This window comes from Staurois parvus, unplaced genomic scaffold (assembly GCF_062004578.1).
Source record: "Staurois parvus isolate SC_StPar_1 unplaced genomic scaffold, SC_StPar_1.0 ptg000291l, whole genome shotgun sequence".
In the NCBI taxonomy this organism is placed as follows: Eukaryota; Metazoa; Chordata; class Amphibia; order Anura; family Ranidae; genus Staurois; species Staurois parvus.
The window spans coordinates 3,731,565-3,803,653 of record NW_028318087.1 but is presented as its reverse complement, the minus strand read 5'-3'; the positions used below and the strand labels follow the sequence as shown (position 1 = coordinate 3,803,653).

The 72,089-nt window shown below is 43.4% G+C and overlaps 1 protein-coding gene across 1 annotated transcript; it reads left to right on the top strand.

Annotated features, from left to right (window-relative positions):
* Window positions 1-23,166: 23,166 nt before the first annotated feature.
* Window positions 23,167-41,596, top strand: PPIF (peptidylprolyl isomerase F). Its single transcript, XM_089682516.1, has 6 exons — window positions 23,167-23,360; window positions 31,737-31,767; window positions 35,062-35,150; window positions 36,020-36,116; window positions 37,085-37,160; window positions 38,110-41,596. The coding sequence occupies exons 1-6, from the start codon at window positions 23,199-23,201 to the stop codon at window positions 38,243-38,245; spliced, it is 591 nt and encodes a 196-aa protein (XP_089538642.1). The 5' UTR covers window positions 23,167-23,198; the 3' UTR covers window positions 38,246-41,596.
* The last annotated feature ends 30,493 nt before the right edge of the window (window positions 41,597-72,089 follow it).

The window sequence follows — 72,089 nt, the reverse complement described above, 5'->3', positions numbered from 1 at the left end:
GTCATCGGGCTGGATCATGAACACCAGGTCATCAGGCTGGATCAGGCCATCAGGCTGGATTGGGTCATCAGGCTGGATCACGAACACCAGGTCATCAGGCTGGATCGGGTCATCAGGCCGGATCGGGTCATCAGGCCGGATCGGGTCATCAGGCCGGATCGGATCATCAGGCCGGATCGGGTCATCAGGCCGGATTGGGTCATCAGGCCGGATCGGGTCATCAGGCTGGGTAGCGTATACCAGATCATCAAGCTGGATCGGGTCATCAGGTCGGATCGGGTCGTCAGGCCGGATCAGGTCGTCAGACTGGGTAGCGTACACTAGATCATCAAGCTGGATAGGATCATCAGGCCAGATCGGGTCATCAGGCTGGATAGCGGGCACTAGATCATCAGGCTGGGTAGGAACATCAGGCCGGGTAGCGTACACTGGGTCATCGGGCATCAGGGTATCAGGCTGAATTGCGGGCGCCGGGGCACCAGGCTGAACCACGGAAGGCGGGTTCTCAGACGGCAGGCTGACCGGTTTGGATACTTGCAGGATGGTACTGGTTGGAAAGAATTTTCGCCTTTTCCTGGTTTTAGTTACTGGAGTACTGTAAGTAAGCGCAGGTTTGTAAACGGATAGAGCAGCTGTAGGCAGAGAAGAGCTGGGGGATGGAACAAAGGAGGGAGCAGTTGCTACAGAGGACTTCTTTACAGGGTTAAAGGCAGGATAGGTGCAGCGAGTGTGTAAGGGACCGCCCGGCGGTACCACTAGCACTCCACTGATCGGCCGTTCCCAGCGTACGGAGTCTAAGCCCCAGAGTACTTGTTCACCAGAGCCCCTGATGGTGGGGATGGACTTGGAGTACCCTGGGACCAGGTCGTGACTACTGAGGACACCCGTCAGTGGTAGGGGTATTCGCCAGGGGCTCCCACGGGAGAGAGCCAGGTATGAGGAGGTCTGGAGACCCCGTTGAGAGGGATGGATGGATGGATGGATGGCTGAGCAAGTGCAAGGTCATACAAGCCGGGTCGGTAACTATGGGGACGGTGCGGTACAGAGCAGCGGGCAAAGAATAGTCGGGTCACACGCCAGGTCAGCAACAGCAGGTCAGATCCAATAGGGGGCATTCAGGAGAGAGGTCAGGCAAGCAAGGGTCAAGAACAGGAGAAAACAGCAAGGTCAGGGCACAATCCGGGTCAATAACTTACTACAACAGGTTCACAGGATACAAGGAGACCAGAAGGCACTGAATGACAGCTCAGGGCCGTTTAAATATCCCGCCCTGCGCTGTCATTGGTGCCAGGCGCACGCCCGCGATCTCTACTGCGCATGCGCGAACTTGGTTGCCGGGGTCGGCCAGGTCCCGGCGCCCGCGTTCCTGCACAGGGTGGCGCACTGCGCCTGCGCCGAGCCAAGCGGCGCGGCGATCCCCGACATTGCCCCCCCCTACGGGCAACCTCCGGATGCCCACCCGATCTCTCCACCACGGGTGATCGCGAAGAAACTCTCGGACTAGTCTAGGTGCGTGGACATTACGAGCCGGTTCCCAGGAATTGTCCTCTGGACCATAGCCCTTCCACTTGATTAGGAATTGGGTCTGGCCCCCCCTTCTTCGGCACTTAAAGATCGTTTCCACCTCAAATTCCTCTTGTCCTTCGACAGTTATGGCCTCCGGGGGTCTGGATTCTCGTTCTGGGAAGGCATCTGGGATCACTGGTTTCAGCAAGGATACGTGGAAAACTGGGTGAATTCTGAACGTGTCAGGAAGGATAAGCTCATATGCTACTTCGTTGACCATCCGCTTTACCCGAAAAGGCCCCACAAATTTAGGTCCCAATTTTTTCGAGGGACAGAGCATCTTTAAATTGGTTGTGGCCAACCACACCTTCTGCCCAGGCCGCAACGCCAAATCTCCTCTTCGTTTCTTGTTAAATGCTTTCTTATTGTCCTCTTGGGCCCGAGCGATGGCTTCCTGGAGTATTTTGTTATTGGCGGAGAAGGTTAATGCATCCTGCGTCGCCGGAACTGGGCATTCAGAGACCAAATCAGGGAGAAAGACAGGGTGAAACCCATAATTAGAAAAGAACGGGGACTGCCCCGTTGCAGAATGGCTTGCGTTGTTATAAGCGAACTCCGCCAGGGGTAAGAGTGACAACCAATCATCCTGCAGAAAAGACGTGTAGCAACGCAAGTATTGCTCCAGGGTCTGGTTCGTCCTCTCAGTCTGACCGTTGGTCTGAGGGTGGAACGCAGAGGAGAGAGACAACTTGATGTTCAGGGCCTTGCACAGAGCCCTCCAAAATTTAGATGTAAATTGGACCCCTCGATCAGAGACAATGTCCTCAGGTACTCCATGAAGTCTAACGATTTCCTGGATAAATATTCGCGCCGTCTCGGCTGCTGACGGAGTCTTCCTTAGTGGCACGAAGTGAGCCATTTTGGATAGGCGATCAATGACCACAAGAATGGCTGTGTGATCTTGCGACGGTGGGAGCTCGACTATGAAGTCCATCGCGATCCTCTGCCAAGGCCGTTCGGGAATTGGCAAAGGTCGCAACAGCCCCCAGGCTTTGCTCCTCAATGGTTTGCTCTTCTGGCAGATGGTACAGGATCTCACGTAGCGCTTGCGATACCTAGCCATGTTTGGCCACCAAAAAGAGCGTCGGAGAAGCTCCAGAGTTTTAACTGGGCCAAAGTGTCCAGCCAACGGGTGATCGTGGCAATGCCCCAAAACCAGGGTCCGGACCTCCTCAGGTACTACGATTGAATCTTCCTTCCACAGGAGTCCCCCCTTGTTCTGGAGGGATATCCCGACTGGGGTTGATGTAGCCGTAGATGCTTCTATTAGCTTGGAGCGAAGGTCCGTCTGGAGCGCCAAGAAGTTCCCTGAAGACAGGATAGTGTCGGGTACCAGTTCTTCTTCGGAGTCCTCATACATATGGGATAGCGCGTCGGGCTTCGTATTCTTAGATCCGGGCCTGTAGGTAATATGAAAATTAAACCTGGAAAAGAACAAGGCCCATCTCGCCTGCCGTGGGCGTAGACGCTTGGCAGTCCTCAGATACTCTAGATTCTTGTGGTCTGTGAAAATCAATATGGGGTGTGAGGCACCTTCCAGCAGGTACCTCCATTCCTCTAACGCGGCTTTGATAGCCAACAGTTCTCGATCACCGATATCGTAATTTTTCTCCGCTGAGGTGAGTTTCCTCGAGAAGAAAGCTACGGGATGGAGTAATTCTTTGGTGCCTTTCCGCTGAGACAGGATGGACCCTACCGCATTCTCCGATGCATCTACCTCCAAGATGTAGGGTAGGGCCGCGTCCGGATGACCCAGAATGGGTGCCGAGGTAAAAAGCTTTTTCAGGCCTTCGAAGGCTTCTTGAGCCTCTGGTGTCCATTTGAACCGGGTTCCAAGTTTGGTTAGTTGAGTAATGGGGGAGACCAGACCCGAGAAGTTCTTGATGAACTTCCGATAAAAGTTTGCGAACCCTATAAACCGTTGGACGCCTTTTTTGTCCGTGGGTTCAGGCCAATCTAAAATTGCAGAGACCTTCTGGGGGTCCATCGCGACCCCCGCAGTGGAGATAATCAGGCCTAGAAACGTGATGCTAGATTGCTCGAAGCAACATTTCTCCGCCTTGGCATATAACCCATGCTGCCGCAACCGCCCCAATACCTTTGCCACATGCATCCTATGATCCTCCAGGGAGGGTGAAAAAATTAGTATGTCGTCCAAGTAAACGATAACGAAGACATCCAAAAAATCCCTGAAGATGTCGTTCACGAAATGTTGGAAGGTGGCTGGTGCATTGCACAGCCCAAATGGCATGACCAGGTATTCAAAGTGGCCAAACCGGGTACGGAAAGCCGTTTTCCACTCGTCCCCCTCCCTTATGCGTACCAGGTTATAGGCTCCCCTTAAATCAAGTTTTGTGAATATGACCGCAGCCTTTAGGCTCTGAAATAGTTCTGGTACCAATGGCAACGGGTAACGATTTTTGATCGTGACCCTGTTCAGCTCCCGATAATCGATACAAGGTCTCAGGGTTTTGTCTTTTTTCTCCACGAAGAAGATTCCCGCTCCTGCTGGAGAAGTGGAGGGGCGGATGAATCCCTTCTGGAGGCTGTCCTCAATATATTCCTTTAGGGCCCCCAACTCAAGCTCAGATAGGGGAAAAATTCGCCCAAAAGGAATCTCAGAGCCTGGTAATAGGTCGATTGGACAGTCATACGGGCGGTGGGGGGGCAGAGTATCGGTTCCCCGCTTACTGAATACATCCAGGAACCCATGATAGGCTGCGGGAATAACCTGTCTCAAATCAGAGTCTCCTTCAGAGCATAGGAGAACTTGGGGCCCTGCAGGGCCCGAAGTGCAACAATGTTCCCGACAGTATGGGGAAGGGAATGAGATTGACCCGGTTTCCCAGTCAATCTGGGGGTTGTGGGCCCGTAGCCATGGGAGCCCCAGAATGACTGGGAAAAGAGGTGACGCAATAGCATCCAGGCGGAGGAATTCCTGGTGTTGGTTGGCAATGGGGGGAGTTTCCTGATTAACTACCCCCGATTTTATCTGGGAACCATCGGCCAAAAAGATGTTGAAGCCCTTCTGTCTGTGTTGGAGGGGAATGCCCTGCTGGTGAGCAAAATCTAAATCCAGGAAACAGCTGCAAGCCCCCGAATCAACTATGGCTGTCACCTCCATGGTTCTTTCTGGAAGCTGAAAGGAGAGGGGCACTGCTAAGTATTGCGAAGGACAGGTATTGCTAATAGATAACGAAGAAGAGCGGGTGCACTTACTCATTTTCTGTGGGCAGGATCGCACCATATGACCAGCTTCACCGCAGTAGAGGCAGAGGTTCTGGGCTTGTCTGCGCTGGCGTTCCTCCGGTGGCAATTTAGGCCGCGCCAGGCCTAGCTGCATAGGTTCTGGAACATCTCCTGGTGGTGGATTCTGGATGCTTTGTCGGGTTGATTGTCTGGGGCCTAGGAATGGACCCCAGGCATTTCCGTGACCCTGGCCGGACCTCTCGAGCCTGCGTTCCCGCAGTCTTCGGTCAATTTTAATTGTCAGGGCAATAAGGTCTTCTAGAGACTCGGGAACTTCTACCCGGGCTAGCTCATCTTTCAAGGGATCGGAGAGCCCCATACGGAACTGGTGCAGCAGAGCAAACTCGTTCCAGCGTGTGTCCCCCATTCACCGCCTGAAATCAGAGGCGTATTCCTCTGCCGCCCGCCGGCCCTGTCGGAGCGCATACAAGGTCGCTTCGGCAGAGGCTGCCCGCTGTGGGTCATCATATAAGATGGCCATCGCTTCAAAAAAACTATTGACTGATCCCAGATGAGGATCATTGTTTCCCCTTAACCGGTGGGCCCAATCCTGGGGTTCACCCTGCAATAGTGAAATGATGAATCCTACTTTCACATTTTCAGTCAGAAAGGTACGGGGTTGTAGCTCAAAGAACAAGAGACAGGAATCACGGAATTACCGGAAGCGTGTGCGGTCCCCGTGAAAGCGCTCCGGTAAGGGTACTCGGGGTTCCGCCATAGGGAGCGGGGCAGAAGCCCCTGAGACTGGCTCCTGAGGTACCAGGGCTGGGGGTGCAGAAACCGGGGCCTGTGGAGCCGGGTCAGAGATAGAGCAAGTCTGGAAGCGATTTTCCAGCTGCATACATCTGTCCTGCAGGGCCGTTACGGCCTGCGTCAAATTAGCTAGGTGCCTGCAAATTTCCTCTAGCGGGGAGGGCCCTCCTCTAGGCTCAGTCATGGCCTTCTGGTACTGTAAGGGACCGCCCGGCGGTACCACTAGCACTCCACTGATCGGCCGTTCCCAGCGTACGGAGTCTAAGCCCCAGAGTACTTGCTCACCAGAGCCCCTGATGGTGGGGATGGACTTGGAGTACCCTGGGACCAGGTCGTGACTACTGAGGACACCCGTCAGTGGTAGGGGTATTCGCCAGGGGCTCCCACGGGAGAGAGCCAGGTATGAGGAGGTCTGGAGACCCCGTTGAGAGGGATGGATGGATGGATGGCTGAGCAAGTACAAGGTCATACAAGCCGGGTCGGTAACTATGGGGACGGTGCGGTACAGAGCAGCGGGCAAAGAATAGTCGGGTCACACGCCAGGTCAGCAACAGCAGGTCAGATCCAATAGGGGGCATTCAGGAGAGAGGTCAGGCAAGCAAGGGTCAAGAAGAGGAGAAAACAGCAAGGTCAGGGCACAATCCGGGTCAATAACTTACTACAACAGGTTCACAGGATACAAGGAGACCAGAAGGCACTGAATGACAGCTCAGGGCCGTTTAAATATCCCGCCCTGCGCTGTCATTGGTGCCAGGCACGCGCCCGCGATCTCTACTGCGCATGCGCGAACTTGGTTGCCGGGGTCGGCCAGGTCCCGGCGCCCGCATTCCTGCACAGGGCGGCGCACTTTGTCATCAAAGACTAGCAGACACAAGTATATAACCTCCTCCGGATGCATCCTTCACAACAATAAGCCAAGATGGCTTCCCTGTGCAGCCACTTCTGGTCAGGAATGGCCTTGGTGTAATGTCAGGTTCCGGGTATGACCAGAGATGTGTGGACTGACACAGGGAAACAGTAGGCTTCAGAAATGATTAAATAATAATAATATTTATTATGCGCTGCACAAAATAAACACAGCGCAAAACAAAACAAACCTTTAACTAATAGGTACAGGTGCAGTCAGGGCTGGAGAGGTGGAGTGGTCAAGAAGGCCGTGTCAGGAACAATCAGGCAGAAAGATACAACGGGAGCAGGCAGAAGAATGGTCAGGAATAGCCGGGGTCAGTGCAGGCAGAGTACTGTCAGAGTCAGAGTCAAGCAGGAGAGTCGAGCAGGCAGGACAAGATACAGGAAACAGGGCACATGGGAAACAAACACCAAGACACTGACTACAGGTCTGGCCATTTCTTAAATACACCTCCTGCAATCAGCCTCAGGTGATGGCTGATTGCAGGAGTGAGCTTCTGGTTGCTGAGAGCACCCGCTGGCCAGCCCTGGTACTGCAGCCCACAAAGCAGGTGAGTCTCACCACCATTGGCGAGTCCATTCCTAACAGGTGGAAGCGAGTGTGTCCCCCAGGGCCGTCTTGCTGAGCAGGCTCAGAGCTCAGGCCGGATCTGTCAATGGAACTGGGAGCCGTCAGCCTGCTCAATAGCTGAGCGCAGTGAAAGCAACGGAAGGAGTGTGTGCTGTGCTCTCTGCCTCCCCCTAGAGTGCAGTACCCGGCTTAGTGAGTGAACAGTACTGCAACGTTTTATAGGTGTGTGTGTGTGCCTACCTAATTTCAGCTCACTCTGGTCACATGATCCTCTACGTCAGCCAGTGGTGGCTTCGGGGGAGAGGAGAGAGCACTTAACAGCGTGCGTGCGTGTGTATATGCATGTACGTGTGTGTATCTGTACATGCATCTGCGTATATGTACATGTATGTGTGTGTGTACATGTGTGTATGTATGTACATGTGTCTGTGCTTGTGTATGTACATGTATATATGTGTATGTGTGTCTGTACATGCCTGTGTGTGTATACATGTGTCTGTATGTGTGTGTGCGTACGTGTCTCTGTGCATGTGTACATGTTTCTGTGTGTGTGTGCGTGTGTATGTACATGTCTGTGTGTGTGTGTACAGGTGTCTCTGTTTGTGTGTGTTTGTTGGTGGTGAGTAACTCTTAAGGCCTGGCTAGTAGCTCAGGACTTGAAATTTTAAGTCCTGCGTGGTATCACAGACCTGTTGGAGTTGTGAATTCAGGCAAGGAGACATATTACATACCTGTATGTTCTGGTCTTTCCCTTATCTTGACACTTTCTGGACATGAGTCCTTAAGATCTCTCAAAAATTCATGGACTGGACACTTCTCAAAATGCCTGAGTTTTTCCTACTACACCCAACCACCAAATTGGATCGTTTACAATTATTGTCAGATAAGGAGGATTTATTCAGGAGACTAAGGCTCAAAGAATATTTCCACAATAATGAAAGGAATCCTAGGACAATGGAGTGCTACACAAAGAAAAAGAACAGCTGCTTCACACCTCCACAAGGACGCAACCCCAAACTGGACACTTGATTGACTTATTGATAGCTTTAGATTGCGAGCTACATCCCTGATATCCACCCAGCCAAAGAAAATTCTGTACAATCTTTCACCACTAGAGCGAAGGGCTATACACGATTTGCGCAATAATCAGGCCACCACCATCAAACCAGCGGATAAAGGGGGAGCAGTTGTTGTGATGGATACAAACAAATACATACAAGAAGGCCAGAGGCAGCTGGAAAATGCCATCTACTATAAGAAACTGGATTATGATCCGACCCAGGACTTTACAAAGCAATTAAAAGGTCTCATTAAAACACTTCCAGCCCGCCTACATTCAGAACTTATAAATGCGATTCCGGATCATCTAGAAAACAGATCCTTATCCTCACCAAACCACAAATATACTGCTGAGGATGTTACGCAGCTCATTGAATTCATACTTACACACAACTACTTTGCCTTCAATAAAGACATCTATCTTCAATGTATGGATACTGCGATGGGAAGTAAAATGGCATCCCAATATGCCAATTTATTTATGGGTGACCTGGAGGAAAAATTCCTGAACAGCATGGAACAAAAACCATACAGATACTATCGCTATATTGATGATATTTTCATCATATGGACAGAAGGTGAAGAAAACCTAAAACAATTTTACTCACTGATCAACACTTTTCATCCATCAATCAAACTAAAAATGGAATACTCAAACACACACACGTCAACTTCCTAGACACCACAATATACATCAGGGATGATACGCTTCACACCTCAATATACAGGAAACCCACTGACAGATGCAACTACCTCCACAGTTCTAGCTTCCACCCCCAAACGTGCCATCATACACAGTCAGGCCATTAGATACCACCGAATATGTTCTGACCCAAGAGACAGAGATAAACATCTCGGGACACTAGCAGACGACTTCCATAAGAAAGGTTACAAGGACAAAACTATCAACACCAGCATAAACACAGCCTTGAGAACATGAAGGGAAAATCTACTTCAGTACAAAGAGAAAAAAAACAAACAACCGTGTACCTCTAGTAACCACAACAACCCAGCACTAGAAGGGATAAGAAAAATAATCAAAGATTTACAACCCATCATAACAGAGGATGGAACTCTGAAAGAAATATTCCAGCAACCCCCAATACTGGCCTTCAGACAACCCCCCAACCTCAGAAATAAACTAATCAGTAGGAAACTTCCTTCTGATCAAGATGTCACAAATAATGGAAGCAAACCCTGCAATAAAAAACGCTGCAAACTGTGCAACCAAATCAATCCATCAAAAAGTGTCAGACACTCAAAAGGGATCTTCAATATTTCCGGATCATACAGCTGCACCTCCAGTAATGTTGTGTACCTTATCCAGTGCAGAAAATGCAGCAAAGGATCTTATGTTGGCAAAACAAGACAGAAGTTGCAAACAAGGATGAATTTGCACAGACATACCATCAAGGAACATAAAGAAGATGACTTCTGCACACCTGTGGGACACCATTTCACACAACCAGACCACACAATGGGAGACCTCAATATTTTAGTTCTTAAAGGAAATTTCAAATCCATTCAGGAAAGAAAAATTTTTGAACTAAGAATGATAATTCTATTTGACACAAGAGATAACGGCCTTAATTTGGACATGGGATTCCTCAATCATTATCCAACAGTTTTATGACTATCATTCTTCCACCCCGTTGATATCTATGGCTTCTGGAGGTCTAGACCTGCGGTATAAAAAGGGGTCTGGAACTGCAGGTTTTAACAACAATACGTGGAAAACTGGATGTATTTTGAGGGACTCGGGGAGAGTCAGTTTAAATGTCACTTCATTAACCTTGCGTTCTACTGGGAAGGGTCCCACAAATTTGGGTGCCAATTTTCAGGATGGGCATGTCAGTTTTAGGTTGGCTGTTGACAACCAAACCCGATCCCCAGGGTGTATGACCAATTCTCCCTTCCTCCTCCTGTCACAGAACTTCTTACTGTCTTCTTGGGCCTTAGACATTGTTTCCTGTAATACCTTGTTATTGGTAGTAAAGATTTCTAAGGTGTCCTGGGCTGCCGGGACTGAGTTCTCAGGAACCAGGTCTGGCATGAAGGTAGGATGGAACCCATAATTGGCGAAGAATGGGGATTGGTTGGTGGCAGAATGATTTGCATTATTATATGCGAATTCTGCCATTGGTAGAAGTGTCAGCCAGTCATCCTGCAGGAATGATGTGTAGCATCTCAGATATTGCTCGAGCGTCTGATTGGTTCGTTCTGTCTGCCCGTTTGTCTGGGGGTGATATGCTGACGAGAAAGATAACTTAATCTCCAGTCCCTCACATAGCGCTTTCCAGAATTTGGATGTAAATTGCACTCCCCGGTCTGAGACAATCTCTCTTGGCACTCCGTGAAGCCTCACAATCTCTCTAATGAACACTTGGGCTGTTTCGGAGGCAGATGGTGTCTTGGCTAGTGAAAGGAAATGGGCCATTTTAGAAAGGCGATCCACTACCACAAAGATCACGGTGTGATCTTGCGAGGGTGGCAATTCTACAATAAAATCTAAGGAGATCATACTCCAGGGTCGGTCAGGTATTGGTAAAGGTCTCAATAGGCCCCAGCCTTGTCTCTGGTAGGTTTATTCTGGTTGCAGATGGGGCAAGATCTCACGTACGCTTCACAATCCTTGGCCATGTTTGGCCAAACAAATGTGCGTCGTGCCAGATCTATAGTCTTTTGTATCCCAAAGTGCCCCACTAGGGGATGGTCATGGCAGTAACCTAACACCAGGGACTGGACCTCCTTGGGTACCATGATCTGTTCCCCCTTCCAAAAGAGCCCCTCCTTATTCAGTAGGGAGACTCCAGGCAGGTCAGGGACCCGGGTGGAAGCAGCCTGCAATTTAGACAACAGCTCAGATTGAAGCAGTAGGAAGCTACCTGCTGGCAAGATAGTGTCTGGCTGGGGGGTCTCTCCAGGGTCCTCAAACATCCTGGAAAGAGCATCTGGCTTAGTGTTTTTTGACCCAGGACGATAAGTTATGTGGAGATTAAACCTTGCAAAAAACAATGCCCATCTGGCCTGGCGTGGACGGAGGTGTTTAGCGGTTTTCAAATACTCAAGGTTTTTGTGGTCAGTATAGACCAGAATGGAATGTGGGGCCCCCTATAGCAGATATTGCCATTCCTCTAGAGCTGTCTTAATGGCCAGTAATTCCCGATCCCCGATATCATAATTCCTTTCCGAAGGGGAGAGCTTCCTAGAAAAGAAAGCCACTGGGTGCATCAGCTCCTTGGCCCCTACCCTCTGTGATAACACTGCTCCTACAGCCACTTCTGATGCATCTACCTCTAGTATGTAGGGCAATGATGCATCAGGATGGTTCAGAATGGGAGCCGTTGTAAATAGCTTTTTCAATGCCTCAAAAGCTGCCTGTGCTGCTGGGGTCCATTGGAAACGTACTCCCACTTTGGTGAGCTGAGTAATGGGTGCTACCAGGCCTGAAAAGTTCTTTATAAATTTTCTATAAAAATTGGCAAACCCAATAAACCTCTGGACTCCCTTCTTATCCGTGGGGGCAGGCCATTCCAGGATGGCCAAGATCTTTTGAGGGTCCATAGCGATCCCCGTGGTGGAGATAATTAGACCAAGAAATGAGATGCTTTTCTGCTCAAAACAGCATTTCTCATCTTTAGCGTAGAGTCCATGCTGATGGAGACATTCTAGCACACTCCTAACATGTCCCCGATGTGCTTCCAAAGACGAGGAGAATATCAAGATATCGTCCAAGTAGACGATTACAAAAATGTCAAGGAAGTCCCTGAAAATGTCATTGACAAAGTGCTGGAAGGTGGCTGGTACATTACATAACCCGAAAGGCATGACTAGACACTCAAAATGCCCGAACCGAGTGCGAAACGCTGTTTTCCACTCATCCCCCTCACGTATCCTTACCAAGTTATAGGCACCCCTGAGATCCAGTTTAGAAAAAATTTTAACCTCTGAAACAACTCTGGAACCAAAGGAAGGGGGTAGCGGTTTTTGACCGTAATCTTGTTGAGGTCCCTGTAGTCAACACAAGGTCTCAGGGATCCGTCCTTTTTCTCGACAAAGAAAATCCCTGCCCCGGCCGGTGATGTGGAAGGGCAGATAAATCCCTTTCAGAGGCTCTCATCAATGTATTCTTTTAGTGCCCTTAGTTCTCGTTCAGATAGTGGAAAAATGCGGCCAAAAGGGATTTCTGAACCTGGGAGCAGATCAATGGGGCAATCATATGCTCGATGTGGGGGAAGAATCTCTGCCCCCCGTGGACTAAACACATCCAAGAATTGGTGGTAGGCCGCAGGCACAATTTGGGCTAACTCGGCATCAGGGCTTACAGCCAGTAGGGCCGGTGTATTTAATGAGAACTTAAACAATGTTCCTGACAGTATTGTGAGGGGAACTGGACTGACCCGGTCTTCCAGTCAATCTGGGGGTTGTGAGCTCATAGCCAGGGGAGCCCCAGAATAACTGGAAATAGGGGGGACGCGATGGCGTCCAAACGGAAGAACTCCTGGTGATGTCCCGCCACCGTGGTGTGTATGGGAGGGGTCTCCCGATCTACCATCCCCAATTTTATTTGAGACCCATCTGCCAAGAAAAATATTCAACCCATGTTCATGATGCTGGGTAGCAAAACCGAGATCGACAAAGCAGCTACAGTTGTGTCCAAAATTATTCAACCCCCACTGAAATTGAGTGTTTTGGCCAGTTTGACATTGCTTTTGATCATTCAGTCATCTTGCTTACATTTACATTAAAGAGGCACTTGTAGGTCAGACAAATATAACATAACAGTTATAATGAAATAACCACAAATGTCTTTTCTGTGCTCACAGCATTATCAGTTTTATTCAACCCCCAAGTGACATTCAATCTTAGTACTTAGTACAGCATCCTTTTACAGTTATAACAGCTTTTAAACGTGAAGCATAGCTTGACACAAGTGTCTTGCAGCGATCTACGGGTATCTTCGCCCATTCTTCATGGGCAAAGGCCTCCAGTTCAGTCACATTCTTAGGCTTGCGCACTGCAACTGCTTTCTTTAAGTCCCACCAGAGGTTCTCAATCGGATTTAAGTCTGGTGACTGCGATGGCCACTCCAAAATGTTCCAGCCTTTCCTCTGCAACCATGCTCTAGTGGACTTGGAGGTATGCTTGGGATCATTGTCCTGTTGAAAGGTCCAACGTCTCCCAAGCCTCAGGTGTGTGACGGACTGCATCACGTTTCCATCCAATATCTCCTGGTACTGAAGAGAATTCATGGTACCTTGCACACGCTGAAGCTTCCCTGTACCTGCAGAAGCAAAACAGCCCCAAAGCATGATTGACCCTCCACCATGCTTCACAGTAGGCAAGGTGTTCTTTTCATCATAGGCCTTGTTCTTCCTCCTCCAAACATAGCGTTGATCCATGGGCCCAAACAGTTCTAATTTTGTTTCATCAGTCCACAGAACACTATCCCACAACTTTTGTGGTTTGTCCACATGGCTTTTGGCATACTGCAGTCGACTCTTCTTATTCTTTGGAGACAGCAAGGGGGTACGCCTGGGAGTTCTGGCACGGAGGCCTTCATTACGCAGTGTGCGTCTTATTGTCTGGGCTGAAACTTCTGTACCCACATCTGACAAATCTTTTCTCAGTTCCTCAGCAGTCACACGGGGACTTCTCTCCACTCTACGCTTCAGGTAGCGCACAGCAGTCGAAGTCAGCATCTTCTTTCTGCCACGACCAGGTAGCGTTTCAACAGTGCCCTTTGCCTTGAATTTGCGAATGATGCTTCCTAAGGTGTCTCTTGGTATGTTTAACATCTTTGCAATCTTCTTATAGCCATTGCCCTTCCTGTGAAGAGAAATCACCTCTTCTCTTGTCTTCCTGGACCATTCTCTTGCCTTCACCATGTTTGTAACCACACCAGTAAATGTCTAGAAGGAGCTGAGTATCACAGTCATTTTAAAGCTGCCTAATTGGTGCTTATTATGCTTGATTGCTGCTCGGTGACATCCACAGGTGTTTTCAATACCTGATGGAAAGCACCTGTATGAACCTCTGTTCTTCAGAGTGGTAGTCTTTAAGGGGTTGAATAATTGTGGCAATGAAGAAACCACATAAGAACCATTTACTACTGTATTACATAAACAATTGATGTCATTTTAGTTGCATTTGGGTAGTTACAACGTCCTTGTAGGATTTGATTCTGAATACAATTCCAAATGTACACTATAGTCCCTAAACCCCTTTACAGCATTGGGGGTTGAATAATTTTGGACACAACTGTACATGCCCCGGGGTCAATAATAGCCGTCACCTGAATGCTTCCTCCTGGGAGCTGAAAAGACACAGGTACAGCCAAGTGAGTGGGGTTGCCTGCGCACACAGTAGATATATTAGAGAAAATAAAGGACTTAGAGTATTTCTCTGGACAGGAGCGCACCATATGACCCGCTGCTCCGCAGTACAGACACAGGTTGTTTGCCCGACGCCTCTGTCGTTCCTCAGTAGAAAGGGACGGCCGCATCAAGCCGAGTTGCATAGGTTCGGCTCCCTCTGATGGCTCTGGGCTTCGATTGCCAACACTGACCCTTGGCATGACTGGTACTCTTGGCAGCATCCATGAGGTTCTTTGCCCCTGGCTGGACCTCTCCTGTCTCCTTTCCCGCAGTCTGCAATCGATTTGGATCGCCCGATCTATTAGGCCTTCCAAGGAGTCCGGAACCCCTATTCTTGCCAACTCGTCCTTCAGCGGTTCCGACAGTCCCAACCGGAATTGGTGGCGCAAGGCTGCTTCGTTCCATTGTGTATCTCCACTCCAGCGCCTAAGCTCAGCAGCATAATACTCCACAGCCCGGTGTCCCTGTTGTAGGGAATAGAGGGCTGCCTCGGCCGAGGCAGCTCGATGCGGGTCGTCGTACAGCTGTGCCATTGCCTTAAAGAAGGTGGCTACAGTGTTCAAATGTGGGTGGTGGGCCTCCATCAGGCTATGGGCCCAACCCTGAGGTTCGCCCTGCAATAGGGATATAAAAAATCCCACCTTCACCGTTTCTGAAGAGAAGGTCCGGGGTTGCAGGTCAAAGTACAGCTGGCAGGAGTTCTGGAAGGCCCTGAACTTCCCTTGATCCCCATTGAACCACTTAGGGGTCGGTACTCTTGGTTCTGGCGGAGGAATTGTAAATGCTGCTCCAGTGGAAAACCCTGCTGAACCCGTAGCGGGAGGTGTTCCCATTGAGCCCAATGTTGTGGGTGCCGGTGCGGCCAGGCTCTGAACCTGTCACTCCAGGTGCTTGTATCCCTCTTCCAGGGTTTTCACCGCTCGTGTGAGTGCTGCCAGATGTTGGCACATCTCTTCCCAGGGTGAAGGTCCTCCTCCAGACTCTGTCATGGCCATATGGTTCTGTCAGGGATCCTACAGCAGTAGCCTCTAGCGCTCCACAGACCGGATTCCCCCAAGGCGCGGAATCTAAGTCCCTACCTGCTTGTTCACCAGGGCCCCTGATGGTGGGGATGGACTTGGAGCAGGCCGAGACCAGGTCGCGGCCCCTGAGTTCACCCAGCTGTGGTAGAAGCACCGTTGGAGGTGTATAGCAGGTGAGAGTCTGATGTGAGGAGGTCACAAGAGCAGCGTCAGGCAGGCCGGGTCGGTAACAGTGGTGGCGGCGTGGTACAAAATCAGCAGGCAGAGGAATAAACAGGTCACAAGCCTGGTTTGGTAACAGGAGATCAGAACGTGCGGGGTTAAGCAGGAGAATGGTCAGACAAGCCAGGGATCAGAACAGGAGACAGACAGCAAATCAGGGTCAGGCAGGGTCGGCAACAAGACAATCTACTAAACAGGAACTTCAGGAAACAGGTAAGACCATACGGCACTTGAGCATTGCAAGAGCTGGGTTTAAATAGCCCACCTGACTCCTGACAGGCGCTCCTGGGTCCTAGTGCCTGGCCGGTGCCGTCATTGGTGACGGGCGCGCCTGGGTCCTGGTGCCTGCCCGATGCCGTCATTGGTGACAGGCGCTCCTGGGTCCTAGTGCCTGCCTGTCTGTATGTTTTGTCAGGATTCTACGCATGTGCAGATTCGATCGCCGCGGCAATCTTCCCATTCCCTGACAGTACTGCTTGGACCTTGAAGAAGGGGGCACACCCGAAAGCTTGTCCTCAAAATTGTATGTTAGTGCAAATAAAAAAAAGTATCACGGACAGTACTCAATTGTTCCTACTACACCATAATTCTATCCTGATAGCCGCCTATAAAAAGTCAATACTACCCCACTTGGTCAACGCAGCATGCTCTTGCATACCAGCACTTTGGAAATGTTTATAGCCACCGTCTGTCCAACAATGGATCAGACAGGTTGAGGAAATCAGAGAGATGGAAAGTCTAGCATCCTCACTAAAGAATACACATATCAAATTCAGAAACACATGGTACTATTAGATAGTGTGCCTACACTGACTAGTTCAAAAAGCTACTGACAGCCTAATCTGGTTGACAGCACAATACCGTAGTGGATGGACTGTGAGAAACTGCAGGCTACCCCTGAGATAATATCAATATGCCCACTGAGCCCTCATGTTTTCCACCTCACCTACACCCTCCCTGCCAAGATCACCTTACCTCCTCTCCTCACAATCTTCCCTCCCACCCCTACCCCCCTTTTATTTTCCTTCTGCACGCCATAAACTTCTCACCTTTTCAAACCCCCTCCCACCAACCTACTACTATTTAACTATGTGACTTACCCCAAATCTTAACCTAAACCCCTTGTTAAGTTTTCTTTTCCTGCATATACATTGCATATGTTATGAACATTGCATGGTGTACAGTGGGGCCCGTTTAGTCCAAAGTCTATATACTCTATATGGGCCACAATATACCAACTTTCTTCACAAAGGACCTCTGGATCTCCATAACCACACTTCCAGCAACATTATTTAAACCCTAGAGCTCAGGATTGCTTTTCGTATAGCTCCATGATAACACACTGTGTTCTCTCTCTTTTCTGAAAAACCTCAACGGTCATGCAATATATCGTTCTACTTGTTTTGTTTTCGCCTATTTGTTATATTTTAAAAAAATCTCCTAAATAAAGAATATATAAAAAAAGTTATCCACATTTGGATCACTTTTCCAAGACGTTTGACAGTTGGTGAGGAGGCAATATGTTTCCTCCTCTATGCTTGTTTTGATGCCTCTTATTTCCATACCAACACACCACGTGGCTGCGAGGTACTTGCGACGCATTCCCGTTTACTTGATTTCTTCACTTTCAGGGGTTACTTCTGCCAAACATAACAAAAGCAGTAGTCTGTGCTGCATGCATGTGCATACCCCCTCCACTGCCTTTGCAGCTTAAGGGGAGAAGTGCTAAAAATGCCCAATTGCATGGTTTTACTTTTCCCCAACCACAAGTCTAAAAAAAACCCATATATTTCCTTATCGGCACTTCCTCACGGTTCCCTGCTTTTCTGCAGCCAGCCAGGGAAATAATTATTAAATAATATACTCACATAACAAAGTGTTTTAAGTTTTTGACTGTTTTACACTATGGTGAGGTCTCTGTTTTAAATGCCAGTCCTGAGGAGCTAAAGGGTACAGAAAATGTTCTGGTCCTGACTGTGGATGAGTGAAGGGGTTACTGCACCTGGAGAGTGGAGTTGAGCGGTATATGGTGGCCTCCTGGTGAAAACAGGGAATGACCTGGATGTGTACAGAAGCAGATGGCTCAGGCTCTCAGCAGACCGACCATATGGTCAGGATCTTTTTAGAGCCTGGACCGGCTCTGCGACATCAGCCAACAACAGCGTTTAGCCTGCTGTTGGCTGAAAACGGGTCACAGGAGTGAAGAATGAACTGCACTCCTGTGATCCATAGGAAATGTACAGCATAAAAGCTTTGGATATACTTCTCCTTTAACAAATACATTAAATGTTCATTTTTTATATTTAGCAATTAAATCTAGTGTTATTTTTAAGTAGTTGTATTGCTTTTTACACACAAGCTAAAACTGCATCAGAAGAAAAGTGTTCTATAAATGAGGGCACACAGAAATGTGATATTATGAAAATATGTTGTTTTACACACACTTCAGTTGTCAAAGAGCAGTGTGTACAGCAAGCTATTATAAACCATTTGCAGAGATTTTAGCAAGCTTTGTTGAAGCTTTTAAAGTACCGTTCAGCTTCAGTTTGGAAGTGTTATACACTGATCCTAACGGGAGTGCCGATCAGTACTATTAAAGCTGAAGTCCAGCTTTGGGTACGTTTCATATAGTTCATTTGAGCCAAGCTGCCCGAAACGAACTATGTCCCTCACTAACATGTCAGGCCGCTGGGTATGCTGCACAAACTGTATGTAGCTGAGGCTACATACAGCATACAGTAGTGTGTTCCCGAGTGAGCCTACACCTTCCTGTCTCAGAGTGGTGGGCTGATGAAATCACAACCTCTGACTCAGCCAATCAGAGAAAGCTTTGTATTCATTGACAGACTATATCCCTTTCTATGGGTGGCTGAGCGCCGCTCAGACAGACTCTATTGTGTTCCAGGTCTGAGACAGGAAAGTCTCAGCTCGCACCAGAACACAGTACTGTATGCTGTATGTAGCCTCAGCTATATAGAGTTTATACAGCACATCCAGCAGCCTCACGTTAGTGAGGGACATAGTTCATTTGGGACATCTTGGCCCAAACGAACAGCGTACAGTGTACCAAAAGCTGGACTTCAGCTTTAAACCCAAAATCAAATATATTGCAGCTTATCAATCATTAGATGTGGTGGTTGTATTAGTTTTTTTTTTTTTTAGGGGATTAGTACAGGGGCGGACTGACCATTTGGAAACTTGGGCACTGCCCAAGGGCCGGGGGTCAGTAGGGGGCCCCATGAGATGCCCCTGGTACCTTTTTCATAGGCTTTTTTGAGTTTGGGCAAGGACACAGGGGCCCCATGATCCCCTATTGCCCGGGGGCCCCATGAGCTGTCAGTCCGCCCCTGGATTAGTATTAGGTTCACTTTAGACATTAGCTTGAGAGTTAAGTGTTTAGGGCAGGGGTGTCCAAACTTTTTTCAAAGAGGGCCAGATTGGATGAATTGAACATGGTGGAGGGCCAAACATTTTTCCGAACATTCTTTGAACCATTACAATTAAATGCAAATAAATTATTTTATGCCAAGTTAATTGCAAACGACATACTTTTCATTTCATAACATTAAGATCAACTGACAGCTGAGTTTTCACAATGTATTGAAAATACATTTAAAAAAAACTTACCTGCACTAATGTGAAGGGTGAAAAAGGTAGCTGGAGCTAAAGTCTCTGCTCGGCAGCCGGGGGGGGAAGAGAAACACACTTCACGCTGGAAGCCCGGCCCTGACGTCACCGCCCTCTGTCGCTCCCAGCGCGGCGCAGTCACGCATGCGCACTGCTCTCAAGCAGAAGACTGTCTGCCACAGAAGGGAGGGCCGTGCGACAGCCGCATTTACACAGACCAGGGAGAACGAGGCGCAGTCAGGCATGCGCACTGCCCTCTGCTCTCAAGCAGAAGACTGTCTGCCATAGAAGGGAGGGCCGTGGGAGGGCCACATTACACAGAGCAGGGAGGGCTGTTGGAGGGCCATATTAAACCAACCCCTGGGCCGTAAATGGCCCGCGGGCCGGACTTTGGACATGCCTGGTTTAGGGCTTGCTTAAAGTTTAGGGAGTACGTTTTAAACAAGCTGCTGGCAGGCTTCAGCACTACAGGCCTTCAGTCACAAAATGATCTCCATCTAGTGAAATGTTACATCCTACATTCCTGAGAGGAAGATTTCCACACTGATACATTGTTTTTTGTTCACTTACTGACCATTACATTGTTAAAGTGGTAGTAAACTGTTTTTTTTCACTTGTACCTACAGGTACTGTTAATATCTTCTAAACATTTAGGAGATATTTACATGTAAAGGAGTGCTCTGAAGGAACAGCATGCCCGTACCATTCCTTCAGAGCTGTGTGCCGTAAAATGTGACTCGTGCACACAGGCGTGAGAGTGACGTCATCCTGGCTCGGTCATTCAAACCGCCAGAGCCTGTGAGCCCGGAAGAAGGATCAGGTGAAGATAGAAACCCTGTCAGAGGTGACAGCGCGCCGCCAGAGGGCTTAATTTTAAGGTGTGACATAATGTACTAGTATGCAATGCATTATACCATTGTCTTCCAGGTTTAAAAAAAAAAAGTTTGCGGTTTACTACCACTTTAATGCAGGCCATAGACGGGTCGTTTATCGGCCGAATTTTAGTCCGCACGAAAATCGGCCGATATTTACGCCGTTAGTGGGGCAATGCCGTCGGCAATTTTTCATGGGTCTTCTCATTTCTTTTTATCGGTCATGCTGGAAAATCCACAGAAAACGGACGTTTTTCATAGACATTGGTGGCAGCATTGGCAACAACCGATTTTTCGTTTATCGGTCGACAATTCGGCCGATAAACGGACTGTCTATGGCCAGCCTAAGGCGTGTTTCACATGGGGCGGACTCTGTTTTGATCAGCAGAGTACCTGTCCGCTGATCCCTTGCTGATCAGAGCAGAGTGCAGCACATGACAGATCCATGTCCGCTCAGTTTATGCAGAGCAGACATAGACAAAGCTTGCTCTGCTCTATGGGCAGCCAGGAGTAAATGGACTCTGCTTTCTGTTTACACCGCCTGCCCTCTGATCTGATCCACCTAGATGAAGGAAAACAAATCACCTTCTGTTTTTTTTATTTAGCGGACTGGAACGGATTGGACACAAGTCCATTTACACCTGTTTGTCCATAGGGCTGGAAAACTGACAAGCGGACATGATCAGACCCTTTGTGTGAAAGGGGTCTAAGGGTCTGCCTAGACCAGTGCAGTGTTGATGCACTGATACTGGTGCATCGCTATGTTCCCACAGTGACATTTCATACAGCTCTGTTAGCCGGTGTGCAGTGACCCACGCTGCCCCGGAAATAAAGCGCCGCGTGGGGGGGGTCAGCACATACCACATGCAAATCACCGCAACGCAATAGTGTGACCCGGCCACACTGTAGATAAGGTATTTTACCTTGTCTTGCACTGGGGGTGCGGTGGGACTGGGCTGGACTAGCCACTCATTGCAGTCCCACCGCACCTGATGAGAATGGACCCTTAGAACATTCCTAAAATATTGACTGGCAGTCCTATAACATGAAATAAATAACAAATGAGTGGGGTTATTTTTTTTTTTATTGATTTTAATACTTTAGCTAATTTTTTTGTGGTACTTACCGCACTTTTTTTTATGAACTTGCAATACTTACCTGAATTATTTTTATGAATTTCCAGTATTTACCTTAAATGTTTTATGAACTTGTGGTATTTGTCTCAAATTTGGTATGAATTTGCAGTATTTACCTCAACTTTGGTTTGAATTTGTAGTATTTAGCTCAATTTTTGTATAAATTTGCAGTATTTACCTCAATTTTTGAATTTGTGGTATTTACCTCCTATTTATTTTAAGAATTTGCAGTATTTACATCACAATTTTTATCAGTTTGCAGTATTTACCTCAACATTTTTATGAACTTGCAGTATTTACCTCATTTTTTATTAATTTTCTGTATTTGCCTCAAATTTCATATGAATTTGCTACATTTACCTCAAATTTTATATGAATTTGCAGCATTTCTCTCTTTATTATGAATTTGCAGTATTTACTTAAAATGTTTTATGAATTTGCAATATTTACCTTAGATTTTCTATGAACTTGAAGTATTTACCTCAAATTTTTATGAATGTGTGATATTTGCTTCAAATTTGGTATGAATTTGCAGTTTTTACCTCAATTTTGTTTTCATTGAATTTGCGGTGTTTACCTCGCATTTGATATTTTAATCTGATGAACTGACTCTTTTAGTATTGCTATTTCAAGAAAAAAAATATTGCAAGCGATAATTGCTAGTGAATTGACCCCACTATCTGCATGGAGTTTGAATGTCCTGTTTACTTGAGTCACCCCAAGGTACCTGTATTCCTGTCACAGCTCAGAAGCATACCAGTCATACAAGCCAAGTCTGGGCTTCCTCCTCAGTCATGGCTGCTGCTTAGACCCTTCTGAGGTGAGATTGGTTCAGAGGCAGGACTATACCACTTACACACGTGTAAGGGAGAGGTGTGTACATGGGGGTAGAGGGCTATAGACACGACCAGTGCCCGCCACTATGGACATGGATGTAGATGTCACACAGGACTCCATGCACACTGTGGGAAATTTGCTCACAAGTGTTAGGCTTCACGCACACGGGCCGTTTTAATAACGCTGGTAACGTTAGCTGTGTAAAGTCATGTTAAAAACCTGAGTTTTTCAGTGTTTTTTAGCTATTTTGTATTAGCGTTTAGCAGCATTTTTTCACGTTTGCGGTTTTTAGAGTTTTTTACCGAAAAAATTTTTGTGTCAAAAAAAGGTCCAAAAACACTGGTTTGCCACGATGTACTGCAATTTACCGCGTTTTACAGCGTTTTTCCACATTAGAGCGTTTTTACAGCTAAAAACCTCCTCTAGAAACCCACCAATCCTTCTTTTCTTTTTCCAGCCAAAAAACGTTGATTCCAGTCCAGGGGCGGATTGACCATTGGAGAACTCGCGCACTGCCCGAGGGCCCGGGGTCAGTAGGAGGCCCCATGAGATGCCCCTGGTACCTTTTTCATAGGCTTTTTTGAGATTGGGCAAGGACAGAGGGGCCCCATGATCCCCTATTGCCCAGGGGCCCCATGAGTTGTCAGTCCCTCCCTGTTCCAGTCTATGTGTGCATGAACACACAGGAGAACATGCTGGGGAGTTTACTGGCCGTAAAAACGTCCCGTGTGCATGAGGACTTAACGTTCCCCCACAGGTTTCGCCTATGACATGCACACGTTGGAACATTGGCTCCAGATGAGACATGAGAATTGTATGTGCGCTACTTACTATCCATCCTCAGTGTACAGTGTACCCGGCACGTTCCATGTGCACTCCTCTGTGTGGAAACATTCCTCCCGCCTGTCCCTGCACTTCCTCCTGCGGCCGCCGGTGTCGCTGTACGCTGTGTGTATATATGCTGTGCAGGGCACTCTATGGACACGCACTAACACATCATGCTGGCTCTGTCTAGTAGGCTAATCCTCCGGGGCTGCCGGACCGGATCAATCACCGCATGGAGAGCCTGTAGCTCCTCCGAGGATTCTGCCAAGGAAAACCCCCTGGTGTACCTGGATGTCACGGCGGACAACAAGCCTCTGGGGAGGATCGTGTTGGAGGTGAGAAGTGTTGCTGCTAATGACTTGTTGCAATGAGTTCTCTGTGACTTGTTGGCAGCACTCAAGAGTGATCGGTGCAGGAAGTCCGGGTGTCAGAGCTGTCAGAACGCCGGGCCTACACACCACTACCGGCATATCTCTGGACACCTGTCACCACCACCGGCTTGTGTACATCACAGCTGACCAATACTAGGGGGACCAACACCATCATTATTATTATTGAGCTGATCAATACCAGGGGGACCACCATCATTACTATTATTATTGAGCTGATCAATACCAGGGGGACCACCATCATTACTATTATTATTAAGCTGATCAATACCAGGGGGACCACTATCATTAATATTATTGAGCTGATAAATACCAGGAGGATCACCTTTCATTATTATTATTGAGATGATCAATACCAGGGGACCACCGCCCACCATCATCATCATTATTGAGCTGAGCAATATCAGGGGGGTATAATTATTATCCTTATTGTTCTTATTATTGATGGTGTGATCACTGTATGTCTTAACTGCCTTGTTGACTTCCTTTTTGGTTTTTTATTCATTCGTGATTTTTTTTTTTTTTTTTTAATAGGAGACTGATCTTTATCTGTAGAGTTTGATTGTATGAGATCTAATTCAAATAAACAGGAGACTAATGTTGGTTTAGGAGTCTTCGTTGGCACTAACCTACCATCAGGGTATTATAATAGTAAACTCTTAATAGGGATGAGTGACTTTAGGGTGTCATGTGACTAGAGCCATGAACCCGATGTAGCATGAGGGGTCGTTGTACTGCTAATATCTGATGTAACATGTCCTGTCTCAAGGTCATGCTGCATGTTGTCGGAGCTGCTCATGTGCTTGTTATTACAGATCTGTTTGTACAGTGAGCCCAGCAAGGTGACCTTAGTGCGGTGTGTGCTGGGCAATGAGAGTCTGTAGACTTCCTGCCAGGAGGGAACTTGCTGGCTGGTGAATTTCAACGACTTTCACTTGTGTGACTTTCACTTGCGTCCGAATGCTGGCCCTCGGACGTGGCGTCCGGATGCTGGCCCTCGGACGTGGCGTCTGGATGCTCCAACATACCGATCCTTATTATTATGATTATTATTATTATACTGTGTATTGAAGTATTCAAGTAGTTCTGATGTGTTTTGGAACTTTAGCATGATGAGTTTCAGTTAGTAATTGAATGATAAGCCACTTGGGAAGGTACCTACCTGTGCACACATAATGTCATGGTGTTTGCATGTGTCTTTGCTTTTTATTACAGGTGTTCAGAGATGACAGTGTCATTAATTGTTGTTCTCTGCGCAGTGAACACAGCTAGAAACTTGTCGTGACTAGTTTGATAACGGACCTAAATCACTGGCCCAATAAGGTTCTGGCTATTTTCTGTTAGATTGTAAGCTCTTGTGAGCAGGGCCTGTCTAACCCACTTGTTTTGATTTGTAGTGTAATTGTTCTGTCTCCCTTTTTATAAAAGACCCTACGCACCAGTCAAGCTGTCTTTAACCTGTGTGCACATATTTGGGAGGTTCAGGAAACCCCTTTGTTGCATAGGTTGGAGGTTCAGGAAACCCCTTTCATTGGATAGGTTAGCAGTTCACGAAACCCCTTTCATTGGATAGGTTGGCGGTTCACGAAACCTCTTTTTATTGGATAGGTTGGCGGTTCACGAAATCCCTTTTTCTTGGATAGGTTGGGGTTCCAGTGTGTGTCATTTATCACCCCTGGTAACCAGATCTCTGATGCCACACTTTCTCATATGGTATTCTCCTACGTTTTGCATTCGTGGGGTAAAAATGAGATGATGGCCCACCCATGAGATGTCTGATCTGAGTCCAACAGTGTCCTAAAACTGTGATGATGCTAGAAGGTGATAATGTTTTTGTTTTTTTGTTTTTTCTTTCTATCTGTGGATCTGTGGTTTGCATACATTGTCCATCTGTGAGTTGATGGACAGTCTCTGCAGCAGGGAGAGAAGTGATTAACTGCATTTGTTGGCTGAAGAAAACCCAGCAAGTTGAAGAACACATAGCATGGTTAAGGTGCCATCAAACATACATTGCAGTGCTTTGCGCCATCATTGTCATATCCCAGTTATATATACATGTCCTATATATCTCAGTGCAATTTTTTATGAATGTTTGATTTTTTTTTTAATGTTTGCTAAGTATATGACTTTATGTAAATGTATTTAATATTTTATTTTTAAATTATGAAGTATGAATTTGAGCATACTCTTGTTATGATATCCTGTTTTTAGCATTGCTGTCTTTATACATGGCCCTTTCCGGACAAAAAACTGCTTGTAATGTGACATTGCACTATTCCTTTTAAGTTTAGCTGAGCTTTGCTGTCCCATGATGAATACATGCTCTATTTAAGCAGTTTCTAACCCTAGCATTATCAGGCCTATAGAAGGAGCTAGAGGTTCAGAGCGCGTAGCCTGTTCTGTGTTCCTGAGATCTCTCTATTGACCCTCCGACTTCTGGTGACTTCGCCTCCGCCGGTGCGTTCCACGCTGGTTGTGTGGCCATTTCTGGGTTACAGATGCCTATCCATACACCCCCGGGAGATTCCCTCTACTACACCCACGGCTTGAGCTGTCACTCTGACATGCCCGGCGGTACCCTACAGGACGGAGGAGAGTGGTCATATGCTCTAAACAAATGCGCTCAATTTTATCTTTGTTCTTGTGAGTGTTTTTATACCTATCAATATACTGCACTTAGTCTGGCGCCTCCTGTTCCTCTTCTTCCTAATCTGAGTCAAACAGTGTCCTCCCCTTTTTTTTTTTTTTTTTTTTTTTTTTTATCTGTGGTTCACATACATTGTCCATCTGTGAGTTGATAGTCTCTGTGCAGTGGGGAGAGAAGTAATTAACTGCGTTTTGTTAGCTGAAGAAAATCAGCAAGTTGAAGAACACATAGCATGGTTAAGGTGCCATCAAGGACAGGAAGATGTCTCCCCATCTGTTCTCAAGGCGTCATCTGCAGTTCTTGGGTCACCCTTTTCAAAACTGTTCAGCTTTGTTGTTGCTTTCAGCTTGGGTTCAAACAACCAAACACATCTTTAAAAAAAAAAGGGGGTTGCTTAGCAGTTTTCTGTACTTATATTTTAGCCAGGCATGATAACTTTTTCCTTTTGTGCCATTTAACAGGTTTAAACTTTTGTTCCACCGCCATACTCTTTGAGCAATATTGCAGGCTGCATGTGAAGTTCCCACTTAACTGAAAATCGAGATGGTGTGTGCGTGTGTAATCCCTGTCAGCAATTATATAAAGTGTGTGTGTGTGTATTTTTATATATATATATATATATATATATATATATATATATATATATATATATATATATATACATATACACAGTCAGGTCCATAAATATTGGGACATCGACACAATTGTAACATTTTTGGCTCTATACACCACCACAATGGATTTGAAATGAAACTAACAAGATGTGCTTTAACTGCAGACTGTCAATTTTAATTTGAGGGTATTTACATCCAAATCAGGTGAACGGTGTAGGAATTACAACAGTTTGCATATGTGCCTCCCACTTGTTAAGGGACCAAAAGTAATAGGACAACTGGCTTCTCAGCTGTTCCATGGCCAGGTGTGTGTTATTCCCTCATTATCCCAATTACAATGAGCAGATAAAAGGTCCAGAGTTCATTTCATTCATGCTATTTGCATTTGGAATCTGTTGATGTCAACTCTTTAGATAATATCTGCTCATATTCAGCCAAATGCTTCACAACTCATTGGACGCCGCTTCACAGTGCAGATGGACAATGACCCAAAGTATAATGCAAAAGCAACCAAAGAGTTTTTTAGGGAAAGAAGTGGAATGTTATGCAATGGCCAAGTCAATCACCTGACCTGAATCCGATTGAGCATGCATTTCACTTGCTGAAGGGAAAATGCCTCAAGAACAAGCAGGAACTGAAGACAGTTGCAGTAGAGGCCTGGCAGAGCATCACCAGGGATGAAACCCAGTGTCTGGTGATGTATATGCGTTCCAGACTTCAGGCTGTAATTGACTGCAAAGGATTTGCAACCAAGTATTAAGAAGTGAAAGTTTGATTTATGGTTATTATTCTGTCCCATTACTTTTGGTCCCTTAACAAGTGGGAGGCACATATGCAAACTGTTGTAATTCCTACACCGTTCACCTGATTTGGATGTAAATACCCTCATATTAAAGCTGACCATCTGCAGTTAAAGCACATCTTGTTAGTTTCATTTCAACTCCATTGTGGTGGTGTATAGAGCCACAAATGTTAGAATTGTGTCGCTGTCCCAATATGTGTGTGTGTGTGTGTGTGTGTGTGTGTGTGTGTGTGTGTGTGTGTGTGTGTGTGTGTGTGTGTGTGTGTGTGTGTGTGTGTGTGTGTGTAATTTATTTACTGTAACGGAGCGTAGGCAGGACAGAACACACAAAGAAGATGGTAAACACACAAAACTTTATTGAAATATGGAAGGCAGCATCCAGGTGCCAAAAAGGAGAAGAGAGGGGAGGAGCCCAAAATAATTGTAATCCGGCCCACGATAGGGCGCTTCGGGTAGCGATTGGCTCCAGCACTCGTGGCCAGGCCAGGTAGCTATAATCCAGGCACGCAATGGGGCAGTTCAGGCAAGGGTAATCTGGGCACGCAATAGGAGCAGTTCATGCAAGGGTAATCTGGGCACACAATAGGGGCAGGTCATGGCACTCCGCAACATGCGGCTTCTAGGGACACTCAAGGTAAGCGGCTTGCAGACTCTCAGCAGCCGGTGGCTTCTAGGAACACTCGATCAGTAGACAGGGACCCTCACGGGGCTCAGCTTTCCAGGGACAACATCAGGCTCACGGGAACTCAGTGGGATCTTGGCTGTGGGGTCTGGCCTCAGTACAGCCCCCACACAGCTCTCTAGGGACAACATCAGGCTCACGGGAACTCAGTGGGATCTTGGCTGGGGCGGTCTGACCTCAGCACAGCCCCCACACAGCTCTCTAGTGACAACAGCAGGCTCATGGGGACTCTCGGGTTTATTTACTAAAGCTGGAGAGTCCAAAATCAGACTCCCTTCTGCATAGAAACCAATCAACTTCTAACCTCAGCTTGTTCAATGAAGCTTTGGCAATGAAACCTGGAAGCTGATTGGTTTCTATGCAGAAGGGAGTCTGATTTTGGACTCTCCAGCTTTAGTAAATAAACCCCTCAGCGTCTAGGGAGGGTAATGGGGGGGCTCGCAGACAGTCCAGGCAGAGAAAAGTAAGGGGGGGGGCACGGACAGTTCAGGCAGGGGAAACGGGGGTATGGACACTCACAGTTCTGGCAGGGGTTCTTTCTGGCTCCCAGCAGCAGGCAACGACAGCCCTCAGTACACGGCATGTAATCCACACAGCAGGTAGTTCTGGCACACAGCGGCAGCGGGCATCCTGGCACACAGCGGCAGCAGGCAATCCTGACTCAGAGCATTATTTAGAGGAGCAGGCACTTCGTGATATATATATATATATATATATCTCTCAGCACAGTGGCTAAGTGGTTAGCACTTCCACCTGGCAGCACTGGGGTTGTTGGTTCGAATCCCAACCATGGCACCACCTGCTTCGAGTTTGCATTGAGGGTTAGAGACTGATGTGAATGTACAATATATATGTAAAGCGCCGCATAAATTGACGGCGCTATATAAGTAACTGAAATAATATACATACAGTATATACAGGGCAAGATTTTAGTTGTATTTCACAATTGCTGGCATAATCAGACAATATGCACAGACAGGTCTGGTTATAAACCCTGCAGCATTTGTGTTATAGCAGCTAAGTTTTCAGAATAATCCCCAACTCCTGAAATGTTGTTTTTCCCTTCATTCAGTGTTGGTAAATCACACCCCATAGCATATCCATCTGATAGAGGATCAGATTTATTTTCTACTAAAACCTTAATCCAAAAATCAGGCGTTTTAATATTGACAAAGTCTATAGATCGAGTTATCTGCTCTGCCTTTATTTACAGACAAGGTGTAATACAGAAATCCTGGTAGCTGTAGCAGGTAGTCAGCAATGTTGTGGGTGTGTTCAGTGATACTTCATGATGAACTTCCCTCTTGAGTCAGCATTTTTGTCACGTAATAGATTTGGATTTGAAAACATCGGGACTTGATCCAACAAAAACCATTTCATCTTTCTAAGGAAATGTTTTATAATTCTGTTTTACCTGTAATACTGGAAATGTGGTTACCCATGCTCCTTCAGAGTGACTGCTTCATATTTGTGTTCAGTCTACACATCGAGTTAACACCTCTGATTGCATACGTTCTTGGCAATATAGAGAGTGACGTATGCTTGTCTTTTGACCTGCTGATGATAGGTCCCACATAGGACTTTTCACAGAAAGGGTCATGGCTTTTGTGAATTGGGCTCCATGCACCATGAATTAAAACACCAGTGTCCAGGCGGATTTTGCAATGTATATCTAAATGCACCTGGAAGCATGTAAATTCTTTGCTATTTCTAAATGAACATTTAGCGGCTTCCAAATAAATTCAGCTGCATTTTTATCATAATACAGGATTTATATAGCGTCAACAGTTTACGCAGTGCTTTACAACATAACGAAACACTGTACAATTTAATACAGGAGGGATCAGTGGGCCCTGCTCTCATTTACACAGAATATACATTTTGGCATCCCAGGACAGTTTATCCCAGTCTTAGATGGCTTAACACATACAGTATAACACAAGAAAACTGACCCTGGATGCATAAACGTTGTATATACTTGCCAGGTAACTCTGGTGTTTAACACTGGAGACACAGGAGTCTCAATGGGACCGGAAGCAGAACCTGTCATGACTGGGCTTGAGCCAAGCATCTTAAATCCGTTTTAAAATTCTAGTTGTATGGTAAATGATGCCCAATTATTTAGTCCTGTTTACTTTGTGTTCGACTCATCGGCTTGCTAAGTCATGGGCGAGAGGTCATCTGAAGTCTGATGGTTGTAGTTCCATCAACTGGCTGATCTACTGACTACAATGCATGCTTAGAAGTTTATGGCTGCCATAACGCTTTGCTTTTTATCTGGTCGTTGTAAGATTCAATCAAACCATCAAGCAGTTGATTATGCATTACTTCCAGTTTGAGTAAACTGAGTCGATCAACCAGGATGGAAATGTATAGTTTGTTAGTTTTGAATCGATCAGTGACTCTGAGATGCTTTTTTTTTTTTTTTTTTTTTTTTTTTTTTTTTTTTCATAAAGATGATCGTATCTTCCAACTATCAATAGAAATCTACCTCCTCTTGTGTGATATCAATCAAATAGAGTGTCAACTATCGCTTGATTTAATCACATTGGGGGAGATTGATCAGGGAAAAAAAGTCGATCATTTATGGAAACTTGTATGATCATTAGACAGCATGTACCGTATAGTCAGACAGTAGGTCTCTGTGCACACCTCTGTGATATTGCACACATTGGTCAATATATGGCAATGCACAGCAGTAGGATAACCTTCTATTCTATGAGGTTGGTCCACACCTGTATATTTCTGTTCCTTGCTTCTTGGGTGGGGGGGAGGGCAAATACAGGTGTTCTTTCTAATAACAATATGTACTTTTAGCCCCATAGGCTTCAGTTAGAGTGCATGAAGAATGCAGTCTCACATGTGTGAACCTAACCTAAAGCTAAATTGGGGAAAATACTAACATCTCCTTAGTAAGCTTGCACAGTTATGATTGCTTACGTTTTAACATTTAGATTCTTAAATAAGCCAAATTCTGTTTAAATAATGAATGGTCTGGCAGCCGATTAAATGATCTCTTGCTCAAGTTCTCCTATTCTAGCTATGCCCCAGTGACATGTTGGGCTGCAGACATTGTAGTGAACATAGTACTTCCGTAAAGTGCGTATACCACAGGCAGTACTGTACATCCTTGGGATTATACACTCAGATCTGTCTGAGCAAACCTCCAAAATATGGAGGATTGTTTTATACAAGTCCTGAAGTACATTTGCAGGTCAAACAAGTGGTAAAGGTTAGTGTGCTATGTAGCACTGTATGTCTATTGAAATCTGCAGGATACAGGACAGGAAGTCAAGTTCAAACATGCTACCGCATTCTCAGTGTTTATAATTGCTGCAGTCACATGTTTTCAAGACACAGAACTAAAGTAATGGTGCATAATACTGCTGCTGTAAATGTATACCTTCTTCTACACTTGTCTTTTATCCATGATGTATTTGAAAGTGTATTCTTTCTTATATTGCTGACATACACAGGTGCATACTCCTAATAATGTTGTGCTTGGAAGTGTATTTTAGATTTAAATTCTATATTTTTAGATTATAAACAGTTAAATAGTTTTTTTTTTTTCTTTCAGTTGAGAAATGATGTCACACCAAAAACTGCAGGTAAGTGCTTATTAAATTTAATTGCACAACAATGGAAACTGGATAATGATAAAATACTCCCATATAGGAAACTGATCTATGTTGACAGAGGTTGCTGGAAAAGAGTTTCAGAAAATATAGTTACATAGTTTGGTTGAAAAAAGACACATGTCCATCTATTTCAACCAATAAAAGCAGGTTGGGGGGGGAATAATTATACAATCCTATACCCACAGTTGATCCAGAGGATGGCAAAAGAAACCTAATGAAACTTGATCCAATTTGTTCCAGCAGGGTAAAAAAATTCCTTCCTGATACCCAAGAAGCAATTGGATATTCCTTGGATCAACTTTACCTATAACTATTAGTATTCAGTTATTGTGTACATTTTAGGAAATAAACCAGCCCTTTGTTTAAAAAAAAAAAAAAATTAGTTTAGCTGGTGGGAACCAACTCTTGAAGGTGTCTTAGTCCACATTTTTCACTGCTTTTACTGTGAAGAACCCTTTCTGTGTTTGAAGAATAATTCTCTCTACCACCAGACATAAACAGTGCCCTCTTGTCCTCTGTGATGTCCTTAAAGTGAATAGCTACACTGAGTTCACTATATGGACCACCTATGTATTTATGCATGTTGATTATATCTCCCCTTTTAATCTCCTCTTCTCAAGAGCGAATACATTCAGTTCCTCTAATCTTTCCTCATAGCTGAGCTCCTCCATGCCTCTTATGAGTTTAGTTGCCCTTCTCTGCACTTTCTCCAGTTCCCCGATTTTTATCCTTTTTTGTGAATTGGTTCCCAAAACTGAACTGCATATTCCAGATGAGTTCTTACTAATGATTTGTACAGGGGTAAAATGATCTCTCTCGATATCTCTCTCAAAATAGGATTTTTATTCTTTTATTCCCAGACCCTATATCCTTTTATAAATATGTTAAAGTAAGGGTCCCAACACTGAACCTTGGGGTACACCACTGACAATAGTAGACCATTCAGAGTATGAATCATTAACCACTACTCTTTGAATACGAACTTTTGGCCAGTTTTCTATAGATTTACAAACTGATTTTCCCAAGCCTGTAGACTTTTACCTTAGCCAAGTGTGTCAAACACCTTTGCATAATCCAAGTATACCACGTCCACAGCCACTCTTTGTCTAAGGTTTTGCTTGCCGCCTCAAAAAAAAAAAAATGAAATCAGATTTGTTTGACAAACTTCTGTTTTTTAAGAATCCATGCTGTCTGTTACTTAAAATATTTTTTCATGGGGTATGTGCACCTACTGTCCATTATTAGATGCAGGTCTTACTTTTGAACATTTGGCTCTTCTATGTTTAGGTGTGATCAGAGGTGTCCCTAGGGTTGGTGTCACCCAGTACGGTAAAACTTGGTGACACCCCCTTCGACGATCCCTGCTGAATGGATCGGATCTGCATAATGGATCGGACTCCAATCCATTATGCTCAATCTACAGATCTGATCCATCCTGCGGGGATCGTCGACTTTCTTTACAACTTACCTTTTCTTGGAGCGGGTCCGGTGTAGCGGCAAGATGTGTCTCCCATGTAGATATGTCCCCCCTGAAGCAACTGCGCAGGTCCCGGTTGAAACCGGCTTGCTTTACAACTTACCTTTTCATGGAGCGGGTCCAGTGTCACCCGGTGCGGACCGCACCCCCCCACACCTGCCTCGGGATGCCACTGGGTGTGATATGGAGCTGCTGTTGGAAATCACTGACATTTCTGACATTTACACCCCACCCCAAGTGAATATCAAAACTATATTTTTGCTAAAAATACACTAAAATCATTATTAATGGACACAAACACAACAGAACTTAAAAATTCCTGGTAAATCTAAAAGAATAAGTTATTAGGTTAATAAACAAAGCTCTGTTTGAATGAGGAATTGGCAGCTTATGTGGCTGGAGCCACCTGGAGCTGTGTGCAGGCAGCCTGTATTACACTGTGGGGATGCAGCAGCTGTATGAACACAGCCGCAGGTCTTAATTTGACAGGCATGTGGGTGCAGGTGTACAGCTGCAAACACAGACTGTGTGCATTTGGGGCCACCCACCCACACCTGCACAACTGTCAAATTAGGACCCAACGTTGCGATGCTTTGTGGCAGGAATTTTACCCCCGTCAAACACAAAAATGGCGCTCTGCAGCCACATACAATGCATGCAGCTATGGCATGCTAGTGTGGGGCTGAAGGGATTATAGCAGGGGTTTAGGAAGCGATAGAGCACCTGTTCACTACCTGTCAAATGCTCCATGAAAAGGGATCTGAATGCAGGTTGCTCTTCAGAGAGCAAAGCATGTGTGAGCAAGCCCTTATTTATTTTTAATAGGCCTGTTGGGGGCATTGGTGAAGTATCAGAGGTCTAAACAGACCTTGATGTCTTGATTTTAAGACCGAGAAAGGGACTGAGGACACAGTCCCTTTTCTGCAGCCTCTGCTGCACTGGAGTGGGAATGAACAAGAAGTGCTCTGTACAGAGGCTTCCTGTTCATTCAGACCAAAGCATGGTAAACCTTCTACTATGCTTCAGTTATAAATGAATACGAGTGATTGATTGGCACTAATTGCTCACTTGTTCATTGAGGACAAAGCGAGCTGGTAAATATTACATATTTACTGGCCCACCCACTCTCCATCCTGATACCAATCTTCCTGTGCCAGGTAGCAGCTGCAGCCAACAGGATGGATAGGTGAAGTATAATATACTGCCTTATCTGCAGCCCTGATCTGATGTATTCAGCTATATTCATTTGTAATCTTGTATGTCCCAGGGTACTACTAAATTCCTAATATCCCTATATTTGAGATGGCACAGAATGGTTTAGGTTTTTGCATTTTATTTTTTTATTTTTTGCCAGTTGTATGCATGATATATTGCTTCTCTGTATGCTATATTGCAGAGACTTTATCTATTCCTATGACTGAATATTTACAACACAAGTCTTTGGCAGCATTGATGTTGATACTTTTATATCAATTTCAATGCTAACTCTTTTTGATTAAAAACAATGTTTACAAGTGACAGTCTGGCCTTGCAGGTCGGTTTTTGGGTTAATTTCCCTGCAAGAACTTAGTCTGCAAGGCATCTTCTCCCTATGGTTGTGTGGGTTTCCTTTTAAATCTTAAGGTTTTTACGTATCCGTAAGTTTGTCCGGTTTCTATTTAAAGCTTTTTACTTTATGGACATTTCCTGTTCATTGTTACTCATTTTAGATGCATATGTTTTGTTGTGTGGTTTGCTCTACACAAAAACTAGTTTAAGAACTGAGTGTTTAATCTTTCCTCTTGCAGAAAATTTCCGATTGTTGTGCACTGGAGATATGGGCTTTGGTTATAAAGGCTCCACTTTGCACAGAATAATTCCTGACTTCATGTGCCAGGTATGTGTTAGCCTTGGGCAGCAATGATCACCTCGTTTTACTCTGACCCGCTTTTAACATTTGACACCCACAAAATCATTGTAACTACGTTTAATTATAGAAAAAAAAAAAAGCTACTAAATTTCTTCTTTTGTAGTCCCTTCTCCTCCACCAGCTTCTGATTGCACAATGAAAGGATCAGAAAGATATTGCACACTGAAGGTCAACCTTCTGGTTTCTCCTCTTAGAGAAGAATGCTCAGTGTTTGTGACAGCACTTTACAAAAAAACCTACTTATTACATGCCTGTCCAGCACCCAATCCCTGGTGCATCCCATACTAACCTCCTATGCATCCTCTGGTGCCAAGTTAGGGCTCCTCCTAGACTTGTTTTTAGGGTGTGTTAAAAACTTTGTTGAGTCACACCCTCTTAAGCTGCAAAAGTAACTAACAGGGAATTCATATGCCATGGCTTCACTTCGAGTCCATGGCAAACATTATTGCCCCTGATATGTTCTGTGGATCGTATCGCTGCTGAACACAAGCCACGTAAACAAATAGGGATGCAGCAGAAATGCTCCTCAACTGTGTAATGCTTGCAGTTGTGGAGCATTGGTGTGCCATTTATAGGGATAAAATAGGAAGTGACAAGGCTTCATATCTCCTCCTCACCACCTATCAAATACCTCTTAAAAATGTTACAGATCGCTTTGTCAGAGGTGCAGCAAATTAGCCACACATCTAAACTTAGCCCTAAAGGAGGCTAAATTTAGATGTGTGGAAGAGAGAAGGATTGTATTATTATCCTTGTCAATTTAAACTGTTTTGACTATATAATTCTACAAATGTTTGGATTAAACTTTTTTGGGGCTTTTTTTTTTTCCCTCATAGGGTGGAGATTTTACAAATCACAATGGAACTGGCGGGAAATCTATTTATGGAAGTCGCTTCCCTGATGAAAACTTCATACTAAAACATACAGGGCCAGGTAAGCCCATCTGTTGTGCACACACAAAGCAATATGTATGTCCTCAAATGATTTGCATTGCTCCCTCTGCGATTCAAGTTTATAATAAATGGCTCTGTAATTTTGTGCTATATACCAACAGTTCTGGAGGTACAAGTAGCTAACAGGGTGAAGTGTGTGTGTGTGTGTGTGTGTGTGTGTGTGTGTGTGTGTTTTGCAGATTTTAATTTGGTAGATTATTGTATGAGAATGCTAGTGATTTGGAATTCTCTGTGTAGCCCACGCCAAAAGTGTCACATTCCATGACACAGGCAGCACAGTGGCTAAATGGTTAGCAATTCCGCCTGGCAGTGCTAGGGTTGTTGGTTTGAATCCCAAGCACGGCACCACATGCCTGTAGTTTGCATGTTCCCCCTGTGCCTGCTTGGATTTCCTGCGGGTACTCCAGTTTCCTCCCACACTCCAAAGACATGCTGGTAGGTTAATTGGATCCTGTCTAAATTGGCCCTAGTATGTGTATGTATGAATGTGAGTTAGGGACCTTAGATTGTACTCCCCTTGAGGGTTAGGGACTGATGTGAATGCAATATATATGTACAGTGCTGCATAAATGGACGGCGCCATATAAGTACCTATAATTAATAACATGGCCCATGCACAGCTGTGTCTGCCATCCTGGGCTTTTGCGCAACAGATCCACTTTTTTCGCTCCAGATTACTTTTTGTGCTTGTCATCTTTTATATCCGATCCAAAATTATTCTTTGCCAGTCTAATACTAACCACTACTTATTTTATTTTCTACATGTGTATTGTATATATTTCTATACATAAATTTGTTTTGTGGTTTTTTTGATGCGTTTTTGCTGTACAGTAATTTCCGGTTGCCTTTCTTTTTGTCTTTTTTTTTTTTTTTTTTTTTTTTTTTCTATAATGCTCTCGTTTTGCAGATCTTTCTAAGTTTGTTTTGTTTTTTTTGTAATTTATTTAGGTATTCTCTCAATGGCTAATGCAGGGCCAAACACAAATGGTTCCCAGTTCTTTATCTGCACAACAAAAACTGGATGGTGAGTGTCTGAGCTTTTGAGTATAAAAGAATGAAAACCAAGCACACATCATTACAATCTAATAAACCATAAAAGTAAAATAATAAACTATAAAATAAATAGACTGCTAGTAAAAGTTCTATTATATTGTGGTCATACAATACAAACCATTACAAGCTACCATATTGTAATATATAGTATGCTACTTAACGCATACCATGTTCCATTGTTACTATTAAATGAATGAGTCTATGGAAGTAACTCGCCAACACAATGAAAGTTATGTGGTCTTGAAGACTGGCATCTGTTTACATTTTTAGGGCGCAGAGAGAATGTCTTTGGGCCTAAGTGCAGCCAAAATAGAAATAAAAAAAAAAGTGCAAGGGACATAACTTAGAGTCAGTAGGATGTGCCCCCTTCTGTTAGTTGAAATCATCTTCTGTTCATGCTACCCCACTCAACCTTGCTGTCATAATCTCCCAGTGCAGTGGAATTATTACAAATAAGAGGTTATGCCCGCCTTTTCTGCCAAGCTGCTCCATTCATAGCAGCTGTATTTCAGCTTCTATGAATGAAACCGAATCTAAGAATGGAGGACAAACAGACGAATAAATGTCCTTCCCCCTCTATTTTATCAATCGTATTTCATTCATAAAGCAGTAGTATGGCTTCTATGAATATATAGATATAAAAAGGGCAATAACAGCTTCTGAGACCATGCATGCACCTACTTTTACCACGGTATACCATTGCATCTGTTGATATATTTGCTGAATAAATTTGTGATGATTTAATCTTCATAGCTGAATTTCGAGGGTATAGATGACGTGTATTGAATACTAATATATTTTGGTTGTGGCCATTGATTTGATCTACAAGGCAGCATATCATTATTGCATGTTCTAAACAATGTTAATGAGTATTTTGCAAAATGGTGTATAGTAATCATTACTGTTATTCTTTTTGCTAGGCTGGATGGGAAGCATGTGGTATTTGGCTGTGTAAAAGAAGGCTATGATGTAGTGAAGAAAATTGAAAGTTGTGGACAGAAGAATGGTCGCCCTACAAAAAAGATTGTTATTGCAGATTGTGGAGAACTTTCATGATCTTCTTTCTTCCTTCTTATAAATGTGTCTGGCAGCTGTGAATTTCTTGTCCACATCTGAGCAAGCAGATGCAGTGCTACTTATCAGGGATCGAGAAATGTGATTTCTGCTCTCAGAGCCATAAGAACCAATATAAAACTAAAGTGAAAGACTAACCTTGGTACTACATTGTTTACCTCTTCCTGCCTTCCTGTAGCATAAAATGACTCTGCTCATTGTGAGCAGAAAGCGATGACTGTCAACACTGATCAAGACTACTGGATTGTCTGATGTTTTTAACACTGGATAAGCATGGTTGTGCTTGCATTGTGATTTGATGTTGTGGGGGTTTTTTCCCCCAAAATGTTTGCCAGGCTGGATAGCATGAATTGCTTAGAAATGTTCCTCTAATGTGAAAAACAATCATTTTTCCCTTACTCAATGATGAATACCTCAAAGCTGTCATACTGTGTTTTTTTTTGTTTTTTTTTTTTTTTTTCTTTTTTTGCTCCCGGTGATCAGCGTTCACTTAACTCCGTTAGAACTCATCTTGCCTAATTTGATATAAGGGCAGACCTGAACAAGACCATTAAAAAAGAAGCATTGTAACTACCTATCACTTGCTATTACAAGTATTGGGCCATGAAGATGTACTTGTGCTCCAAGGCATCATATTTAACAAGCAACTTTTCCAGGGGACCTACATGTTACATTTAAGGCTGGATTTTCATTTATACATACTGGATGCATGGTAACACACATGTAAGTTTCACTTTGGGTTTGATTTACCAAAACTGGGGAGTGAAAAATCTGCTTCAGCTGTGGATGGTAGCCAATTGGCTTCAGCTTGTTCACATAACCACTTGAGCCCCTGAGGATTTACCCCCCTTAATGATCAGGCCTATTTTTGCTACTTGGCGCTGCACTAATTCAACTGATAATTGCGCGGTCATGCAATGCTGCACCCAAACTAAATTTACGTCCTTTTTTTCACACAAATAGAGCTTTCGGTGTAATTTGATCACCTGTGCGCTTTTTATTTTTCACGCTATAAACAAAAAAGGCCAAAAATTTTGAAGAAAAACAATATTTTTTACTTTCAGCTGTAAAAAATTATATAGTAAACTCCAAAGTTGGTTATAAATTTAGGCCAAAATGTAAACTCCAAAGTTGGTTATAAATTTAGGCCAAAATGTATTCTGCTACATGTTTTTGGTAAAAAAAATCCCAATAAGTGTATATTGATTGCTTTGTGTGGAAGTTATAGCGTCTACAAACTATGGTATAGATACTGCAATTTACGCCATTTTTCTGCTATACAGCGCTGCGCTAGTTTAACGGACAATTGCGCGGTCATGCAATACGGTACATAAATGAAATTTACATCATTTTTTTTTTTTTTTTTCCCACAAATTGAGCTTTCTTTCGGTGGTATTTGATCGCCTGTGCGGTTTTTATTTTTTGCGCTATAAAAAAAGGCTGACAATTTTGAGGGAAAAAAAACAATATTTTGGACTTTTTGCTATAAAACATGTCCAGTAAAAAAAAAAATGCAAAAATCAAATTTAGTCAAATTTCTGCCAAAATGCATTCTGCGACATCTCTTTGCAAAAAAAAATCCCAATACTTGTAAATTAATTGGTTTACGTGAAAGTTATAGCGTTTACAAATGGCGGGAAAGATACTGGAATTTTTAATTTTTTATTTATACTAATAATGGCGCCGATCAGCGACTTTTGGCGACCAGCGACTTATGGCAGGACCGCGGGACTGCGGCGGACATTTTGACACGGGGGGGGACTGACTTGGGGTCACTGACATCCCCAGTGACACTAATACAGTGATCAGTGAAAAAAAACCACTGAAACTGTACTAATGTCACTGGGGAGGAAGGGGTTAACATTTTTAGAATTTGCTGTGTAAGGGGAGTGTTTTACTAGGGGGCGGGGGTGTGTACTGGATGGGGGGGAGGGAGGGGGAGCTGATTGAGGGAGAGAAACTCTGCAGCTTCTCACAAGCTGTCAGAGAACTGACACAGAACAAGGCTGTGTGTAAACAATGCAGCCCTGCTCTGTGTCAGCGATCACCTTCAATCGCGGGAAAACGGACGGTAAAAACCGTCCGTGACCCATCGGCTGACACCCGCGGGACAGGTAGGGCGGGCGCGCTCGCGCCTCGCGCGCTCCCTCTACCTGTTTTGAAGGCAGCCGTTTTAAAAACGTGCTTTTGCCTACGAGTGCCGCCCTGCCACCGTTTATATGCGGTGGCTGGGTGGCAAGTGGTTAAGCTTTGATAAAAAAAAAAAAAATGCAAGCTGATTGGTTTCAAGGCAGAGCACCACCAGATTTTGCACTCCCCAGTTTTAGCAAATCAACCCCCCCCCCCTTTTTTTTTTTTTCTTTTGTTTTTCAAACTAAACTACAATGCAAAGATGTAAACAGCCAAATGGGATTTCTAGCTGACATGCATTTTTTTTAATACACACAATTACAAGAGTTTTGCTCCATCAACATGAAAATTGTAAATCAGCCATTTTAAATAGTAATTTATTTTTCCTGAAAGTGAGAGCGCTTTTTTGAAGTGAAATATGGTAACTGCAATTGCTGGCATAGGTATGGTATCTTGCGGTGTTATCCCCACCCTTTTGTCTGTCCTGTCCAGTGAGTCAGTGCTGTGGAACAAGAATGCAGCCATTGAAGTCTGCCCTCCATACCATCTTGGCACATTTTTAAAATCAAGCCAGAATGGCAGTTCATATTTCTTTTGTTCATAGGATCTCTGTAAAGGTACATGCAATATACAAATGTGTTTAATATGGAGAACAAGCCATACGTATAGTTTTTTTTATGTTATTTGTAATGTCCTATGCAAAGTGGAGTACATACATATGCAAGCTTTGGCAGTCGTGCAGTTTTCAGGGGGCCTCCTGCCTGAGCTGTCATCCTATGCTGTGCACATGAACACAGAGTTCACAACAGACTTTCATGCTTGTAGAATTCAGTTTACTCCCCATCACTGCACAGGAAATTTAGCTTCCTGAGCACAAAATGGAATTATCATAGAAATATAGTTTAGCATTACATTTATTTTTGAATACAGACTGTGATTACATGCAGATTTGATGACAATTAAAAAATAAATAAAAAGGGTTTGTCTAAACACTTCAAAGTTAGAAACCTGAAAATCAAAAAGCCTTATGAGCTGCTATTCTGAGAATTCGATAAGAAGTATTTAACTATGCAGGTTTTACTATGACACGTGTGGTACTAATATATTGTTTTTGTCATGCAAAGGTTTCTTTATAATTTGGTATTTTTTGTTTATAAAATGTTTACAACTCTTGCACATTAAAACATGTTTTATTACAAAGTAGCAATGTTTGATTATTTTTTTTTTTGTCAGAACCAGGGGTGGACTGACCATTTGGAAACCCGGGCACTGCCCGAGGGCCTGGGGTCAGTAGGGGACCCCATGAGATGCCCCTGTTACTTTTTTTTTTTTCTCATAGGCTTTTTTGAATTTGGGCAAGGACACGGGCCCCATGATTCCCCTATTGCCCGGGGGCCCCATGAGTTGTCAGTCTGCCCCTGGTCAGAACTGACTTTTTTGTTGGAATACTGCAGATCTGCTGTGTTATGTAATATCCAGATTAAAGTGGTAGTTAACTCATTTGAACAGAAAAAAAATATCATAATGTGCTAGGAGGCATCGAGTACTAGTACATTATGAAAGACTTTCCTTAGAACGAAGCCCTCCAGCGGCGCACTGTCCCCACTGATGGGGCTTCCATCTTCACCTGGTCATCTCTAAAGAAACAGCATGGTTATGCCATTCCTTCAGAGCTCATGTGACGGTGATGTCACTGGCTGCTGCGCTGTAGACTATCTCCTAAATGGTGAACATTTTAGGAGATATTAATTTTACCTACAGTAAGCTTTAATATAAGCTTGCCTGTAGGTAAAAATATAAAACAAGAGTTTTACTACCACTTTTGGTGATGAGTGGTTGGGTTTCATAAATACAGTTGTGCTCAAACGTTTGCATACCATTCTAGAAATTGTAATATACAGTATAATTTTTAAAGAAGGTGAGCAGGCAAAAAACATTTCTTTTCTTATGGGATTTATATTTGACTGTAGGCCATTACAGAATGGCACAATCCTAAAACAAAACATGGCAACAAATTAAATGACCCCTGTTCAAAAGTCTGCATACCCTTCATTCTTAATACTGTGTATTTCCTCCATTCGCATCAATGACAGCATGCAGTCTTTTTGTAATATTTCTTGCAGGTGGTATAGCTGCCCATTCTTCTTGGCAAAATGCCTCCCATGTCATGCAAAGTCTTGGTTATTTTGCATGAACTGCACGTTTAACATCTCCCCAGAGTGGCTTGATGATATTAAGGTCAGGAGACTGATGGCCACTCACTCACCTTCACGTTTTTCTGCTGTAACCACTGGAGGGTCAACTTCCTTGTGCTTAGGGTCATTGTTGTCCTGGAAAGCCAAAATCATCCCATGCACAGCTTTCATACAGAAGAATGGAAGTGGTCTGCAGTATTTTCTGATAACATGCTGCATTCATCTTGCAATTAATTTTCACCTTTTAGCCTAAAGATGCCCTAAACATGAGTGAGCCTCCACCATTCTTCACAGTGGAGATGGTACTCTTGTCCACTTGTTGACCCCTCTCCAAACAGCGTTTATGGTTGTGACCATAAAGCTCTATTTTGGTCTTGTGACTTCAAATTAGTGTGCCAGAAGCTGTGAGGTGTGTCAAGGTATTGTCGGGCATATTTTAACCAGGCTTTTTTTGTGGCATTGGCACAGTAAAGGCTTCTGTCAACTCGACCATACAGTTCATTTTTGTTCAAGTATCATCCTATTGTGCTCCTTGAAACAACCACGCCATCTTTTTCCAGAGCAGCCTCTATTGCTCCTGAGGTTATGTGGGTTTTTCTTTGTATCCCAAACAATTCTTCTGGCAGTTGTGGCTGCAACCTTTCTTGGTCTACTTGGCTTTGGCTTGGTATCAAGAGATCTCTGAATTGTCCACTTTTTAAGTGTTTGAACAGTACTGACTGCCATATTCAAGGCTTTAAATATCTTTTTATATCCTTTTTCCTTCTTTATAAAATTTCAATACCTTGTTACACGGGTCTTTTGGCAGTTCTTTTTGCTCCCCATGGCTCAGTCTCTAGCCTGCTCAGTGCATATCAAGGCCAAACCTTCAATGGTATGTAAACATTTTGATCAGGGCCATTTGGGCGATTTCTGTTAACATTATTATGATTTGAAAAGGAGCCAAAACAACTATGCAATAATAAATGGCTTTATATGATCACTATCATTAAAAGACAGCTTTGTTTGTTTTTTTGCCATAATCAATCATATTTTCAATATACATGCCAACATTTCATGCTTTCTGCCAGGTTATGCAAACTTTTGAGTATAACTGTATATTAAAATACTGTATGAGATTTGAATGTGGTGTGTGAGAAATAAATTTTAAAATGTGTAAAGATATTCTGCATGTATATGCTGGTTCAATGAGAGTGGTGGAATATATGAGAAGACATTTAGAAACTATGTGACGGTCCAGAATTTGTATAATTGCAGGTTATTTGGCCAGAGCAGTGCGATTTAAAATACAGGATTGGAAATTCAGTTTCTGGGGCTGAAGGGTTCTACATTTTGGCTGGAAAGGAATGGGGTACTAAGCCTGAGACTATCTAGGTTAAAAGAAACTGGAAGATGGAGTTGAGAAAAAGTGAGCTGCAATAAATAGTGTGTGCATGAAGTACACCTATCATGAAGAATTGTGTGGGCTGCCATTAATAATTTAGTTAAAACATTAGGTTTCTTGATCGTTTTATTTAAACTGCCAATTGGAGATGATAGAAATCATCATTTCATTCTATAGCTGAATTTTGGCAGCTATGCTCAAAAATAGGCAGGCAGAGCCAAAGGAGTACTTGTCAGTATTGCCTGTGGTCTCCCTGCAACTGATCTTTCCCTCCTTACTGACATGCCATGACTTTATCTGTCTTTCTGTTGTGGCTGTCATCTTGATAAAGTCAGGGCTTTTGCTTTCTCATGTCAAAGTGTCCAGCAAGGTAGTAACATCAACAAAATCTCCTGAGACTAGCAGTCAGTGACAGCAGTTTCTTAGATTCTGAGGCTATAGAACAGGATTGCCTAGGAATATATGAAGAAGCTCACTGCTATTTTTCAGAAGGAATTCCAGACAAAGGCAAATCTTTTAAGGGACTGATGAGGCACAATAAAGGTTTGCAGATGTTCCCTATAAATTTTGATTGGCCAACAGGTCCGTCTGAACTTTGGTTGTTTGTGTGTCCGTTGTCCTTTTCGGCAGTAGCCGTGCATCATGTATACAATAGAATTGTTTCTACTGCTTCTATATATGACAGATTCCCCCTGTCACTGGTTCATAAGGAAGTGTCCCTAGGAACCAATTACTTCATGGCAAATCCTTTTTCTTTTTAATCAAAGGGGTGGGTTTACTAGTGACATCACTGCCAAAATATGGTCACTGGTCATGGCAAGGCACCTGCCCCCCATGTTGATATTGTGGTTTGGTATGGTTCAGGCCACAGTCCACAGTCCACATGCCCCCTTCCCCTGATGTGCTTCAACTAAAATGATATTTCCAAAGAAAAAAATCCTACATTTTAAATTGCCTGCAAATGATATTCATTGCCAGCTTTAAAAAAAAAAATAAAAAGCACACCAATCCCTCCAAAGGTCCCCAAAAATAGACAGTAGCTCTTTGGAGGGATCTGTAGGCTGTATAGCCTCCCTGGCGGTATTCCCGAGTGTAGCTCGGGGTAAAGTTTCAGTACCACAAGTGGTAACCCCGAGCTACACTCAGGGTTACCATGCGGTGCTGCCCTGGGATTTGTTCTTCTCTTACCTTGTCCTGTGCTCCCGCGATGTCCTTCCTGCGGTGTCCCCTGTAATGTCCTCCGGTGGATGCCGGCATCTGTCATCTGGGTTCCGTCCCCTGCGAGCGTTAGGATGTACAGGGACGGAATGGCGGGAAATTTGAAAAGAACAAAAAGTGACATTCACTAAAATAACATAGTAAAACATTACTGTATCAAACCATTTCACATACATTTTGTCCCTAGTGCTTTGTCCTGGACCCTGCCTACATTTTGACTGTTCTTTCTGCCTAGAAACTGAGAAAAGTCCATGGCGTCCAAAAAGCATCCCTTTAGGTTAAAATCGGTTTTAGACCAGCTAGAGAACAGCGATAGTAAATCAGAACTACTTGCAGAATTGAGTGATAATGATTTGTGGGGAAATTTGTCATCAGACACCTGAAAACGATTTTGCGACTTTGCTCAGTGATGTGCGAACTTGGCGCTATATTTCAAATTTCAGTGTTTTTGGTTTGATTATTATTGAATTAAAAATATTATATTTTTTATGATTATTTATTAAATTTATGATTTTGTGTTTAAAATTTTAACATACCCAGGATGTTTACTAGACTCTTGTTCGGACAGATTTCAGTGAGTTATTCCTAAAAATTACAGGCCTACAATAAAAAAAAAAAAACAGATTTCCATGCAAAAAAATGTACCTGTGCTTTGAGCACAGAAATATGGACATAATCAGACCGCTAGGGAGGTTAAAAAAGTGAAGCTGTCAAAGTCATTTGCCAGCAATTTTAAAACGTTTTTTACCTTTATAATTGTCAGTGCTGCTATAGCACTTTCTGTATATCAGAGATGCACCTTTTTTTTTTTCTTAATTTTTTTATGAAATAAAAGTTACAAAAAACATAGCCTTGGAGAATTTTTCCCAACACACAAAAAAAACCAAAAAAAAAAAAAAAAACCAGACAACTACATTTAACACCCATAGTCCAGCTGAATCCAAACAATCCTCAGTGTTGAGGGCAGGAGTATACTCTGTGGGATTGGAAACAATCAGAAATAGTCATTTGGAAACATTCAAGAAATAACATTAGAGAGATTGGGAGCCTAATGAGTATATTGGACCATATCGCAAAGAGTACCAAGAACAAGTTCCCCACAAATCCCCCCCCCCCCCCGGGGGTTGGGTAAGGCAGGAGGGGGACATATAACGGAGACCCAGTAGGCAAACGGACACCATTGAGGAGATAGAAATTGTGGTGACTGAGCAAATGAAGTGGAGGACATCTGTCCACAAGGTTTGAATACGTGGGCAGGACCAAAAAATTTGGAAAATGTCCGCAGGGGAGTCTCCACACCTCCAAAGAGATGCTTCCTTTTGCACTAGGGATTGGGACACCCCCAGCATGGTATTTGACAGAAATTGACATTTTTATTGTTTCAATTGAAGCATATAAAAAAAAAAAAACAATGCTCATGGTTGAATGGATTTAAAAAATGTTTTTGCAATGATTCTTGTTTCCCAGGGCAGTGCCCACACACATGCTATTTATTTCGCCTCCTTGTCTATTAGTCTAAAATTTGGCTTTTTTAATTTGACATATTCAGCTCCCACTGATTTCAATGGGGCTCGAATTTAGCATCCAAACTTTGAATTTTGTTGAACCCTGCTCAAACAGCCCAGGGCATTTCAACTCATCGCTACTTATAACATAGCTAATCTTCACTATTTTATTTCAGTTCCACTTTAAGTTTTTCAAAAAGCTCCAGTAACCTCATTGTCCTCGTCCCTCTTGCCAGCAGATATAAATTGGATGAGCTATACAAGATGTACATTGGAGATGTTACAGTAATTTCCTATCCTCTGTCTGGCTGAAATATTTAAACAGATGCAGGGAAGGGGTATCATTATGAACCTCAAATATAGGTGGACATCGATCTGGGCACTACTTTGTCAAGGATTTCTGGTACAAACCCCTACTGGGTTTAGCTGTATTTTATTTTTACTCTTTTTATTAGAGGTAAAGCTTTCGTAAAAATACAAAACAGAGCCTTTGTGCAGATCTTGGCTCATAGTATACAATACAAATTACAGTAAGTGTACAATGTACATAAAACAACAGGGCTATAAAGTTACTCAGGGCCGTCTTTAGTGTGGGGCAAACAGGGCAGCTGCCCTGGGCCCAGTCTTTGCTGTGTGGCCCAAAGCATCTGCCACTTAAGCTCGCACTGCCTGCAAATTGGGGCCCCGATGATTGCACTGCAGAACGCACAGTGTACACTGGAGACATTGTTGTGTTCCCCAGCCAGCAGAGAGGGGGTGGGGCCAGGGCTGGGAGCTCCACTGACCCCACCCCATGCAGCCTGTATGCTTGGGAAGGAGCTGCTGTACTAGAAGCTGCAATGTGAGTGGGTGCTCCACCTCCCAGAACTCAGAGAGGATGTTGAACCCGGCTGGCCAGGTACTGTATGTTCTTCCCCCACATAGACTGCCTGTGGACTGTTTTACCAAACCCTGATCTATTTTTCACCTACCGTAATTCTGTGCATTGCCAACAGGTCTCTGTTCATCCCATGTAGTATGTTTGCAGTCTCTGGTCATCTCCTATAGTACATTCGCAGTCTCTGGTCATCTCCTGTAGTACATTCACAATATTTGACCATCTCCTGTACTACATCTACAGTCTCTGGTCATCTCCTGTAGTACATCCGCAGTCTCTGATCATCTCCTGTAGTACACCTGCAGTGTCTGGTCATCTCCTGTAGTATGTCTGCAGTCTCTGGTCATTTTCTATAGTACATTCCCAGTCTCTGATCATCTTCTGTAGTACATCTGCAGTCTCTGGTCATCTCCTGTAGTACATCCACAGTCTTTGATCATCTCCTGTAGTACATCCGCAGTGTCTGGCCATCTTCTATAGTACATCTACAGTTTCTGATCTCCTGTAGTACATCTGCAGTCTCTGGTCATCTCCTGTAGTACATGCACAATCTCTACCCATCTCCTGTAGTAAGTCCGCAGTCTCTAAGCAGTTTCTGATTATCTCCTGTAGTACATCTACAGTCCCTGGTCATCTCCCGTAGTACATCTGCAGCCTCTGGTCATCTCCTGCAGTATAGCCACAGTCTCTGGTCATCTCCTGTAGTACATCCGCAGTCTCTGGTTATCTCCTGCAGTATGTCTGCAGTCTCTGGTCATCTCCTGTAGTACATCCACAGTCTCTGATTATCTCCTATAGTACATCTGCACTCTCTGGTCATCTCCTGTAGTTAATATGCAGTCTCTGGTCAGCTCCTGTAGTACATTCGCAGTCTCTGGTCATCTCCCGTAGTAAGTTTGCAGTCTCTGGTCATTTCCTGTAGCACATCCACAATCTCTGGTCATCTCCTGTAGTACATTTGCAGTCACTGATCATCTCCTGTAGTATATCTCTGGTCATCTGTAGTCAATCTGTAGTCTTTGGTCATCTCCTGCAGTACAGCCACAGTCTCTGGTCATCTCCTGTAGTAGATCTGCAGTCTCTGGTCATCTCCTGTAGTATGGCTGCAGTATCTGGTCATCTCCTGTAGTATGGCTGCAGTATCTGGTCATCTTCATAGTACGTCCTCAGTCTCTAATCATCTCCTGTAGTATGTCTGCAGTCTCTGGTTATCTCCTGTGGTACATCCGCAGTCTCTGGTCATCTTCTGTACTACATCCACAGTCTCTGATCATCTGCTGTAGTACATCCGCAGTCTCTGGCCATTTCCTGTAGTATGTCAGCAGTCTCTGGTCTTCTCCTGTAGTACTATATATCCGCAGTATATAAATTGGTAATTGAGCGTTGGGAACATGAATATAAAGCCGCTAGCATAAGAGGTAACCTTTGGAACCCAGTGGAAAATATATAAAAGAGTATGCAGCGCTATTAAAAATAATAATAAAATCAAATGAAAAGATCAAATACATAAGTTGCACAATAGCATATATAAAGATAACTCAGTCCATATTACGTGGTGAGATAAAGTGATTATGTGCACTTGTCCAAACAATCCATGATCAGGGATAACCGTGACTCTTGTGTTCTTGTGTACATTCAGTAATCTATAGCAACCAATCAGTGAGCAGTAACAGTGTACAGTAACCTCTAGCAATGAATCCGTAAGCAGAAATTATGTGTTGTAACCTCTAGTAAACAGTCAGTGAGCTGTAATGATAGGCTGTAACCTCTGGCAACCAATTGCAATTGCTGCCTGATCTGCTGCATTAAACTGATTTTGAGTTTACCTGATTTTTTTTTGTATGTCTTAGAATGTAGGGGGGGGCAAGAAAATATTTGCCCATGGCCCAATCAATTTTAAAGACGGACCTGAAATTACCAACTGTTGCTTAGGCCTACCAGGCAATTAAGGTATCTCAGCAGGTAATACCGCATTAGGGAAAGAGACTTCTCAAATGGCATGAAGCAGATAAAACCAGTCAAGTAGCAAGGCAACTCGGATAGACAACACCCCCACAGTCTAAGTAAGTACAAGATAACCATTAGGCACTGATCAATGCATTCTGATTATAGCCTTATTACCCAGGATTAGAATAGGTAGGGGCAGGGTCAGCATGGGACCCAGTTGTAGACACTGAGTTAAGCCATATCTCCCACACCTTATCAAATTTCTTTGGACAGCCACGGGAAAGATATGTTGATTTATGGAAGGGGGTTACGGAATTTGTTAGGGCCTTCCAGTGTAGCAAACTTGCTCATCAGAGATGGACACAGAGTTCCCCTTTTTTATTAGAAGTATTCCTCAATCCTTTATTCCCTACCCACTCCCTTCCTAAGAGGCACAGGGACAGATGTGTAAGGGTTAAAAGTTGCTGGCAAACGGCTTTGCCAGCAGCGTCCGGGCGCCCTGGGCCTTATCTCCCTTCTTTACGCAGCTTTGAACAGATGCTCGTCGCACACTTCTCTTTCATATGTAGTTCAGTGGGAACGCGACCTGGGAGTGGCTGTGGATCCGGAGGACTGGAATAAAGCCTGGTCACTCATAGCTAAATGTTCGTTTAATACGTCCATGCTGGAAGCAGCCTATAAGGTATTGTTTCGTTGGTATTGGGTGCCGGCTCGTTTGGCCCAGGCTAACCCTGCCTGTAGTGATCGATGTTTTCGGGGTTGTGGCCATCGTGGCGATGTACTGCATATCTGGTGGTCATGCCCGAGGTTGGTTCGTTTTTGGTCTCGTGTGTTTGGCCTCCTTTTCACTTTGTTTCATCTCTCCATACGCCGGGATGCTCGGTATGCTTTGCTTCATTGCCCCATACCGGGCCTCTTGGCTCGTCAGCAGCGATTGGCTTCCTATTTGTTTTTATCGGCCACTAGGACAATTGCCCAGGCCTGGAAGAGTCCGTTTGTACTTTTTCAGGGGGTGCGGGATCGTATGACTACTATGATGCTCAATGAACAGATGTCGAGTATATGCAATGACTCTCAACATAAATTTTTGAAAATATGGGAACCGTGGTTGCAATATGCCTTTCCCACGCTCCCCCCGGCCAGTGTAGGGAGGTGATGGAGTTTTGTATTGGCGCTCATGGACCCTTGCTCTCTGGTGTGTGTTTTTGTTTTTTCTCTTTCTTTCTTCTCTGCTTTTCTTCTTTCCTTTTCTGTTTGTTTTGATGTGACAGTGGACAGCTGTCTTTAGTTGCGATAATCTGAGTTTCACTGATGTTATTGTAACCTATGTGCCATTGATAGCCCCTACGTGGGCATACGTTTTGCCTTATTGGAATTAGAGCGTTGTCTGCTCTATTATACATTTTCTGTCGGTGCAATTGATAGCCCCTGCGTGGGCGTGTTTTGTTGCCTCTGTTTTATACTGTTTAAAATTAATAAAAACCATTGAAATACAAAAATGAACATAAAAAAAAAAAAAAAAAAGTTGCTGGCAGGCTGGAGCAGCAGGGGGCCCAGCGCTACAAAGCCCCCCCATAGAGACAGCAGACTCTCTGTCCCAAGGCCTGTGTAAACTCACACCTCCTAACCAAGATAAGGTAGTTTTTTCCCTGGACTTGAAAGAAGTTGGAACCTCATAAACCCTACCAGCCAGGTGACAGAAGTTAAATGAACATTCCTAAGGTCAGCTGTCACCTATGTTTCATATCATGGATTATGAAGCTGTCAGTTTAAATGCAGAGTCCATCCGACGATCCCACCCAAAACAGGGTATTGGCCAGTACTCAGAGCCACCCCCCCCTGCAGGGGGACTTTAAAAGACAGGCTGGCAAGCCTAAAAAGTTAAGCTAAACACATCTCCCAATTTTAACATCGTAACAGCAAGAGATCAAAGACCCTTCGCTCCGCAACTTGGATTGTTTTGGATGTGATCACTTACCGACCACAGCTGTTGTGATCTACCAGTGAGCCAAACTGATATAGAATTACGTGCACGTGGAAGAAAGACACTGACACTTTGCAGTTTGCCAACTTCCTAAAATTCTATTTTATTGAGGAACTAACAGTAACATTTATAGGTCTTATGATGCAGGCAAAGCATATACATTGATTGGGTGAAAAGTCCACTGGGTTTCTGTGTATTCTTCCATCCGTGTTGATATCTTCCAATCATTGTCCCCAAAACGACTCATTCCCTTTTATGGGGGTTGTTTACGTTAAAAGATACTTTTCTTCTAATGAGTCACCTAGGGTGAGACTCTGGATGAAGGCGCCATCTTAATTATCATTGTTCTGTCAACTTATATCTGATTGTTTTCTTAAGAGAGTAAAGAATTTAAAGAGCAAGAAGCAGAAAGTAGCAAGACTATAAAATTGTCATTTTACTGATCATCTAATAAACCGTGGACTGTCTATCACAATCCACTACAGGATCTGCTTACCTTAAGGCTGAACATGGCAAGTAACTTAACCTCATAACTTCTCCCTGTTATCTCTTTGCTGTGCTGTTTTCTATGTATATATAAATATATATCTTAGTTACATCTTTTTTCTGTAAATATTTTATTGCACCTGTTCGACTCTTTTAGTAATAAATCTTTCTTTCTGAAAGTGTTAAACTGTTTCTAAAGCGCTTAATTGCAATTTACAAATTCCTGCCTTCTGAAGAGACGCTATTGTGTTTGATTAATCCTCTGCCCAATCAGCCTGCGGTGACTGTATTGGACAGGCGACTTTTCAACCATTACAGTGTATATTTGATAAAGAGAGTTTCCCCTTTCTCTGTACAAAAAGTGGTGGTGGCAGTAGAGGGTTAGTTGCATAATTAACCCGACCCAGTAACAAGCGCATTCAGGCTGCCAGTGCGTCGATTGCGTTCCATTAGCTGGACAATCGTTGTGCAGGGCGCAGCTGAGTGTGGCATTGTTATGCACATCACATCGCGGTTTTAGATCGGCAGGTCCTTCGGTCATGAGTTTGGTGAGAAGGTCTGGGGTCTGATGCCGCGGTTGTGACGTATTGTTGGTCACGGTTGTGCGATCGTCGCATGTTGAGGTTGGCGATCGTGCGATCCGTGACATCCAGTAGTTTATTGTGGGAGCCCTATCAGACTTCTTTTTAAGTGCAAAGGCCTTTCTGGCATAAAACAAATAGAAGAAGAAGGGTCTTTGTAGTTTGAGTAAACACTGAGGGGTCCACCAGCCCCTGTAGACACTCTCCAACTGTCAGTGGAATAGGATAGCAGTTAGAGCAGATATAATTTGCGCAACCTCAGACCAAAAGACCTGTACTCGTAGACTTGACCCGAACATTTGCATGAAGTCTGCAGGGTCACTCGCACATTTACAGCATTAGGGAAGGAGCTCCAGAATAGATTTTGCATAACCACTGCAGCATTAAATAGGCCCCATGAAGTATTTTAAATTGAATCAGCCAGTGGCTGCTAATTTGAGGAAGGGATATTCCCATACATCCTCCCAATCATCTCCATCCAGATCTGTCACCCTCTGCTTGCCGTTGAGAGTATAGATGTTCCAGGCCAACATGAACAGAAACATGTACAGTGGGGATCGAAAGTTTGGGCACCCCAGCTAAAAATTTGTATTAATGTGCATAAAGAAGCCAAGGAAAGATGGAAAAATTTCCAAAAGGCATCAAATTACAGATTAGACATTCTTATAATATGTCAACAAAAGTTAGATTTTATTTCCATCATTTACACTTTCAAAATAACAGAAAACAAAAAAATGGCGTCTGCAAAGGTTTGGGCACCCTGCAGAATTTATAGCATGCACTGCCCCCTTTTCCAAGCTGAGACCTGCCTGTGTCATGGATTGTTCTCAATCATCATCTGGGAAGACCAGGTGATGTCAGTCTCAAAGATTTTAAATGCCCAGACTCATCTGACCTTGCCCCAACAATCAGCACCATGGGTTCTTCTAAGCAGTTGTCTAGAAAACTGAAACTGAAAATAGTTGACGCTCACAAAGCTGGAGAAGGCTATAAGAAGATAGCAAAGCGTTTTCAGATGTCAATATCCTCTGTTCGGAATGTAATTAAGAAACGGCAGTCATCAGGAACAGTGGAAGTTAAAGCAAGATCTGGAAGACCAAGAAAAATATCAGACAGAACAGCTCGCAGGATTGTGAGAAAAACAATTCAAAACCCACGTTTGACTTCACGATCCCTCCAGAAAGATCTGGCAGACACTGGAGTCATGTTACACTATTCCACTATAAAGAGATACTTGTACAAATATGGTCTTCATGGAAGAGGCATCAGAAGAAAACCTCTTCTACATCCTCACCACAAAAATCATCGTTTGAACTTTGCAAATGAACATATAGACAAGCCTGATGCATTTTGGAAACAAGTTCTGTGGACCGATGAGGTTAAAATTGAACTTTTGGCCGGAATGAGCAAAGATACGTTTGGAGAAGAAGGGGCACAGAATTTAATGAAAAGAACCTCTGTCCAACTGTTAAGCATGGGGTTGGATCAATCATGCTTTGGGGTTGTGTTGAAGCCAGTGGCACAGGGAACATCTCACGAGTAGAAGGAAAAATGGATTCAATAAAATTTCAGCAAATTTTGGATGGTAACTTGATGCCATCTGTAAAAAAGCTGAAGTTAAAGAGAGGATGGCTTCTACAAATGGATAATGATCCTAAACACACCTCAAAATCCACGGGGGATTACATCAAGAGGCGTAAACTAAAGGTTTTGCCATGGCCTTCACAATCTCCTGACCTCAACATAATTGAAAATCTATGGATAGACCTTAAAAGAGCAGTGCGTGACAGACAGCCCAGAAATCTCAAAGAACTGGAAGACTTTTGTAAGGAAGAATGGGCAAAGATACGTCAAACAAGAATTGAAAGACTCTTGACTGGCTACAAAAAGCGTTTACAAGCTGTGATACTTGCCGAAGGGGGCAGTACAAGATATTAACTCTGCAGGGTGCCCAAACTTTTGCAGACGCCATTTTTTTGTTTTCTGTTATTTTGAAAGTGTAAATGATGGAAATAAAATCTAACTTTTGTTGACATATTATAAGAATGTCTATTCTGTAATTTGATGCCTTTTGGAGATTTTTCCATAATTTCCTTGGCTTCTTTATGCACATTAATACAAATTTTTAGCTGGGGTGCCAAACTTTCGATCCCCAATGTATAAACACAAAATCGCACTGAAAAGTATAAAATCAGCTGTCAAAACAATTTATATCAATTGTGTATAAATAAGATATAAACCTAAAGTGCCACGCTAGAAAGAAAATATGTATTAGATATTATAAATGAAAATACATAAAAATAAATCCAGTGCTAATGCACACTTAATTAAAACAAAAAGTCCCAAAAAGGAATAGCAGTGATGTGAAATGTCCCAAAGTAAAAGGTGAGTCAGAAAGAAGAAAACCGTGATCAATCCAATCAACTGATATTGTGGACACCACAACAGCTTTGAGTGAACCACCACCTCTGTGTACAAGGGAAACTCATACCAGAGTTAGTGGATTCTTTAACCACAGAAAGAGTCAGAAAAGGCATGTAAATCTTAAAGGTCCCTGGTAGGGAAAATAGGCATCCTCCGGGTTACCACCGTATCTTCATGGGCACCCAATCGACAAATGAAGATACCCAGTGTTTGTTTGGATGTCTCCTGAAGCACATGCAGGGTGGGAAAGGTGTTAAGGTAACAGTTCAGGAAGAGTTCAGGCATGAGGTGATAAAGTAGAGCCCTTTCATAGGAAAAACCCTGCTAAAAAATAGGTAGAGAGATCAGGACTAGCCAATCCCCCCTTGAGTCCAAGGCCTCATTCTACTGAATCTAGGAAAATAAGACTGCCGTAGAAATGTCATAACGGAATTAAATTGTTTAAAAAAGCTTTTATTATTGTAAAGTAAAACAGGGAGGATGTTCATTCTCACTAAATTTATTCTACCAATAAGGGATAACGGTAGGTTATCCCAGGCTTTCAGCCTCTGTTTGATCCAGTTCAGTGCAGGATATAGATTAAGTTTGCAAAAGTCAGAAATAATCAGGGAGATAGTAATCCCAAGATAGTGCAGGGAAGTCGTCCAGGTCAGAGGGAAGGCTGAATCAGCCACCTCATGTGCCCCCTGGTCTATGGGCATGATTATGGGATTTCTTCCAGTTGGTCTGTAGGCCTGAGAGTGTTGAAAACTGTGAGAGGATAATCAGAGCCTCAGTAAGCAAGGGCCCAGGGTCATGGAAGATTAAGATGAAATCATCATGTATGTGTATAACACCAATTTTTTCATGATTGAACCCTCTGGGATTCCAACCACCTAATCTGACTGTTTCAGCACCTCCGCCAAGGGTTCCATGGCCAGCGCAAACAAGGCAAGGGAAAGACAGCACCCCTATCTTGTCCTCTGCTGTATTGGGAATGAAGCCAAAAGATCCCCCCCAATTTAATTTGTGCCATTGGAGATTTATATAGGAGCTCGATCCATCTGTAAAAGGTGATTCCAAAACCAAAGATCTCAAGGACAGGAGTCATGTATTGCCAATGCACCAAGTTAAAAGATTTCTCTATATCTAACTCAAACACAAGCTTGGTTGCGGCATCATCAGGCTGGAGATGTGTGAGGACCCTACGTAAATTAATTTCTGTAGACTTACCAGCCATGAAGCCAGTTTGATCAATATTACCCAAAGAGGATATAACCTTCATCAACCTGTTGGCTAGTAGCTTGGTGAGAATTTTCATAGTTAAACAATAATATAGGCCTGTAGGAGGCACACTAATTTAGGTCCTTGCAAGGAGAGGATTGGCTGTATAGGGAACTATAATAACTCTGAAATTCTTGTAATATGTCACCTGGTTCCATGATCTGGGCTCCAGTGGAGGACCAGAGTTCAAGGACCACAGTCCGAAAACAAGGCTCTGACACCAAGCTAGCCAAAAGCCTTTTATTTTTTATTTCCTAGCACAAAGAGCCTGCTTTCTAAATGTTTAGTATCAGATTGGGTCAGAGTGGTGTAATGAAGACTCAAATCTCTTCTAGCTTGAAGCAAGTGAGAGTATGCCTCTAAGGTCGGGGTCTCCATAAACGCAGCTGCAGCCTCGGCCTCGTACTCCAAGTTTTGTACTTTTTAGCTGCATCTTTGTGGTCTTTTTATAAATGTTTTCCCATGTTTTTTCTAATTGGAAAAAATGTTTCAATCCGGGGTGAATGTTGTGTAAATTTTGTGTGAAAATGTTCTAATCAAAAGTAGTGTGAATACATTGCCCCCAATGTACAGTACTGTATGTCATATGTTTGTACTCTCAATTTCATCAAATTTCACACAATGGAGACATAGTAACATTCACATGAACATAAGACCAAAGAGTAACATAATCTAGTAGAGATCTCAGTCACAGTGAAAACAGTTATCTGATTACAACTCTTTTTCTGACCAGAATTTAGGGCAGACTGAGGTATGGTGTAGTATATGCCACAGGTAAGGAGACCAGACTATAACTGATAAGCTCCAAAGACCTTGTCACAACCGCAGTGTGAATGTTATTTATAAGACTAATTGGTGCTGCGCTGTTTCTAAGTGAAATATAAACTCCTATTATGAATATATCACACACAGTGTAGATAATACAAAAAACTGTTATGATAATATAAACTAAAGCAAAATTTAAATATTGAATAGAATACACATGAAAACATCCAAATCTGTGGATAACAGTGAATAACAAACAAACATAAAAAGGCGTAACCTTAGAAATAAATACGTGACTATGGGTGAACAAAACATATACAGTCAGGTCCATAAATATTGGGACATTGACACAATTCTAACATTTTTGGCTCTAAACACCACCACAATGGATTTGAAATGAAACAAACAAGATGTGCTTTAACTGTAGACTGTCAGCTTTAATTTGAGGGTATTTACATCCAAATCAGGTGAACGGTGTAGGAATTACAACAGTTTGCATATTTTCCTCCCACTTGTTAAGGGACCAAAAGTAATGGGACAATTGGCTTCTCAGCTGTTCCATGGCCAGGCGTGTGTTATTTCCTCATTATCCCAATTACAATGAGCAGATAATAGGTCCAGAGTTCATTTCAAGTGTGCTATTTGCATTTGGAATCTGTTGCTATCAACTCTCAAGATGAGATCCAAAGAGCTGTCACTATCAGTGAAGCAAGCCATCATTAGGCTGAAAAAACAAAACAAACCCTTCAGAGAGATAGCAAAAACATTAGGTGTGGCCAAAACAACTGTTTGGAACTTTCTTAAAAATAAGGAACGCACCGGTGAGCTCAGCAACACCAAAAGACCCAGAAGACCACGGAAAACAACTGTGGTGGATGACCGAAGAATTCTTTCTCTGGTGAAGAAAACACCCTTCACAACAGTTGGCCAGATCAAGAACACTCTCCAGGAGGTAGGTGTATGTGTGTCATAGTCAACAATCAAGAGAAGACTTCACCAAAGTGAATACAGAGGGTTCACCACAAGATGTAAACCATTGGTGAGCCTCAAAAACAGAAAGGCCAGATTAGAGTTTGCCAAACGACATCTAAAAAAGCCTTCACAGTTCTGGAACAACATCCTATGGACAGATGAGACCAAGATCAACTTGTACCAGAGTGATGGGAAGAGAAGAGTATGGAGAAGGAAAGGAACTACTCATCACCACCTCATCAGTGAAGCATGGTGGTGGTAGTGTCATGGCGTGGGCATGTATGGCTGCCAATGGAACTGGTTCTCTTGTATTTATTGATGTGACTGCTGACAAAAGCAGCAGGATGAATTCTGAAGTGTTTCGGGCAATATTATCTGCTCATATTCAGCCAAATGCTTCAGAACTCATTGGATGCCGCTTCACAGTGCAGATGGACAATGACCCAAAGCATACTGCAAAAGCAACCAAAGAGTTTTTTAAGGGAAAGAAGTGGAATGTTATGCAATGGCCAAGTCAATCACCTGACCTGAATCCGAGTGAGCATGCATTTCACTTGCTGAAGACAAAACTGAAGGGAAAATGCCCCAAGAACAAGCAGGAACTGAAGACAGTTGCAGTAGAGGCCTGGCAGAGCATCATCAGGGATGAAACCCAGAATCTGGTGAAGTCTATACATTCCAGACTTCTGGCTGTAATTGACTGCAAAGGATTTGCAACCAAGTATTAAAAAGTGAAAGTTTGATTTATGATTATTATTCTGTCCCATTACTTTTGGTCCCTTAAGTGTGAGGCACATATGCAAACTGTTGCAATTCCTACACCGTTCACCTGATTTGGATGTAAATACCCTCAAATTAAAGCTGACAGTCTGCAGTTAAAGCACATCTTCTTTGTTTCATTTCAAATCCATTGTGGTGGTGTATAGAGCCAAAAATGTTAGAATTGTGTCGATGTCCCAATATTTAAGGACCTGACTGTATATAACAAAAAAAAAAAATATATATATATACTGCTTCTTTCTTAAATAGTGCCCACAAAATCAGTGATATGATCCTTTTGAGGATCCCAAACAGTGATAAGAATAAAGCGACAAAACGTCTATACTGCAACTAATTTGTTGCTATAAGAAATACTCCCAAACTTTAGGTGTTCACAGTGAACATAATGAAAGATGGGTGGAAGTGAAAAATAAAAATAAATAGACAGTAGAGACTGTGTAGATGAAAATAAAGCCACAAGGCTTTTTGCAACCCAACTCTATTACTGAAATATATAATCCACTGAAACCTACGGATACAAGTGAAAAAGTAATGAATAGAATACACGTGAAATCACAAAACAGTGACCCCTAAATCAGTGGTATGTGAAATAGATAATGTATAAGTGACATGAATTATATGGACAAAATGGGTCCTGAATGATATACAGAGGACCCGGTATAAACAAGTCTCATGAACTACATATACTCCAGCCAAAACGTGAAGTCCAATACACCTTAAACAGTGAAGGGGTTTAATAGTTCTTAGAAGGTGCTGGCATTATAAAGGTGTATACACAATACAATGAGATCCAACACTAGGCGAAATGCCCCCTCACCTCCATTGAGTGACCCTGCAGGCCCAAAACTGGTGGATATCAGCACAGCAGAAACCCTCTCCAAAGCAGTAAGTATAGGAACAGCCAAATCTCATACAGCCGGAAAGAATATAAAAGAAGATGCTCCCATCGTATGATAATGTCATGAGTTTAATTAAAAAGAAAAAACAATCAAATGCCCACTCACATGTAATCGCTTTTAAAAAGGCCTTAAAACCACATGTTGTGGGTGTACTTGCATGGGTTGGTATTAGAGTCCCAATATGGCGTCCGCGCCGTAAATTACGTCACCACGTCCTACGCATTACGTCACGCTAACACGTGACTTCCTGAGGGACCTAGAGCGTGGGAGGACCATACAGATACGCAGTGTGAATGGTTTTCAGTCTGAGTCCTCATGCACACTGGACATTTTTACAGCTGCTGTTTTTAGCTTTTGATGTTTTTTTCTACAGCCAGTAAACTCCACAGCATGTTCTCCTGTGTGTCCATGCACACATAGACGGTAATCAACATTTTTTGGCTGGAAAAAAACCCAGAACTAGTGGGCTTCTAGAGGAGTTTTTTAACTGTAAAAATGCTCTAATGCTGAAAAACACTGAAAAATGCTGCAAACCGTCGTTTTTGGACTTTTTTTGACCCCCAAAAAAGCTAAAAAACGCAAGCATGGAAACATGGGAAAACACCGCTAAATGCGGCAAAACGTGTAAAAACGCTAAAAAAAAAAGCTGAAAACTCATGTTTTTAACGTGAATTTACACAGCTAACGTTACCAGCGTTATCAAAATGCCCAATGTGCATGAGGACTGAGGGGTGAAAAGTAGGAGAAAGCTGTAAGGAGATGGGGGACAGATGGGGTTGAAGGGGATTTTTTTAGTGGGGAGCAGTAGGCCTATCCACAGGTCTTGGATGAGAAGTCTACCAGCATTAAACAGTGAGAAGGGATCTCTTAAGTATCTGCCTTGGGGAGGTGTTGTGGTAGGAATAGCAATGGATCAGCGAGTAGCATAAAATTTTGAAGAAATACGACATATCTCTGCCAAGAACAGTTGCACAGAAGGACAAGACCAAAAATCGTGCAGTATATCTTTGGGTGTTGATTTGCAACTCCGGTGTGACTCTGCAATCATTGAGAAAATGTGGTATATGACCTGTAGTGTTTTGCACCAGTGAGATAAAATTTTAAACCTGGATTCCTGAGGGTTTGTGTATATTGAAGATTTGTGTGGATAATATATTATTCTATCCTGCTGTTCTAGAGTCAGCTGTAATTTCATGCTGCTATCTTGCAATGTAAGGGGTATAAAGTCTCTGGGCGGTGAGGTCAGCAGGTTATACTTTGGAGAGCCTGAATGTCTGAAGGGGGACACATAAGGAGTCAGGTGAACTTGTCTGCAGGAGTCAGGGATTTCATAAAATGTGATAACTGGGCCATTCTCCAAAACCCTAGGTGTGTTAGGCAAGCATCTATCATTAATCATTCAAGAGTTGGCCAGTGACCAGGATGTCTTCAACTTACAAGCTGACCTCAGTGCACTGTTTAATTGGACAACTATGTGGCAAATGAGGTTTAATGTTGATAAATGTAAGGTTATGCACTTGGGGGCTAAGAATATGCATGCATCATACATACTAGGGGGGTACAACAGGGGGAATCAATGGTGGAGAAGGATCTGGGAGTTCTGGTAGATCACAAGATCCAGAGAGAGAGATATCATATTACTCCTGTACAAATCATTAGTTATACCTCATCTAGAATATGAAGTTCAGTTTTGGGCACCAATTCACAAAAAGAACATTGGGGAACTGGAGAAAGTACAGAGAAGGGCAACCAAACTGATACGATGCATGGAGGAGATCAGCTATGAGGAAATATTAGAGGAACTGAATTTATTCTCTCTTGAGAAGAGGAGATTAAGGGGGGATATGATCTCCATGTATAAATACATCGGTGGTTCATATAGTGAACTCGGTGTAGAGTTATTCACCCTGAGGTGATCACAGAGGACAAGGGTGCACTCTTTATTTCTGGAGGAAAAGAGATTTAATCTCCAAACCCGGAAAGGTTTCTTCACAGTGAGAGCTGTGAAAATGTGAAATAGACTCCCTCAAGAGTTGGTTCTGGCCAACTCAGTGGATTGCTTCAAAAAAAGGCCTGGATTCTTTCTTAGATACACAGAATATAACTGGATACTGACATTTATAGGTAAAGTTAATCCAGGGAATGTCCGATTGCCTCAGGGATCAGGAAGGCATTTTTTTCCCAGCAAGAGCACATTGGATCATGCTTTGCTGGATTTTTTTTGCCTTCCTCTGGATCAACTGTGGGTATAGGATTAGAACTTTTTTTTTTAAGATTGAACTTGATGGACTTTTGTCTTTTTTCTGCCAGACTAATTATGTAACTACTGTATGTAAATATGAAATCTCAAACCCTATAAGGCTCAGTAGGGACTAGCTCCCTAAAACCTGGGTCATCCTGGCCTGCAGGGAAAGACAGGTTCCTTACACAACATGGGGTTTTAATCATCAGTATTTATAAATATGTAGCACTACACCTTTAGAAATCGCTGACTTTTGGGTTCCCTTTTAGGCCTGCACAGCCAGGCAACACGCATTTTTCTTCCACACGTGCATTCAAAGTCAGTAAACAGTCCTTGAGCTTGGTTTTATGTATTACTAAGGGGTATTGAACTTGGATGGGGTAGAAGGGTTTATGGGATTCCCAAGGAACTGTAGAAACTTGAAGACAAACTACTTAGCAAATGTACACGTCCATAGATAAACAGTCTCTCCTTGAAGAGCTCTCCAGCCCTTCTGGCTTACCTCCTCAGACCCCAGATGAATTCTCCTTTTCACCCAGCTGCCTGAGGCAATCCCTGAGCAAAGGGACCCAGAAACGTTCACTGTAGTAAAGCAGCTCCAGATGAAGAGCTAGTTTGGTTTGCCATCTGACTTCCCTCTCCCCCTATCCAGCCCAATGGGTGCAGGATTACTCACTCAGTCCTCTCCTGTAAGCTTGTTGGGTTGGTAACTGCCTTCAGGCCTTATGCTGGGCTGGCTCCTTCCCTGTTTCCCAGGCTGTCCTCTCTTAGGGGACAGTTGAAGCTGAGAGATCCTCCTTCCCAGCTCCTGCCTGCAGGTAAGCTCCTCCCTGTTCCCCCTCCCAGGCTCCACACTCCAGCCTTCTCACATCATCTTTCACCTGACACTACTCCTCTTGCTGATCAGGCTCTCTCATTCTTAAAGCTGAGTTCCACTCACCCTGTCAAAAAATAAAAGTCAGCAGCTGAAAAAACTGTAGCTGCTGACTTTTAAAAAACAGCAACTTACTTGTCTCTCAGTCCCACGGTGTGTCCCACACAGCCCGTTTCTCCGGCTGTCCTGTATTCCAGGAGGCTGGCATCTTCAGTGTGGGCACCCGGCTGTGACAGCTTGCGGCTTCACAGCCGGGCTATCCATTGTGCATGCGCTAATAGCGCTGTGCTTCATGAATGGTCCTGTAGTCTTCTGGGACCTGTCACGTATCCCAAAAGACTACAGGGAGGGAGGGAGGACACCTTCCGCTTCCGATTGCCTAGGCGATTGGACTGGAAGTGGGAGTGGGTACCTGTCAAATTCGGGTACCCGCTTCTCCCCTCGCCCCCCAAAGGTGCCAATCCTTAATGGGGAGCGGTTGAACAGTCCTTAAAGCGGAACTTCCCCTTTTGGGTGGAGCTCCACTTTAAGGGCTGTCTTGGCACCAATCCAAGCCTTCAGCTTGGGGATTGGCCAAGATCCCTCAAATATGCAGATCAACCCCTTCTCACCCCCAACCACTGCCTTCTAGAAACCTCTCAAGTTTCTAAAGCAAGGGGATGTATCAGGGAACTGATCTGCAGAGCCCTCACCCCTGACCTAAAGTTACCTGGCTGACTCATCCCAGGCTGAATCATACTAGGCTGCTATCCAGCCTCTAACTAAAAGATGTTTTAGTCAATGCCTCTCTGGATGTCAAAACAGTAATAGCATGTTCTCTGCTTGTGGTTCCAGGGCACATTTGACCTAAAAAACAATCAGCCAGCGCAATGTTTGCTTGCAAGTTTTTTTCCAGATAAAACCCTTTGACATATATTTCTTTTAAAATTGTTGTTAGTCAACTTGTACAAGCAATACTTTTTTGTATCAATTAGATATCCAAATATATGAAGGGATGTTTAGAACTATCTAAAGAGGTTTCCTTACTTTGACTCTTCTTAGACAAACTATACATTATACATTCTTTTTTCATTCAATAGCGGGTTGAATGAAAAAAACCATGCCAAATTCCCCGTCAACACACTCAGTGCTGATGGGAGAATCTTTCCTGCTGAGCTACGGTGTTCTGCCGGTGGGGAGCCTTCCCCGCCGGCAGAATACAATGATCAGTGTTGCCTGCTATAGCTGGCGACACTGTTCATCTGGGAAAAACCCAACAGGCTGGTTGATCTTGATGGATCGACTTGAGTACAGACAGCTAGCCCATACTGGATAGAAATTCAGTCAATGGCTTTATTGGTCTATGATGCATTTGTGTATCAGCAATATTTGCTTGGTGTGGAGGGCTGACTTTTAAGCAAATATTGCAATTAATCAAACAACAAATTGGGGAATTGTACTGTACTGATACAATGGATTGTCGTAGGCCAGAATTTAAAGCCTACTGATCCTGAAACACACAGCACACTGCTGCTTCTAAACTGACATTTTGGGGCTTCTGGCATTTTTATACCTGAGCACCTGAACACACCTCAATAAAAACCTACTGTATGTGTCCATGCACATGTAGGCTTTTAGAGGAGTTTATGAGCAGCAGCATTTAGAGGCAGTCAAAGCTCCTCTCTTGAACGCAGAAGAGTCGCATTCAGAAGAGTTATTTATGTACATCACTTCCTATATCTGTAAAACTGGATTACAGACCCCAGAGCAAGGAAATAGTGAGTCTTCTTTCAGACCATATGTACCGCTATGGAGGAGCTATTATTGACCTTGACAAGAAGCAGGAAATATTACGCAAGTGTTTCTATTTTTAATAGCTTATTATTGTGGCCTTAGCTTCAGGGTATATGCATACATACATGAATATACTGTATATCCAAAGACATTGTGCATTTGTAGTGGTCACCTTGTTGTATGTTGGTAAGTGAAACTGTCTGTCGCAATAGAGTTTATATACAGTTAATAATCCTGTTATTTTAGTTATCCCTGTTCCTTCTTGTCTGGGATTCTATAGCTAGTTTTAGCTCAGGGCTCAATAGCCAGCATAGGCTAGAGCCAGGTTAGACATCCGATGGCCCAGAGTTAGTTAGAGTTCAGATTGCATGGCAGATCAGAAGCTACTAGGGACTAAGAGGCAGAGTAGATTGGCTGACCCTTCGTTCCAGTGTCACACCACTGTTTCTACTAAGTTAAATTCCTGGCCAGTCCGACAATGGCTGGAGGATCTTACCATCATTGCTGATTCATGTCTCTGACACCAAAACAGATGCTGCATAATGATCATTCTCAGGGCCCCTGCAACTGGACTTTGCTGTAACATTCACCTAAAGGTATCTTTATTAATAAATATATAAGCACATGTAGCACTATCCCCTTAGGAGTCTCTAGAGTTTTGGGTCCCCCTATAGTCCTGCACAGCCAGGCAACACGCATTTCCTTAAATACTTGCACTCCAGAAACTGTAAAAAGTCCATGAACCTTTCTTTTTTGGATTTTATTAAGGGATTGAAACTTGAATGGGAAGTCTCTCCTGGTGTACCACCTCAGACTCCAGATGAAACCTCCTCTTCACCCAAGTGCCTGAGGGAATCCCTGGCCAAGAAGTTCCAGAAGCTGCCACTTTAGATAATAGCAGTCCCAGATGGGAGCTAGTCAGGTTTCCCACCCAAATGCCCTTTCCCCTTATCTGGCCCAGGGGGTGTGGGGTTACTCACTCAGTATTTCCTGCAAGCTTGTGGGTTGGTGGCTGCCTTCAGGCCTTACGCAGGGCTGGCTCCTTCCCTGCTTCCCAGGCTGTCCTCTCTCAGGGGACAGTGAGGCAGGGAGATCCTGCTTTCCAGCTCCTCTGCCTGTAGGTAGGCCCCTCTCCTGGACCCCCTCCCAGGCTCCATACTTCATCCTGCTCACTCCATCTTCCACCCAAACTCTCCTACTGAGCAGGCTCAGTCACTTTTAAGGGCTTTCCTGACCCTATGCCAAGCCTCCTACTTGGGGATTGGTCAGGATCCCCTAAGAGTGCAGACCAGCTCCTCCTCACCCCCACCCACTGAATACTAGAGACTTTTTCCACTTTCCAGATCAGGAGAAGTTTCAGAGAGCTGATCTGCAGAGCCTCTCAGCCCTGACCAAATTTGACCCTCTGACTATTGCACAGTCTGCTATTCAGCCTCTAACTAAAAATATAATTATCTAGCTCCCACTAGCTTTCCTGTTGATATTACCTGTTTGTGCAATGGATGTATGTACTGTTGTACCTTTTTATTATAGGGTCATATTATTCTCATACTGGTGTGTATCTATACATTTATGGTTAATGTCATATTCTAGCTAACGTAGTTATTATACTGTCAATTACTATGATTAGATTAATGGTTAATTTCCAAGGAAGGGAATCCCCCTATTCACAGAGGCCCTGACCTTGGAGGACACTGCCATCTTTATTATCAAACTCACTTATCCACTTTGCAAAGGTTCTGGTTCTTATATTTGCCTACAGGTTTAGAGCAATATTCTGGTTGAGGAAGGCCATTTTTATAACCCCTCTCCCCCCAAAAAAGGGCTAAATGCTCCTACTGTGAGCTTCAGTGTCTGGGAGGAGGAATGTAAGATACAAGGACATCACATTTTTCTATGCCTCATTGCAGTGCCAGCACTTTCTCTGTACAAAGCTGCTGACATGCGGCCAATCAGAGGCCACTAGCACCACTGCCAACATGTCACCATGTTATCTGCTGAGCCCCTTGAGTCTCCTGATGTCTTCCTGAGACTGTCTCTGCATTCCTCTGTACTACAGTGAACTTTTGTGTTCCTTCTGTGCATCGAGTAATTCCAAGTATACCTGCACTTGGGATTCCTGTGTATTCCACATAATGTTCCACATAATATTTCAGTGTGCTAGCACCTTGTTGTTCCCAGCACCCCTTTGCTCCCAAAAACCCATGCTGTGCCCCCAAACACTCTCCTGTGTTCCTGTAGTCCCAGCACCCCTGTGCTCCCAAAGACTCTCCTGTTTTCCTGTAATCCCAGCATCCCAGTGCTTTAGAGAGTCTTCTGTGGGTTTGTGTTCCCAGCACTCCTATACTCCCAGAGTCACCCCTGTATTCCTCTGATCTTCACACTCCTGTGCTCCCAGAGACTGTCCGGTGTTTCTGTGATCCTAGCACCCCAGTGCTCCCAGTAACTCTCCTCTATTCCTATGATCCCAGCACCCTAGTGCGCCTAGAGACTCTCCTGTGTTTTTGTGATCCCAGCATCTCCAGTGCTTCCAGAGACTCTGATTTGTGTTTGTGTGACTTCAACATCCTAGAGACTCTCCCCTGAATATCTTAGTTTCTGGCTCCATAGCTGCTTGTGTGGGTGTGTCAGAGGGCAGCAATCTGGAAGCCGTTGTTTACCATTGCCCATCATACTAAGGTTTGTTTCTCTTGAATAAAACAGGTGGCCCCTTCTTAGGACTCTCAGAGCCACTGAATGTACAGGCTCTTAAGAGACATGTCTATGCTGTATTCAGCCTTCCTGCTATCCAGTTTTACTGTAGCTTCCAATGACCCTTGTAGTAACAATTTAACATAGTAACAATTTAACAGCTGTTTAGACCAGTATTTCTGAACATTTTTCAATCAAGGCACCCTTGAAAATTCCGCAAAGTCTGAAGGCACCCTATTCTAAAATGTTTAAAACAAAACTAATAGTTTTACATAATGCAGCAGCATCCACACACACAGAACACCTAATATTAATTGTGATTTATTCTTCCAAAGCAAATATACCTTTGCACAGTGGTAACGACTAGTCTCCCTCAATTTTTCTCCCTCACTCTGCTAATGGGACCCCGCTGCCGATAGAGAGGGGAAGGGGAGAGGTATGTACAGATGCTGTGCTGGTGCCTGACATCCTCCATATCGATGAATGACATCACTGGTTGTTAGGACTCCAGCTAGAAGGTTGTAATGGTGCATAATGAAAACCTGTGGCTTTGTGTAACTAAAAGGAAGGCTTGATCTGCCAGCTGGCTTGTATACAATTTTTGGGAAATTTTTAGACATTTTGCCAAGGCACCCCTGAAGAAACCTGAAGGCACCCTAGTTGAAAAAGGCTGGTTTAGACTACCACACAACACTTGATCTGTAAATACAGAATTTTCTGTGAGTTTTGCCTAAGGTTTTTATTATTGCTATGGTACATATTTCTTTGGTAGTATTTTTTAGCTTTATTATTTTTCTCAGACTTCAACTTGACTTTTTCCCTCATAACTATCAGACTTGCTCTTCAGCGTGCTTGTCATTAAATACACATGGCAGACTTTATTTTGGATCATGCTTTGATGACACAGCACAGCTACTAGTGGGAAGCATGGAAATTCATGTCAGAGGATCCTTTCTTGCCTCATGGAGGGCTTAGAAGAGGCAGAGCCATTACTGATGCTGAAAGCTAGGCTTAGCTTTCCAAGCTGGAAATCACATGTATTATTATTATTATTATTATGCAAGATTTATATTGCACCAACAGTTTGCGAACCGCTTTACAAAATAAAGGTAAACATTACAGTTACAATACAATATGGTACAAGAGGAAACAGGGCCCTGCTCGTTAGAGCTTACAATCTAGGAATATGTACAACTGAATGCTTAGAATCCCCTAATTCTGCACATACATTATTAGAGCAGAAGCGATAATAAACTGACTACCAGGGGCAGACTGACAACTCATGGGGCCCCCTGGCAATAGGGGATCATGGGGCCCCTCTGTCCTTGCCCAATCTCAAAAAAGCCTATGAAAAAGGTACCAGGGGCATCTCATGGGGCCCCCTACTGACCCCGAGCCCTCGGGCAGTGCCCGAGTTTCCAAATGGTCAGTCCGACCTTGCTGACTACACTAAAGAGATGACATGTTTGCTATTTACAAGATTTATACAAAAAAAATTTAGAACTTGACTTTCTTTAAATTATTACTGACATGGATTTTGGGTTTGTTTTTACCATGGATTTGAGATGAATCCTTTGGGTTTGGAATTTGTGACCCTGGCAAATATGTGCATTTTTGCATATATTGTCATCACCTTTCTAGTTTCAAAGTGAGTAAAATATGTTTTACCTAGGCTGCATTACTAAATTTTATACATTTTGGTGCAATTGTAAGGAATAGACATGTGTGAATTTAAATGTATATAAAAGCTCTGAAATGGATGTAAACACAAATAAGAATTTATATAAATGCAGTGCATAAAAGTGTAAAAAAAAAAGCACGCTGAGGAAAACAGCCCTCATGTGAACTAGATGTAAGCATTAAAATATATCTAAAGTCACATTTTTTAAAATGTTTTGATTGTGAAGGGAAGAGTTAAAACATATTTTATCTTTGTCTCATTAGGGACGTTTCCCTAGACTTTTTGTTCTGTAGACTCAACGGGATTTGAGAGAATATATTTCCAATGTCAGGGAAACCCACTCTTCCTGGTGATCAGGACAATTAGAGAGAACAAATCTCCCTATCATGGACACAGAGAGCAATAAAAATCTGATAGTGGTTAGAGCGCCTCACCACTCTTTCAAATAAAAAAGTGCTGCCTTTAGATATAATTTAACAAGATAATTTAACAAGTGCACAACCCTTGTTGTTGGATCTTTCTAATTCAAAAGGGCGATCTTTATTAGCGTTTCCTGCTTATTCCATTGGTCAGCTCTGAAGGATCAAGTATTAGTCTGTGTTAGATTCCATCACAGTTTTAGTGGGTAAAGCGGAAGTAAACCCATCAATCTAACAGTTTCCCAAAACAGTTACATTCAAAGCATGTTGTGCATAACTTTCACAGGTGCTTCTGTTCTCATCCAATCTGTTAGACCAACAAATGGCTGGTGTCATAACTGATCACATGTTCAGTATCATTGCAACTGCAGATCAAATAGAGGCTAAGATGGCAGCTTCCTTGGCTGTAAAGGATAAAAGGGTTTATTCCTCTTTAGGCATCTCCAGGTCGTTCCTCCTCTTTGCTGTCATATTTTGGACATATAACTGTTTATCCACTAGATGGCAGTCTTAGGTCATATAGTTTTAATACAAGACAAGAATGTTGGTGTCAGGGTTTCACCCAAATGTTTTCAGCTTCTGGAAGTTCTACTACCACCATTACTATGCAGTTTTATTTCAAATTAACATTTTTTAACACATGCCAGATACTGCAAATGGGGATACATTTTCACATGCAGTAAATTCATCCAATCTGTGAATTAAAATCACTGATATAAAAACTATAATATTGCTATAATAAACATCATAAAATATCACAAGGTAATGAAAAGAGAATTGATCCTAACATATGTTAAATGGTGTAGAAATACATGCAGTGAAACATTGAAGATTCAAGGGATACAGTTGGAAGTCAATGGTAAACTGTTTATATATGCAGTGCTCAGCATAAATGAGTACACCCCTTTTGAAAAGTAAGATTTTAATCAATATCTCAATGAACACAAGCACAATTTCCAAAATCTTGACAAAACTGAGTTTTATAGAACATTTGTTTAGCTCATTACTTGAAAGTAAGGTTAAAGTGATACTAAAGGTACTTTTCTTTTTTTTTAAATAACAAACTTGTCTATACTTACCTACTCTGTGTAGTGGTTTTGCACAGAGCAGCCTGGATCCTCTTCTTCTTGGATTCCCTTGCAGGCTCTCCTGGCTCCTCCTTTCTGTCAGGTGCCCCCATAGCAAAAAACTTGCTATGGGGGCACTGGCTGCTCCATGTGCCCATTCACACACAGAGCCGTTACTTGGCCCGCCCCTATCTCCTCATTGGCTGACTGGCTGTGATTGACAGCAGCGGGAGCCAATGGTTCCCACTTGCTGTGTCAGCCAGAGACCCAGGACATCCGAGGCTGTCCTGCACATCGCTGGATCTCGATGGGTCTCAGGTAAGTTTTGAGGGGCTGGGGGCACTGCTGCATGAATGTAAAAAACCTTCAGCCTTTACAATCACTTTAATAATTAACTTAGATTACAAAATCTTCAGTTTTACTCAAATTAGTTGATACAAAAATGAATACACCCCACAACAAAAGCTACTACATCTAGTATTTTGGATGACCTCCATGATTTGTAAGGACAGCACCAAGTCATATTGCAACATCGATCTTTTTTGCATTCTTCAAGAATGAGCTCTTTTAGAGCCCTCTTTTGGATGCTGGATGGAGGGCGATGCTCAACTTTTCTCTGCAGAATTCCCCATAGGTGTACGATTGGGTTCAGATCAGGAGACATACTTGGCCACTGAATCACTTTCACTCTGTTCTTCAGAAATGCAACAGTGACCTTAGATGTGTGTTTTGGATCATTGTCATGTTGGAAAAGTGCAGACGACCAAGGGCATGGAGTGATGGTACCATCTTCTCTTTCAATATAGAGCAGTACATCTATGAATTCATGATACCATCAATGAAATGAAGCTCCCTGACACCAGCAGCACTCATGCAGCCCCACAGAAGGACACTGCCACCACCATGTTTCACTGTAGGTACCATGCACTACCATCTGTATCCCTTGAATCTTTGTCCTTCTGTGGGGTGGCATGAGTGCTGCTGGTGTCAGGAAGCTGCATTTCATTGATGGTATCATGAATTCATAGATGTACTGCTCTATATTGAAAGAAAAAGATACCACCATCAGTCCTTGCCCTTGGACGTCTGCACTTTTCCAACATGACAATGATCCAAAACACACAGTTCCATCTTTGTTACATTGTTGTATCACATTTGCGACAGTATTCTGACTGATAAGTAAAGCTTTGCTGATTTTCTTGTATTCTTTTCTTTGTTAAGTGATGCCCTATTATAATCAACTGTTGCTGGACACTGTTTAATGAATAATAATAAGACAGACTCACCTGTAGTTGAATTCTTGTTAATTAGGATTTTGTTGTCTAAAATATAGCTTTGCTCCTAAGAATTTCATTGGGGTGTATTCATTTTTGCAAAATGGTCTTGAATTAATTTGTTAGGAAAATACTTTTTTGTGTGTGCAAATTTACAAATCTTGTTTGCAATCAATGGCCTGCATTTGTGGGAGTATTTTGTAGTATAGTGTCCCATAGAGAATGTTGATTCAGAAAGTAAAGTAAAGATTATCTGACAAATCTGTTGGGGTGTACTCATTTATGCTACATTATTTTTACTCAGAAAATATATACATTGCAAATTATAAAGTGAAAAGAATAAGGAATCCTCAAACATGTAAATAATTATTTACATTATAATTCATTATTCATTA

Bases quoted from the DNA above. Each gene is read 5' to 3' on its own strand.
- PPIF (XM_089682516.1), top strand. From the start codon at position 23,199: ATGCTGGCTCTGTCTAGTAGGCTAATCCTCCGGGGCTGCCGGACCGGA. The intron at 31,768-35,061 runs GTAAGTGCTTAT...TTCCTCTTGCAG, and splicing joins TGTCACACCAAAAACTGCAG to AAAATTTCCGATTGTTGTGC. The intron at 35,151-36,019 runs GTATGTGTTAGC...TTTCCCTCATAG, and splicing joins TTCCTGACTTCATGTGCCAG to GGTGGAGATTTTACAAATCA.